The following is a 69,328-nucleotide window of genomic DNA, read 5'->3' as shown; positions in this document are numbered from 1 at the left end:
TCGGACCCCGAAGCGTTTCGCTCTCCATAGTGACTTAATCCAGAAAGACAGTGTTAATTAACTGTTGAGTCCCAGGACTCCAAAGAGCTTCCAGTGCAGCATTTGAATTGGAAACCAGCCTGCCTTCGCTCTATGGGGGGTTGTGCTAAGGAGGATGTGCCTTCCCACTTGTTCCACAAGAGCAAAGCACGTCAAACAGCTGCCTCTTCTAGAAAGGTGGCTTGGCCAAAACAAAATCAGACAAACAAAAAACAACAGAAGAGTCGATCTGGACCGTTCTCCAGCAGTGCCAGCTGCTGTAGTTTCATTACCTGTCCACCAGCATCTGAAACCAAACCAAATGGCAGTTATGAACCTGCCCAGGACATGCTGTTCCCAAGTCTAGAAACAGCCTGCCCCAGCCGGGGCCAGACTTGCAACCTCACCTTCATCTCTCTGCAGAAACACGAAGCCCCAAGGACTCCGATCGCAGTGTGTTCCCCTGGTGTCCCAAGGAGGGTCACCTGGCTGCCCTCCCTCTGGCCTCACTGAGTGTTCTTTAAAGTTGTCAGTGTCATTTGTCAAGCACACCTAGGGCCTGACACCGGGATGCCTCAGGGTCACTCTTCTGGCTGTGTGAGTCAACGCAGCTGTGTCCACAGGAGTCTGTGACCCATTCCCTTTGGTGTTCTTTACTCTCTCTTCTACCTGAAGATGGGGTCATTGGGCCCTTATGGTACCTTGTGAGGACTTCCAGGACGTATGTAGGCTTTAAAGAGTCCCCAGACTCTGTGCTGGAGTATAGGGGAGCAGTTCTTGGTGACACAGGAATGTTAATGTTACCTGATATACTTGGTCTTCCTTTGACACCATATTCAAGACCAGGGCTTGAGTTTTTCCCCATATACAGGGACGTGGGTCTTCATGAAGGCAGTTTCCCTCTCCAAGCCACTGACGATGTACATAAAATCTAACTCACCAGTTTTTGAGGAGTTTGGTTCCAAACATCGATGTGGCAATTTTTTTTTTGTTTGTTTGTTTTTGTTTTTTTTTCTCTCTGTGTCCAGGCTAAGCATACAGAATAGAAATGAGATCCCCTTGGCTTCTTTTGTGTGAGCTTAGGAAGCAAGATAGAATTTTGCAAGTACATTTCTCTATTGCCTCCTGGCCCTTCTCTGGGCATCCCCACAGAATTGATCTGGCTGGCACCTTTTAGCCATGTAGCCCACCCATCCTCGTAGGGATTTTAATCAAGCTTACGCTTTGAGATGCTGCCTGTAGCGATGTGAAAGTTCAGCTAGTGGCTCCCAAGATCGCCTCACCCCGTCCGTTTAAGTGTCCTTCGGGACCATCCCCAGGTGAAGGGCCTGCCTCCCTAAGACACTGCCAGGCCCTTTGCCAGCTCACTGTGGGAGCTTTGTCTCTAGGCTGAACTATTGAGTTACTCCCTCGGTAAATATTTGGGACAAGCATGAGATATGTGGAGGTCTTGGAGAAACAGAAGTACAAAGGCCAGCTGTCTAGGATCCAGTGGTCCTGTCGCTGTGGCGGGGGGGGGGGGTTTGCTACTCTTTCCCAGTACACTTAGATGCCTGAGATGGTGTGGATCTGTTCCTTGGGTGCTTGCAGGCTTCCTTTGCTGCTTGTTTGTTGGGTGTTATCACCGGGAATCCAAGTGTTGGGATTGACCAAGGCTCCTCTGGAACATATGGGTTTGGTCAGTGGTAGGAGTTTAGAGCGTTCATTTCAGAAAAGCCGAGACCAAGGGCAACACCTCCCCAGGCTTGACTTCTGGGATGATTTCTGGCTTGGGGGAACAAGGGGGCCCTTTCTCATCCACCCAGCCTCTCTGGCATTGATGTTATAGAAAAGCCATGACTTTGTGGAGTTAGCACAGACCTTGTTGCCAGAATCACAGCAACCAAGTTCCACACCATCCTGCGTGTGCACAGGCTAGCTTATAATTTGGGTGCCCTGGCCCCATTCTTTGATTTTATGCAGGCTCTCCCATCCCCCAAAATGCCACACCCTTAGTGAGGGACCTGTCATGCTCCTCCAAGTTTCAGATGTTCAGCACAATCTACCAGGACCAGAAGATGCTAATCACTACCTCAGCAGCCACTGCCTGTCTCTCAGTGTCCCTGGAACGCCAGGTGGCAGAGTGGTGGATGAAGAGCTCCCTGTTGCTAGTTGCCCTCCCCAGAGGTGTGGCGATGGGATGGTTACTTTTACAAGCTATCCAGGTTTGGATGCCTACGCTATGAATTAGCTCCTGTGTCCCTCCTACATTCTGAGGTGGTCCTGGGAGAAAGAGAAGCAAACTAAAACTTTCTGCCATTCTAGTCAGTCCTAGCCCTGCGTACCTAAATGGTTTTCAGGCAGCATCATCATCTGGTGCGTCCTAAGGGTGGACTTAAGTCACTTAAATTTAGATGACAGTGTTCTGGCTACTCACACCATGCTTTTGTGGAGTTCTGGGACTGTAAGAGCCCCTGAAGGTGGAGACCTTTTAAGTCCCCTTTGGCATTTTTTTTTCTGCGTGTTTTTTTTTTTTTCCATTTTCCAAAAAGCCTACAAAGTTCTCTTAGATTCCCTGCATCCTTAAAGAAACCTGCTGACTCCCTTGCAGCTAGGGAAGGCCTCCATTGGCGTTTGTCTTTAATGGCTCTCAGCCGGTTGGGTTTGCAGAAGCCTGGGGCCGGGAGGAGGTATAGGGTCTCAGCTTAGCTAACTTTCTCTGCCTGAGGGCCTCTGTCTCCAGGAGACAGATTTCCATTCTTGGTGTCTGGCCTCTGTTCTTCACTGGTGTGGAATGGACTTGAAGCCTGTGAGTTCGAACAGTGAGCTGGTCCTCTGCCTCCCTCGTGCTCCCGAGCTTACACCTTTCCTCAGAACAGGATTTAAAGGAGGATATCAGTGTCAGACTTTTGAAAGCATCTGTAGAATCCTTCTCCAGCCCGTGGCTAGCGTTAGGAGGATGCTGGTACCAACTTCTCGCCATTTATCCCTGACTTTTTATGCTAGCGTTAGCTCCATTGCATCCACTTCCAAAGCTCTGCAGATGAGAAGAAAAGTCACGCCGAGCAGCCTCTACGAATGTCCCGTTCTTATCCTTGTTCTTTCGTGTAAAAGTGCCTTATATTGCCTTGTGGCCTTCACTGGTACTGTATGGCTGGGCCCCACAACTGCCAGGGCTCTAGGGCTGACTGGCATACACAGCCAATGACATCATACCTCAACACAGATCCAGGGGAAAGGGACATGGGTTGACAGTTTTGTCTCATTTGTTCTGACCCTCTTCTCCCTCGCACATAGTGTAAGACCTTGTGTACTCTCTGGTTTATTCTAAGTTCCCCTTGTCTGTTGCCTTCTGGCTTGACCGGGTGGCTATGGAAGCTCTCGATGTGGCCCAGCTGCAGGCACCCATGCTTCCTATCATAAGGGAAGCTTGGGGGTTGGGAAGAAGGGTCACCCCTGTGTACCTCTGGCCCTATGTGGTGAGCCCTGCTTTTTCGGTTTCCTCATTCCCACCCCAGATTAGAAACAGCACCCTCTTCCCCATCTGTTTTACTTCCCTGTAGCCCAAAGTTTGTGTGAGGAATGTATTTACTTGTACTCGCTGGTTTCAAGTCTTAGCTCATTGGTAACCTGTTTGGCAGTGCCTATGGTCTGGTAGCTGCAGAGCTCCTGGATTCCTGTCAGGGTTATCTCGTGTTCCTAGTTCTGCACCAACCCACCTCCCTGACCCTTGCCTTGCCTGCCTGCCCGTTCCTGATATCCCGCTATTCCGGGTTGTGCAATAACCCTCCCAGTGGTCTTTTCCACAGGCCTTTGTCCCTTACCGCATCCTGCAGTATCAGGAGAGAGGGGACCTACGGGAGGTGTCATCATCCCTTACAGAAGCGTCAGTCCCTTCGTTGTTAGCTGTCATTCTCACGGTCTTGGGTGGGTTTCTGTGGCAATCTTATAGAATGTGCCCTATCGTCTAAGAAATCTTTACATTGTTTTCAAAAATTAAAAAAAAAAATGTGTTGAAGAGCAAAAAAAAACCATCCTCAGACTGGGACAGTGTGGATGTCTGGGAATAAGATCAGTCTGGAGTCGCTGACATCACCGTCACCACCAAAGGCATTCCAGGGTTTCTTGTTCCTGTGCAAAGGATGGGCCATGTTTCCAAGAATCAGCCACACTGGTCACAGTGGTGAGCCCTGCTCCCCCACAACGGAGTCTGGCTGTGGTGTTGCCGACATTCTTTGGGGTACAGATTCATGTGTGATTGAACCTCACTTTTCGGTTACTCTGTTTGTCAAGCACCGGAAGGATGAGCGTTGGAGCTGGTGCCCTGGGCGACTCACAATGCAAACGTGGACACATTGACTGTTTCTGCAGTCACCTGTTCATGTGATGGACCAAATTCAGCAAGGAACTCAAGGAAAATGCGTACCTGCCGTATTTATGCTTTCTTATTAAAGGGCTGGGGGGAGGGGAGTCTTTTTACTTTTGGTGAAATTTTTATTGGTCCTTTTCCCACTGTTTCTGTCTGGTTTTAGAAACAAGCTACAGTTTTGTATGGATTTTTTAAAATGTACATTTTGAAACAAATGATCAAATATTTTCTGAATAAAGGGCATAGAAGTATTGGTCATAACGGTCTCTGATAGGATTCACTGGTGTGTTGTATATGGGAAGTTTTTTTTTTTTTCTGTGTCTTAATTCTTCCATTTGTTTTTACTTTGAAAAACCAAATCCGTGTCAACTTTAGTTTTTATCCAAAATGTTTTACTATGTAGTAATTGGGCTTTTTGTTTTATTCTTGTTTTGTTTGTTCGTTTGTTTGTTTTTGTTTTTTGGGTTTTTTTTGTTTTTTGGCTTTGTTGTTGTTCTTTGCTGGTTTATTTGTTTTGAGACAGGATCTCACTGTGCATTTCTGGCTGTCCTGGAACTCGCTGACCAGGCTGGCCTCAGACTCACAGAGATCCACCTGCGTCTGCCTCTGAGCAGGATTAAAGGTGTGTGCCACTATATGTGGCTGGGTTTGTTTGTTTGTTTGTTTGTGGTCTGTGGGTTCACAGCAGTAATGGGAGCTAATGAACCAGAGTAGGGACAGACACTTGGGTTCTCCCATTCTTGTGAGTAGTATGCATTGTTTTTATTTCGTCTAAAACAACAAAGGGGATTTCCTAACAGGTTATGTAAGCTGGATGCACCAGAAGGAAGGCCTCTGTTTTGGCTACTCTCCTGGGAAGGCATTCAGCTTTGGAAGGGACCCAGGTCTTGGTGTCTGTGAGTGTCCCCAGTTTAGTAAGAATGGTGGCAACAGCGGTGACTGGTATCACGTGAACAGTCTGCTCTTGCACGAAGCTCTCCGCTGCAATTTCCAGACCCGCGCTTGGGGTGTGCTCAGGAGATGTGTGTAGTTACAGATGGCTGTTAGCCGAGGGAAGGCCACAGCAGGTAAAAGTCATCCAGAGACTTACTCCAGGTGGAAGAGAGTGGCGCTGGTGGCGTCAAACACTGGTGCAAATGGCTTTCGGTCCAGCTCTGCATAGCACGCCGGGTGATATCCAGTCGTTAGCTCAGCCCAGTTCTCATCTGTCATGTGGGGTTCCCCCCACCTCCGGATGTGGTGATTGGCAACGGTGTTAAGGTCATGGTACAAACAAAACTATATATAATTTGGTTTTGAGACAGGATGCTTTTTATATAGCTCTGGCTGACCTGTTACTGGCTTTTTAGCCTAGGCTTGCCTCGAATGGCAATCTAGCCTCTGCCACCTAAGAGCTTGGGTCAAGGGTATGTGCCAGCCTGCCTGCCTTTAAATTGGTAGTTTAGTATTTGCTTTCGAGACAGGGTCTTGCAATACAATGTCCTGGCTGGCCTCAACTGCATTGCAGACTAGACTGACCTTGGGCTTAGTCTTCCTACCAGGCGCTGGGACTGCAGGCGTGCACAACCATACCTGGCTAAATTAATCTTAATAAACATGCTTGTGCTTGTGTCCCAATAGGATATTAAGAAGCCACATTCCCAGGGGCCCTTGGAAACAATATTTAGAGAAATGGTCTTTACAATGGTTTGTCCTGAATATGTTGAAAGCCTGTTGACACAAAGCGAAACCCCTAAATGACAGACAGTATGCCCAAGGCCCCCTACTGGTGTATCTGGGGTATGTATACCGGACAGAATAGTGGCTGTTGGCCAGAGGCTCACCACCACCAAGCCTACCCACAAGGCAGCTTTCTTTTCTGCCCTGAAGCAATGAACTATCCTTATCGGTCTTGGGCACTTCCTTCAGTTAAATCTGATAGCTGTGGCCAGCTGCCAGTGTGCTGGCCCTGCAGACGGTGACTGGTAGTGAGCATTCCGATTTCATTCTCCAGTGGCTTGTTGGAAAAGGCAGCCACCTCTTAATATTGCTCACTGACTCAGCGGTCATTCATCACCCGAGCCCAGGCTCCGAGATGCGTGTGTGCAAGCCAGTCGTGACAGAGTCATGCAGTACTTGATGGCATCTCACGGCCGTGTGCTCCTCAGGGTCTCAGAGAAGAGTGAGACCCACTCTGGCTTTCTAGTGAACAGTGAGGATGATGTTTCCACAGAAATGCCCTTCAGCCTTGGTCTACGAAATCTCTTACCTTATCAGGATTTATCAGGTCTTCTCGATCCTGGGTCAGTTCGGAAGGTGCAAGATGAGGCACGGAAAGAACGCTTATGGGACAGGGATGTGCCAACCTTACAACCACTTTCTCCTTGACACTACAGTGAGCAAATAGAAAGGCCTATCTGTGTGGTATCTGGTAGGAAAGGAGTGGTCAGGACTAAGATTGGAGGGTGTGATAGTTTGAGAAGGGCCCACATAGGCTCATATATCCAAATGCTCAATCATTAGGGAGTAGCTATACCTGTGAGGGGTTAGGAGGCATGGCCTTGTTGGAGAAAGTGCCATTCAGGCTGGGCTTTGAGGTTTCAGAGGCCCAAGCCCAGCCTAGTGGCTCGCTCTTGCTCTCATCTTGCTGCCTGTGGATCCAGAGGTAGAACTCGCAGCTCCGTCTCCAGCATCGTGTCTGTCTGTGCACTGCTATTCTCCCCATCATGACAGCGCCGGACTAACCCTCTGAAACTGTAAGCAAGCCCCAAAGGAATGCTTTCCTTTGTAAAGTGTTGCCACGGGCATGGTGTTTCTTCAGAGCGATAGAATGCTGACTAAGAAAGACAGAGGGGGTATGAGTGCTGCCGCTTCAAAGGGGAGGAAGAGAAACTAAAAGATCATCTCTATCTCAGCAGAAGCCCAAAGCCATTGGGGAAAGACCGAGAAGCGTTTTCACGTGCTACCGACTATAGGCGTCTGTGAAAGATTGACAGGTGCAGGCCTTAGATTCTGTGAGCTTCTATCTTCTAAGGGAGGCAGTGAGAATATTAGAAAATACAGATTCCTGGGGACTCTTGGGAGGCTCTGGGTACTGTCACTCAACTTGCCAAAGTATAAGAGTCAGTCTTCACCTGACTGCCTTCAGATCAAGATGCTAGAACCCTCAGCTCCTCCTCCAGCATTATGTCCGCCTGGACTCTGCCATGCTTCCTGCCATGATGATAATGGACTGAACTCTGAACTTGTAAGCCAGCCCCAATGAAATGTTGTCCCTTATAAGAGTTGCCTTGGTCACGGTGTCTCTTCACAGCAATTAAATCATAACTAAGACAGTGTGTATGTACATATTTGAGTGTGAGGGGGGAGCGTGCTGTGGTGTACACAGGGAGAGCAGAGGATAACCTTGGCTCAGTCCGTGTCTTCTTTGAGGTAGAGACTCTCAATAGCTATCGCACTGGGAACTCTGAGATCACTGGCCACAGACCCATCTCCCTAGCTCAGTTCTTTAGAATTTAGAAAGCACATCTCAGGGAGGGGCTGATCCTTACTTAAGATCAATCTAAAAGAAAGGGATTGACCTCCTTAATTACCAAGGACCTTCCAGGAGGGAGCACTGTGTAACACTAGATACCATGGAAGGGCAAGTCAGCCTGACATGGTCCCCTCCCAAGAGACCCTTCTGAGGAAGGAAAGGAGGAGTTAAGGCAGTTGGGGCTCAGGACTGTGCACAGGATCTCTGTGGAAAATGACCTAAAAGCACCCTCAAGAAAAGTGCCACGTGTGTAAGGACAAGCTGTAGAGAGCCGCAATAACATGCGCCACCACTAGATGGCGCTGGCTTCCACTGCGCCCCACGTGGAAGGCCAAGTCAGTCAAGATGGCGCCAGCCAGGCGGCCCCCCCTTCAGGAAGTTAACTGCGCATGTGCAAGAGTGCCTTCGTGCCAGGTCTTTGCCCATTCCGGGGCGTGCCTGATGAGGTCATGAGTAAGCAACCAATCAGGTGTGGATGCGCGACATTAGGGGGTATAGAACACACCATGTTGGCGTGACAAAGGGGCTTCTCCATGAGATAGGAATAAAGTATCACCCATAGCAAGAATTTCTATGTCTCGCGTGCTTCTTGCCGGCGGAAAGTCGCGCGTGGGACAACAAGCCAGTCTGACGTGTGCTGTTTAGCCAACCCTGGCTGCAAACGACATTACTAACCACTGGATTAATATATTGCTCTCCGGTTTCCTGGTTCTACTCTAACCCTTCTTTCATACTCCAAAGGAGAAACACCCAACACAGGAGCCAGAGGCTGGGCCACACTTTCTAGCACACACTAGGCCTGGGACAGCACCAGATAGGGCAGGCAGGATAAAGCCTGACTACTTAGACTGAAATAGATTTTTTTTTTTAAAGTACTTATGACTTCGAGCAGTTAGAAATGATGGGAGGAAACAAAACATGGCTTCTTCCTGAGATTGCTGAGAGCTGAAATGGAACCTCTTGGACAAGCGAGGTGGATGTGTCTTAACTCCTTGCAAATGGCAAAAGCAGGGAGGCCCCTTGGCAGCTTCGAGAGGACCTAGGCATTCTGGCTCCTCCATGACTTCATCCTCATCACTTCCTGTTTTTGGTGGCAGGAAAGAATCTAGCATGGCTGTCTTCAGTTGGAGAGCAGCCTGGCTGTCCATCAGAGCTCACTGGAGAGCCAGCAAGTACTAGTCACTGAGAGGAACTCTCATAAAATGTGTACCTTATAGCCCAGTAAATGCACAGGTCTTATGAACATAGGCACCATACTATGGCTAACACATTAGTATTTATTCCATTCTTTAAAACTTTAGTTTTGGTGGTACTGTGAGTTGAATCTAGGGTCTTTTACATACTAAGACAAAACTCTACCGCTGAGCCAGACCCTAGCTCCCAGGTTTTATTCGACTAATGGGCTTAGAATTACACTCTGAAAAGCATGCACTATGCCACCCTGCACTGTTAAGGGAAGTGAATGGGTAGGTAGAGAGGCCCCTGGCTACCTAGCCATAACAAGTGCTGCTGTGACCTTTACTTTTCAATATCTCAAATGTTTCTAGAAATGTCTAACATTCCTTCTGTTCTTAAGCCTTCTACATCTGTACTAAGCTTTTCCAAAGAATCAGAAAAGGAACTGTGTATGCCGTGCTGTGGTATGAGTGAGCGTGTATGCGTGAACAGGCAGTCTGTAAGCTGGAAAGGAGCTGAGGACTCAGCCTCAGGCTGTTGGTTGCAGGCTCAGGACACAGGAAGTTTGCATCTGAAGGCTGGAGGAGGCCATATGGTAGTTTAAAGGCAGCTGGGCGGAGGGCTCTCTTACTCAGGGGTATGTCAGTTTGTTTCTACTCAGGCTTTCAGACTACTGATTGGGGTCTCCTTACTTTAAGGCCTATTTTACTTACCTGTCAATTCAGCTGTTAACCTTATTCGAAGCACCCTCACAGACATATCAGGAGAGTGCCTGATGCATTCAGGAACCCCCTGGCCCCTAAAGTATAAAAGTAACAATCACGGTACCCCTGCCACTCCAAATAAGGCACTGGTCTCCGATTCTTTAAATATAATTTATTTTAGACTTGAGTAATCGTGAAATAGAAGAGTGGGGGGGGGAGAAAGACCCCCTTCCGGGGTGATTTAAAGGCTTGTGTGGTGGATTTCTCAATGTCGGTTCAGTGTCAAAAATGTATTGCGTTCTCTCGTTCGGGTCAGCCCGAGAAAGCTCGGACAAAGTTATAGTAGTTAATCCTGCCTTCTCCATGGGTGCACAGCCTGATCAACTGCAAAGGGATAAAGAGGATAGGTGGGTCAGGTTAACTTCGGCTTAGCAGCAGAGCTCACTTACGCTTATGCAGAAAGAGCTCAGCTTTTGCCAACCCAAACAAAGTTCAGCCTTTATATCCTCAGCTGACTCCAAAGTAATCCAGTGATCCTGGAAGGTAGGTCGGACATTAAGCCCCACGTCATACACAGTGAAACCACAGTGGTGCTCTCCATATTTGTAGGGGCGCCCTTATCATCACAGCACTTTTCCTCTTTTATCTTTTGAGGAGGTCTCTTACTTTGGATCCTTGGTTAGCCTTGAACTCATGATCCTCCTGCCTCTGCATCTCAAGTGTTGAGATTGCAAGCATGTACCAGCAGACCCAGCTTCAAAAGACTTTCATTGCTGCATTCAAATAGCAACTTTTGCTCCCCTACCCCAAAACTAAACACCCTTAAATCCTAGGCTCCTGCTGATGCAGCCAAAGAGAAGAATCTGGTTGAATATCCCTTTAAATGCCCCCTGGACTCGACTGTGCTGGGTAACAGTCATAGGCGTTGGTTGTCTTTGTAAGGCATGCAGAGCTGCCTCACCCCCCCCACCCCCACTCGCCCCACTTCGCAATGGCTGTGCTTCCTCTATCATGTCTGCTCCCCTGTCACACAGTGTGACTGACTTGGAAATAGAAAAGGGGAGGGAAGAAAAAAAGATTAAGCCTTGCTGTCAACTGAATGGCTTAAGAACTAAATGGGTATTTAGCCCACATGAACAAGTACTCCTCTCTATCCTTCCCCACACTTTAGCATTCTGTCTTTAAAAAAGACCAAACAAAACCCTGCATCCTAACCTAGTTACTTAATCAAAACCATTTCCTAAATGGACCTTAATTTCCAAACATTTCCTCTTGCTGGAAGTTCTTCAAGAAGGTCAGTAGAGCCTCCATGTTCTTAACCAATGAGCACGTCTTGGTATTAAGCTAGAGTCTTGGTCAGGGTGGGGGGACATTTTTCTGACCTCCAGGGGGCTCCTGGCTTATGGGATTTGTACAAATAAAATAAATGACACTGTTATTTAGCAATCTCGAGACTTCTAAGAGGAAGACGTCTGTGTCTTCTCTTCATCTCTAGCTAGCCATGCTATTCCTAGAATCATTGCTGCCCTGGGCCGTGGTCCTATCAGCTTCAGCTCCCATGCTAGTCCCTGCTGATGAACTGGCATTGAAAAACCTCAAAGCCTGCAAACATCCTGTACAATTCACTGATCTTGGCAGTGGCTGCCTCAGAATTACCTATACTGCCTCCCATCCCTTACATGCTAGTCTAGCAACTTCTCGGACATCTGTCCCCAGTCCCATCTTAAGAGACACCCAGCAGCAACAATCAGAGAAGGAAGTCGATACTGTGATGTGGGAAATCCCATCCTCAGAATGAAACAGGAGATCTAATTCTTGTAACTCTTGAGGAAGGAATGAGCAGCCCTCAGCCTGTCCAACCAGCCCAAACCACAATTCACACTGACCACGATTCACACTGACCTCCTTAATCAACGAGTCATCGACTGGGACATTAAGAGTTTCGCAGACTTTAAAGAACGTCTCTTTGTCCACATATCCCGATTCCTCCGTGTCGTATACTTGGAACCTTTCCCGGAGGTTGTCTTTGCATGAAATGTCCTTCAGATGCATCTGGATTTTTTCTATCAGTTGTTCCAGGCCCTGTGCCTTGACTTCCTCTGTAGCCAGTGCCTTGGTTTCTTCTGTAGCTTGCTTGCTGTAGAGAAGGAAGGAAATGATTGGATGTATATTCATTCTTGACCAATCTTAACCTCAGTGATCAAAGCGCTTATTTGGTGAACTCTGGGAAGCTTCTAACAACAACAACAACAACAACAACAACAACAAAACCAGTTGTAACACAGAGCTGACAGGTAGTGGCTGACCTCTCCAACTTAAGGACAGTGTTTGAATGGTCTCCCTTCTTGTCATCTGTTACATCACCCCACCACAGCGAGCCAGGTCTCATATACCTCCATTCCCAATTTGCTATTATCGGGACCACATTTCTCTCTTTCTACTGCTGCCTACTAACATTACACATCCCAATCCAAGTGCCTGAGTACTTAGAAGCCTGTAACTATGCCAACAGGAATCTCTCACAGTCTGAACATTCCCTGTTTGGTTTTGGTGAGTCTTGTGAAAGGCCATCTGTGGGAGTTTAGAGACTGCTCTAGGGGACAGGCAGGAGTTTAAGCTTCAAATTACTGAGGGATTAGCTATAGAGCATCAGAAAGAGGGAGGTCTGTCCCTTCACAGCATGACCACGGGAAGTAGAGGCTCAACTTGTATTTCCTCTGAGCACTAAGCTTGTTAGAAAACTAAACAGTGTTGGTACCCATAAAGGTAAACATTACAAAAGGATGCGGGGCACCAGGCACCAGCCACACGACCTCCTGTTACTCTCTGTCCCATCTCCATGGCTACCCCTGAATCATTATTTATTTCCTACCACAGGTGCCAACAAAGACTCCCATCATATTCCTAAATCCTTTCAGAACAAAACACACACACACACACACACACACACACACACACACACACACACACACGGGAACATGTTTTTTAGTGGTGAGAAAACAAACTTGACGATATTGTGACATAGTCCAGATACCATGTCAGAGGCAAAACCAGAACTTGTGTCCCCTCCCGTTTCCCTCCTAGTGAGTCCCCTCCCTCCTGATCGAAAACCCTGACTGCACCATTCTTTCTTCTCCGTGCATGACATTCAGGAGTTTCACCGCTGAAACCTCACTACTCTTTATAACTCAGCTCCGGTCACATTGGTTTTAACGTGTTCTTCGTGTGAGATTATGCTCAAACATCAGGAGGAAGGTGCCGGAGTCCTCAGAGCCAGAGTTAGAGGCTTCCTGCCTGGGAGCAGCTCTTGTCCTCAGGATTGGGCATCAAGCCCTCTGCTGAGCTAGCTCGACACCCCCACTTCCCCTTTAACCCGCAGCTGTCCTTGTGGGACCTGGGAAGATAAAAACAGTGAAATCCTTCTAGCTTTTTCTCTTTTTTTTTTTTTTTTTTAGTTGAGACAGAGTCTTACTATGAAGACCTAGCTGGCCAAGACCATGGAGATGAGAATGGCCTTAATTCATAGAGATTGCCTGGCTCTGCCTCCTGAGGGCTGTGATTAAAAGTGTGTGCCACCATGACCAACTCCTAGCCACAGGAAGAAAGAAAGAAAGAAAGAAAGAAAGAAAGAAAGAAAGAAAGAAAGAAAGAAGGAAAGAAAGAAGGAAAGAAAGAAAACTCAGCCAATACATCCTGAGAACTAGCTATGGCTTCATGGAGCCGTAATCCCCCAGACTGTTCTCAACAGCCTATGTACCCAGAGGCAGCAGCTGAGGTAAGAACTGTACACTCAGTCAGGAAATGCAATAGTGGCGTAGTCACCAACTGCACTGCAAAGGAAAATGTGTTTTGTGAGAGACTGGGAGCACCTGAGTGTCTTCAGAGTGCCAGCTTTTGTGTAAAACTTACAGAAGTATAAAAATATACACATTTGAATTGTCTGTGTAAAGTAACTCTAGGAAACTACAAGTAAACCCAAAAAGACGTGTTGTGGGGGCGGGGAGCCCAGTAGCTAAGAGCACTTGTTCTTGCAGAGGACCTGACTGTTGCTTCTATCGTCCATACAATTTGTAACTCCAGTTCCAGGGGATCCAGTCCTGCCTTCTGGCCCCTGAGGGCACCAGGTACTCATGGGATGCATATACATACACACAGGAAGTCAGACAAACAAGTATCTGAAAACACATAAAAGCCATGGGGCTGGAGAAATGGCTTAGCAGTTAAAATTGAAGGCTCTTCTTGCCACCAACGGAGAATGTCCTACGTTCAGCAGCTCACAGCCACCTGAAGCTACAGCTCAAAGGAATCCAGCGCCCTCTTCTGGCCTCTGTGGGCCCTGCACTCAAATGTGCAAACCCTCACTGTTATACACGAAAATAAAACGTTTTTTTTTTCTTTTTTCTTTTTTTCGGAGCTGGGGACCAAACCCAGGGCCTTGCATTTTCTAGGCAAGCGCTCTACCACTGCGCTAAATCCCTAACCCCATAAAACTTTTTTAAAATTAAGACGTAGTCACCTGTGAAACACATGAGAGAAGCACGTGGGTGGAAAATGTGAGCGTAATGTTTACTCAAAGCCTCAGACTATTGGTGTTTCATATGACACTCTATGATAACTGAAATGCTCGTCATAGTTTGCAGAAGCCAGGAAACAGCATCCAAGGGGAATTTTACATGCCTATTAAACAACAAGTATTAGAAACCGTCTTCTCTGGTTTATGAGACGTTCCCACATGGTTGTGTTTACTTCACCTTGGATAGCCTCTGTTTTATTCTCTCTGCTTTGTTGTCCTTGTCATTCTCATTTCTTTTTAAGACATAGTCTCATGATGTAGCCCAGGCTAGCTCTTATCTCCAAGTCCTCCTGGAAAAGCTTCCAAGTGCTGGTATTATAAGCATGTACCAACATACTAGTTTACTCCCTTAAATTTCAAAGAGATACTATTTTTATAGCAAGGTAAAAATCAGTAAGATGTCATAAAAATCCTCCAGTATAGAAATACTCCCTTAGTCACTTATTACAGAAACAGACCATGACTATATGATTCATATCTTAAAATGTAAGACAATAGGCAGGGGGCTATTTAGTGACAGAAGGTACTCAAACCTCCATCGTTCACATGCTTTCAGGAGACGGGGTCCCCGGCCTGTCACATATCTTAATATATATAATCGAAGTTATGGCGGGTAAGGATAATCCTTCCCTGAAGAGTCTAGATACCCATTTCCCTTCGAGCAGCAGTGGGAGTACCCAGTCCATGTAGAAGAAATGGGATGGATAGGAATGGGTAGCATAGCTTAGCTCAGTGCCAAAGCCCCATATGGCGACCTATGTGGAGGTAGGGCTTCCTCTCTGAATGGCTTGTGTTGCTTTCCTTCATAGATGGTTTATATAACACTTTAAAATGTCCTGCATCATTCCTCTTTCAAAACTAAACACACACACACACACACACACACACACACACACACACACACACACACACACGTTTTTCCAAACATCGGCATATCATTCAGACATTCTGAAATGACTATTTCCCTAAAACTAGTTTATTTTGTAGTTCTGTGAAGTTCCTCTTTCACAACTGAATCTGCCTATCATTTAGTTTCCTTCATACAATGAATTTAAATTGCTTCAAAAGTCATGAGTTTTTGTTGTTGTTTGTTAGGGGCGAGGGGGCTTGGATTTCAGGGGAGATGTGTTTAGGGCCAGAGCTCTTCTCAATATTTGATTTGTTTGGACTCATGTAGCCTAGGCAATGAGATGAGGAAAAGAAAAAAAAAAAAAAGAAAAAAAAACTCGACAGGTAGGAGATTCTGGCAAAGTTTTTTTTTTTTTTTAATTTTAATCAATTATTATAGTTATTGTTTGCTCGTTTGGTTGTTTTGTTTTGTTTTGTTTTGACATAGGACATCATATAGTGCAGGTTGGTTTCGAACTCCCTACATAGCTGAGCCTGACTTTGACCTCCCGTGACCGGCAGGGAACAGCAGTCTGCCTCCAGCTGCGGTGGTACATGGAAAATATAAACCCATCTGGGCTAAGCCAATGTTTCTGCTGTTACCAGTTTGGGTACCAAGTGCATGCAAATGCAACTCTCGTTGACAGCCTGCTTTAGATCAAGAACAGGTGGTGAGAATGAAAAATGGGAAACCAGAACCAAGAGGTCTTGTAGCACCAGACAACAGAACGCCGCAGCTTACTGGTCCGTGGTACAAGATATAAGGGTCCAAAGGCATCTCGAGAAGAGAAAGGGCGGGGCTAGCCCACGCTGTCAGCCCCCTCTTTACCGAACACTGCGCTGCGGATTCGGGTATCATCCCATCGCATTATCTCAACCTTAGAAGACCAGAGACGAAAATAAAGACAAAAAGAGCAGGTGTGCTGGGAGAGGAAGTGAGAAATGGTTTTTCAGTTTTAACCAGCATTTCAAAAGACACTATAAACAGACAAAACATGCAGACGTCAGTTAGGAGCGTGGTTAGGACAGAGAGCGCTCTCACACAGTAATGTCTAGAGAGCTTACAAGAGAACAAACCCAGGATCTTGATAAACGGCAACCCAGACGATGTAAATCGGAAGATGTACCTGACAGGCTCTCGGGGGCAGAACACGAGATTCTGATGCTCCAGATTAGAGCAGAGGTTTCAAGGGAAGGGTAATAACGAGTAATTAATACTGTGTGTACACCAAACACGCTAAACGGGGAGGGGGAGGAGCCTGGAACTAAACTGGCTGAGTCTCGCTGAAGATTGCTTTTCATTCAGCAGGATCTATGGAACACATCCACTTCTTTTACCTTTGTCTGTGGCTGATTTTGTGCTGGAAGGGTGGGGTTGGGTATTCCCAAGAGATGCTGTGACTGAACCACTCAGCATCTAAATCTCTACAAACAAAAAGCTTGCTGGTCTCTGCTCTAGATGGTCTAGATCACAGCCCCCTGTTGTCTTGTGTATTTGCTTGAGCAGGGTTCGAGCTCAATTATCTGCTGAACTAATGAGTGAGACTACTTTCTCTTAAAAATTTAAGCCACGTTTATTTCCTTATCACTGCTTGTTTTGTTGTTGTTTTTGATTGCTTGGTTGGCTATTTGGTTCGTTGGTTTTTTGGTTTTTGAGACAGAATTTCTCTGGGTAGCCCTGTCTGTTCTGGAACTTGCTCTGTAGATGAGGCTGGCCTCAAACTCAGAGATCCACCTACCTCTGCCTCCAGAGTGCTGGGATTAAAGGTGTGCACCACATTGCCTGGCTGAGACTACTGTATTTGAAAACCATCAATGGCCTTCAAGAAAACAATTCATGAAAAATGTTTTGATTCTCAAGCAGTCAGGGAGCCAAAGTAAACCTGGTATTTAGAGAAGGTGACAAGGGACTAAAGATGGGTGAAGTGGGTAAGTGTCCATAGACTGCTTTATCTCACATTTGCCTTCTTCTCTTCTCTTTCTCCTTGTCGTCGTCATCTTCTTCTTCTTCTTCTTCTTCTTCTTCTTCTTCTTCTTCTTCTTCTTCTTCTTCTTCTTCTTCTTCTTCTTCTTCTTCTTCTTCTTCTTCTTCTTCTTCTTCTTCTCCTTCAGCACATGCATGTCTGGTACCCATGGAGGTCAGAAGAGAGCCTCAGCTCTCCTGGACTTGGAAGTAAGGACAATTGTGAGCCACCCTGTGTGTGTTGGGAACTGAACTGAACTCAGACTCTCCCCGAGAACGATCACCGCTCCTAATTGCTGAGCCAGCTCTCCAGTCCTTGATTTCACACTTGAACTGCCAAGTCATCATGGGAGAGTTGGAGCTTGCAGACAATGAGAAGATAAGAGACATCCCTGCAAACACCTCCAAGGGAGAAAGGAAGGACCAGGAGACGCACTGAGTGGGACAGGGCTCCACCTGAAGCAGAAAGGCGCCAGTGTGTACCCAAGGAAGGGGGATGCAGTGTGTATAGAGATGTGTGCTCATGCTGGTCATGCAGATAGGTTTCTGTGTACAAGGTTGGCCTGTGAGCCAAATGCCTGGTTTTGTTGGGGTTTTTTTTGTTGTTGTTGCTGTTGTTTGTTTGTTTTGTTTTGTTTTTTATTACAAAATCACCAAGAAAGGCCTGGAGAGATGCTGCAGTGGTTAAGAGCACTGACTGCTCTTTCAGAGGCTCCGGCCCCAACACAATGGCTCACAACTATCTATGACTCCATTCTTAGGGGACCCCATGCCTAATCTGGGCTCTGTGGGTACCAGGCACCCACATGGTGCACAGACACATATATAGGCAAAACATCCATACACATAAAATTACATTTTTTTTCTTAATTTGCAAAAGAGATCTCAGACCCCCTAAGAACTTGAAGCTGAAGTCAGTATTCGGTCGATTTCCTGTGTGCTATGCTGATTTTCTGGTCCAGAGAAAACAAGGGCTGGCTGCTCCAAACTCATCCTCTGGCAACTGCCTGCCATACAAGTGCACAGGCCTGGAGAGTCTTGGGGAGGAGGGATGCTCTCAAGATTAGTAGTTGAATGAAGGATGTGTGCGCTTCCTGGCGTAGAGTTTGTCACACATGGAAAGGTCGAGAGCCAAAGCTGGACGGGCTTCAAGATACCAGACAGACAGGAGTGCAGCACCTGACAGACAGGAGTGCAGCACCTGACAGACAGGAGTGCAGCACCAGGATTTATGCCATCTACAAGTGTCTCCTCTCACCGGGAACAACTGGGAGAAGCAAGAAGGATCAAACCGAGGATAGCAACAGCCCTCTTAGTCTAAACCCTGCTTGCTCCCTGACTTTAATCGGTAGACGGCTCTCAGAGCCCCAAGAGCATCTTCTCCTCATTGCCAACGTAAAGTAAGATTTTACTGGTAGAGTAGCGGTGCTTAAGCAAACAGCTCCCAGGCTTGCCTGGTATTAGCACAGACACAGGAGAATAGAAGGGGAGCCTTTTGAGAACTAGTTGAATTGAATGTGATGGCCATGAATACCAAGTGGGCCCTTAGCGCTCGCCGTGCACCCTTTGGCTTTCCTAGACAGCCACACTACTTTTCTCGTTCTCACAGACCAGGATGGAAAATGGGGGGAGGGGCAAACACACACACACACACACACACACACACACACACACACACACACACACACACACACACCTGGACTAAAGCTTTCCACTGAATGGCATCGAGTCACCTGTAAAGGAATAAGATCCCATCTTGGTTTTTTTTTTTCCTTAAAGGAAAACCTCACAAGCAAATGCTGAATGAGTTTATAATCAGGACATGTGCTTGGCTCTGTGTGAAGTGCGATATGGTAAGAATCCTTTTGGTCTTTCTTTTTTGGTCCTTTCCTTTGTTTAAACATTTATAATGCACCTGAAACCACTTTATAACCTTATTTAATAAAGAAGAGAGCCACTTATTCACTTATTCGTCTGTCTGTTTTTGCAATCGTGGACATTACGGGCAGACCGCGCACATGCCAGACGAGTTCCCTAACTCTGAGCTACACCTTCGGTCTCATTTGACTTTGTTCTTCAGTGGTGGTTTCACCAAGTTCTTCAGGAATGCCCTGAAGCTGAGTAGATAGGACCACAGGCCTGTGTCCTGAAGTCCAGCAAGAAGACTTCTTTAGAAAATAATTATACCAAAATACCTTTTACTTAATCTTTCAGTCCTCTGAGTAATGTGGTTTTGGGAGCCATCAAAATCATATGTATACACTGTTCTGTATATACTCAAATATGATTCTCCCACAGGGAGCCAGAGCCCACCCTAGGGAATGTCTGACAGTTCCTTGTTCAAACCTCTCCTTCTCTCCCTCCATCTTTTCTCCTCCCTTCTCTTCTGTCTTCTCTCTGCCACCCTCTCCATTCCCCCATCTTCCTTTCATCCTTCTCTCCTCCCTCCCTCTCTTTTCTCCCCCTCAACCTTTTCTTAGCCCTTCCCTGTCTCTCCTCCCTTCCCTCCCTCCTCTGTCCCTCCTCTATGCCTTTGCTTAAATCTGTATCAAAATCTCTCTTTTCATAAAACAGTCTCAACTTTGCTTCATACTAACTCGCCTGGAGATTCTTTCCACCAGTGTGAGGCTCAGGCTGCTCTGAGCAGAGAGAGGTGCCCCAGGAGGAGGTGCTCCTCCTCTTATAGAAAGACAAACCCACCCAACCCCATACACACACACACACACACACACACACACACACACACACACACACACACACCACACACACACACACACCCACACACCACACACACCACACACACACACACACACACACACCACACACACACACACCTCCCACCCCACCCCCACCACCCACACACATTCACACACACATACACACCACACACACACACACACACACTCACAGACACTCACACACACACTCACACTCACTCACACTCACTCGCACACACATTCACCACACACCACACAAAACTACACACACTCCACACACACCACACACACACACCACCCACACACACACACACACACACACACACACCCACACACACACACACACACACACACACACACACACACACACACACACACACACACACACACCACATACACACACCACACACACCCACATGCTCACACACACACACACACACACTCACATGCTCACACACACACACTCATTCACACTCACATGCTCACTCACATACACACACTCACTCACATACACACACTCACACACACTCACATGCTCACTCACATGCTCACTCACATACACACACTCACACACACTCACACACACTCATTCACATTCACACACACACACACACACACTCACTCACACATTTAGCATCTCTGGAATTAAGATGCATTGTTTAACTGGTGGTGAATATGCATTATATTGCTCATTTTTTCTGTTGCAGTAGAAAGTAAAATAATACCATATATATTTAATAAAATAAATCATTTCACAAATTCCAATGCCTACTATACTCTGAACTAACACAAACACTTAGAAGAATTTGCCAACCACATCTGCCTGCCCTTTAGACAGGGAATATGCCTATTCCCACGGGTTCTGACTTCCTGTCACCAAAATCAAAGTTTCAAAGAATAATTCCTGGACCCCGGGGGGGGGGATGCCAGACCCTAGTAAGGTTCTATAAGGTTAAAACGAATAGCACTGCCAATGTTTATCTTCTCATTCCTCTTTCGCTCAAGGTACAAAAATCTTCCTAAATTTTATGCAATAAATGATGTTATTCCAGGCTGAATTTAAAAGCATGAAAATTCAGTTGGCTCCTCTAAAGAAAGCCAGACACTAAAGATATTCTCAGGGCTGGAGAGATGGCTCAGCAGTTAAGAACACTGACTGCTCTTCCAGAGGTCCTGAGTTCGATTCCCACGCCCACATGGTGGCTCACAACCATTTGTAATGGGATCTGATGCCCACTCCTGGTGTGTCTGGAGAGAGTAACAGTGTACTTGCATACATAAATTAAGTAAATAAATCTTTTTAAATTTTTTTTAAAAAAGTAAAATGTAATTCTTCCCAATAATTGATTTTAGGAAACAGAAACATTGCTTTTTCTACAAGCATCACTCTCTTTTTGTGACTCAGTTCTTTGTGTGGTTGAGGAGCATGTGTGAGGCCCTGGATCCGATCCCTAACATCATATAAACCAGGAGTGGTAGTGTACATGCCCGTCATCCCAGCATCTGGGAGGTAGAGGTAGGAGATCATAATGCTGGTCAGCCTCAGCCACGTATCTATTTCAAGGCTAGCCGAGAATACATGCAACCCTGTCTCCAGAAGAAGTTACCTTTGTAAGTGATTTTAAAAAGGGATATTTTTACATTTTCAAATATAATTTCTAGCATGTTAAATATGAACAGGAGAGTATCTTTAGGGTCCCTGGCTTGCATGAAACGTGTCCCTGTGACAATTGTTCTAGGTTGTCAACTTCGTGTCATCTGAAATTAACCAGAGCCCAAGCTGCTGGGTACACCTGTGACGACCACTTTCAGCCTGGACCTTGTGAGGTGGGAAGACGCACCTTTAATCTGGGCCACACCTCCTGCTGTAATCCACTGTAAAGAACATGGAAGAAGGAAGCTCGTTCTCTGGGCCAGCTACTGGACCTCACTCTCCCTGGCAAGTCCATTCTTTAAGGGCATTGCAGCCTTATTCTTTGGGATTCTGGTGTATACAGCAGAGACAGCCAGCTTGTGGACTGAACACCTACTGGATTCTTGGACCTTCTGTTGGTAGACAGTCATTGTTGGACTAGCTGGACCACAGCCCGTAAACCAGTCTAATAAATCTCTCTCTCTCTCTCTCTCTCTCTCTCTCTCTCTCTCTCTCTCTCCTTTCTCTCCCTCTCCCTCCCTCCTTCCTCCTTTCTTCCTCCCTCTATAGCTCTATATCTATCTATACATATATATGTGTGTGTATGTATATACGTTATATATGTATAGATAGAAAAATACAGATATCATATACATATATATTCGTATTTTCTATAGTCTCTGTTTCTCTAGAGAACCCTAATTATAAGCTATAGAGTTCCCTATAAGCTCATGTATTTGATTACTTGGCTCCCCAGCTGGTTGCACTGTTGTTAACCTTTGTGAGGTGGGAGCCTTGCCGGGAGAGGGACATCACTGGGGATGGAGATTGAGCGTTTATAGTTTTGTCCTGCTTCCTGTTCATCCTTTTTTGCTTGGTGCTTACGTTTGAAGACGTTTCTCATGCTCCCACTTCCATGCCTGCTGCCTGCTGCCTGCTGCCTGCTGCCTGCTGCCTGCTGCCTGCTGCTTGCTGCTTGCTGCTTCCTGCTTCCTGCTTCCTGCTTCCTGTAGTATTTCCCTCAGCCCCACAATAGACTCTCAAGCCTAAATGAGCCCTCCTGTAAATGGTTGAGTTATGGCATTTCCCCACAGCAAGAGAGAAATGGCGAATGCAGGCCTGCAGTATTTTTGTAAGTTACGAATGGTCCCAGACTAACGTTTTAGGAGCAGTGAGCTGGATAATCAGTGCTCCTAGCACAGCAGCAGCTTCCTTCCACTTATTGGCTGAATTCATCATCTCTCACACACTCCTGCCCACACATCCATCGGTTTCCTTCCCCACAGAAGCTTAACATACACCAACACCCTTTCTGTTGCCTCAGACGGGGGTCTTGCCTGTGATGGTTTGCTTTAGCTCTGCCTTGCCCTGAGGAGAGACGGGGTCAAAGGCAGGCGGCTTTTGTAGGTTTGGTTTTCCTGCTCACATTTTTTTCCATCTTAAGCCAAACATAAAACAAAGCTTTCAGCTGACTCTACGTCCTCTGCCAGCTACGGCCCCATCTCTCTGCCCTCCTTGAAGCAAAGCCCCTCAAATGAGTGTATAGACTTTACCCGGAGCGCATCCCATCCTCTCTTGCCTTGGTTTCTTTGGAGCTTTCCTGCCTGTCAAACTCTGATGAGGACCTTCATCGAAGCCCTCACTTCCCTGCTTAATGCTAGCTCATCCTTGATTCTATTTTATCCCCTAAATATAAAATATTTCCCAAACCCAAGTGTCTGCCATACTCCCCTAACAAACTCCATTACCCACACTCCCCATGGTCTGCATCTCCATTTGTGGAAGTCCTTTTTGCTGCTCAGGCCGCAATCTTAGGATCCTCTTGAAGCCATCCGATTCTCTTACATCCCCTGTGTAGCTTATCTTTCGTCACAGTGGCTCAGCCAATCAGATCGCTTCCTCACTTCATGCTCAACAGCCATCTCCCACAGCATTTTTATTTAGATTTTAAAGACACACACACACACACACACACACACACACACACACACACACACACACACACAATGAGTGCTCTGTGTGCCAGAAGAGGGCATCAGATCACATTATAAATGGTTGTGAGCCATCATGTGGTTGCTAGGAATTGAACTCAGGACCTCTGGAAGAGCAAGCAGCCAGGGTACTTAACTACTGAGCCATCCCTCCAGCCCCTAATTTACTTCTTATTCTCTCTTATGTCACATCCTGACCACACTCTCTTCTTCCTCCTGTTTCTAGTCTCCCTCCTGATCTCTCTCTCTCTTCCTTCCCTCCCACTTCCACTCAATCTCATACAGCTCAGGCCGGCCTCAGACTCCCCATGGAGCTCAGGCTGGCCAAACTCTCGAACCTCCTGCCTGTACCTCCCAAGCGCTAGAATTTAGGTATGCACCACCACATGTGGCTCTGACTGGCTATCAATGCAGCAGGCAGGGTTGTCCGTTAAAAGCATATGTCAAACCCTGCTATTCTTTTACTCCGAAATTCCAATGGATCTCTGCTTCGTTCAGAAAAAAGAAAAAAATAAAAAAAAGTTGGTACCTTTCCAAAAACCAGGTGGGTCTTACATCATTTAGCTCCCTGTTGATTTTTTTTTTCTCATTAATTTTTTAAATTTCAGCACATATTCCTCTTCCTCTTACTCCCTCACCCCAACCACTCTCTCTGGTCTCACAGTGAATAAGCCTGCTAACACTGTGCTCGCCCTGAAAATGTCCTCTACACATGGACCCTGAAGTCTCTCTTCCCTTCAAGGCTTTGCTTTCAGGGTGTCTCCCCTCCCACAAGTAAAACCATAAGGCCCACCACCCACATTTTCTTGAGTTTTGGAGGGTATTTCCCATGGATTGGACTGTGTGATAAACTTGTGATACTCTCTGACAACTCCTGTTTAGGTCATTCCAGAAAGATAGCGATTTCTTATCTATTTTGTTTACTGATAAGATCAGTGGCCAAGTGATAACTTCTGAAGTAAATGAGACAGGTGTTCATTCAATAACTATTTGCTACAGGAGTAAAAACTGGAAAACTTCTAAGGTCGTAGTTATCATGCTGAGCCAAAAACAAAAACAAAAACAAACAAAAAACCTTCCATGTCTGCCCAACAGCTTCTACCAGGTAAAGGAAATTTGAAATTCTTAAACTATGATTATGCACTTATTTCGACAAGAATTACTTTCTAGGGGGCTGTAGAGATGGGTCAGTGGGTCCGAATGCTTGCCGTCTTAGCATGTGCGTATGAGGAGCCCTGGTCTCAGCACCTACATAAAAAACAAAACAAAAACCCTGGGTGTGACTGCACCATCAACTCTACTGCTGTGGGGAGCAGAAATGGGAAGATCATTGGCTCTTGGGTTCCTTCCAGACTTATGGGACACTGTACCTCAAAGAAAGAAGGCAGACAGTGATGGAACAGGATACTTAACGTTCTCCCCTGACCTCTGCACATGGCTGAACAAGCATGTGCACCTGTGCACACATTGTGCATATATACCACATACATACATACAATCACACGGAGAGGAATTACTTTCTAGATGTCCTGCCTATGCCAAGTGTTGACCTTAGGCAGTCAGACATACCATTCCAGTTCTGGTGCGGGAGGATCCTGCTTCCGGATACGGTTCTGGATTGAGGCGAGGGCTTCTGGTGAGTACTGGGAAGCATTGCTCTCCATGTATTTTAAAACATACTCATCTGTATCAAGGATGACAAACCGATGGCCGAACACTGAGGAGAGAGGAGCATTACCCTTAAATCAGTTCTGTTTCTCTCATGCACTCAGGAGCAAAATAATGTCAACCCTCTAGCAATTAAGTCCACAGATTAGCATTTGTGAGCCAGACAAGTGAATTGTTTTGCTTTGGGTTTTGGAGACCAGGCTGGCCTAGAGCACACTATATAGACCAGGTTGGCCTTGAATGCACAGAAACCCACCTGCCTCCAAAGTTCTTGGATTAAAGGCGTGTGCCACCACGTCTGGCCAGACTGAATTTTGAATTCTGAGCAGTTGTATACATATGCAATGGTTTCCTCAGGTTCTAGCTAATGAGTGGAGCTGATATAAACAACAATATAGTATCAGCAAGTACAGTCGACTTATAGTTTAATTAACAAGCAAGAAGATTAAGAAATGGCAGCATGAATACGGTCATATTAGTATCGTCTTAATGAGAACACGGTCAAACTCCTCTTATAAGACTTCAGAATGCAGTGAGTCACAGCTATGAAGAATCTATTTTCCAGGGCAACAGGAAACTCTGAGCTGTGTTACGGCTTACCCTCAATCACAGCACCAATGAAGAAGTCACTTGGTCCATAGTAGATGGGGTTGTCGACTGGAGAGAATGATTTAACAACTTTAGTCCTGCCCAGGAATTTGCCTCCGATGATCCCAGAATTTCGAACAGGTGGCTCAAAGATACTGATCATATCTGTGGCAAGAAAATAAGAGAAGACAAAGCGACGGTCTTTGTCTTCTGGGATAGGGGATTCCTAGGAAGAAGAGGGAAAGAGAGTATTAAGGTTCATGATGGTTCTAGGAATCGCCAAATGAAACCAAGATGGATCCATGTAAACATGCCATGGCTTGAAGGTCCAGGCTGGGACAGGCAGGGTTTATCTCAGGAAGGCCTCCCAAGGGAAGCCCTCTGAACTGAACTCCAGTTGATTGCTGCTTGTGGGAGTGTAGACCCAGTGTGTTAGTAGGTCGTCTAGTTTTGGAGAAGAGGAAAGCTTGGAGTTTCTATTTAAAAACTCCTGGCTTTAAAATGTTGACTTGAGAATCCAAAGGCAGAAAGGGAGGAAGTGCTTTGGCAATTTACTAAAGGATGAGTCTCCACCCATGGAAGGATGCAGCAGAGAATCACAAGGGCAAAACACTGGAAAGAAAGCAGGCTGAGCAAGCTCCAGCCCTATGGCCCCCCAGCAAGGGGAGAAGGCTCGCCCAAAAGGCTCGCCCAGCAACCTGAGAAACTCACAGCCTTCAAAAGGCTCAAACACCGTATAGAGGAGTCCCCATCTCAGACGGGCAGTGCCTGGGCAAAATGTTGAGAATCCATTATTTTAAAACTCCGCCATGGTGGTGCATGCCTTTAGGTCCAGCACTTGGGAGGCAGACGCAGGTAGATCTCTATGAGTTTGAGGTCAGCCTGGTCTACAGGGCTAGTTCCAGGACAACAAAAAGAAACTCTGTCTTGAAACCCAGCCAAAACAACGAAAAGATGATAACTGATATATCTGGGAGCCTGAAAACAGGAAACAGACACAAGCACAAGGCTTGGGTCAGCTTGCCACAGCCCCATTGGGAGAGATAGCGCCAATGAGCAGTTGTGTAGAGCAGGAGGGGTGGATGTTGACAAACCGAAAGAGTGAAGGTGGTAAGAGGCTTTACTGAGGCAGAAAAGTGCGCAGGGAGAAATAGCTCCACCCCCACAGGTCACATCAACTGCGAAAGTCTTTGTAGCCTTGAGTCTAAGGTCAGGGATGGAGCGACATCCGGGGTCATCTATCTGCCTTGAGGGTCACTGCTGGAAAGTCCCAGAGCTCTGACATCCCTGTGAACTGTGCGGACATCCAAAGCTGAGTCCCTTCCACAGAGTGACTGCATTCGTTTTCTGTTGCTGTGATAAACACGGTAAACAAGGCAGCTTATAGATGGGTTTGGGGTTAGCAGTTCCAGAGCATTCGAGTCCATGATGGTGGAGTAGAAGTCGATGGATGGAGCAGCGGGGCAGCAACTGCTGAGGGCTCACATCTCTCTCTCTACGAGCGGAGGTAGACAACTACCCGGGAATGGCCAGTTGCTTTTGAAAGCCAAAGCCCCATCCCCACCCTGCTGTGACACACTTCCTCCCAGAAAGACCTCCTAAGCCTCCCTCCAACAACTGGGGAGCAAGTATTCAAATGCTCATCACTTTCCACAGTGATGGACGCTTAGGGTTCTAGGAAATATGGGACAGGTCTTCTGCCAGTATAGGACTCAGCGCTGTGCAGTGGGTGCCTTCTCTACTCCTAAGGTGCTCAGAACCCGCCTACAGCTACAGTATTAACTCTCCTGGGTTATTCCCGACTCCTTCTCTCTCATGCTGCTCTGCCTAGAAACTCTTGAACAAGGTTGAGCATGAAGTGTGCACGCAGTCTTGCCTCCCTTGATCCTGATAGTGGACAGTAGCTTCTTAGCATTTAGCTTCTCTGTACGTTATTTACCATGGGGTTTGTAGGTGTGTTTTACAAGATGAAGACAATTCCATTCCTTTACTCTCCGTTTCTTTCGGGTTTTTGTTTTGTTTTGCTGTGTAATGATGTGATTCGTTTATTTAAATTGACTTTCCTTCCAAGTGGCCCAGTGATTTAACAGGTTTTCTTTTACTTTCATCTCAAGCAGTCAACACACTTTGTGTATTTTATTTTCGCCATGTATGCTATTTTGGCATTCTATTAACACCAGAGTCCAATATGTTGACCAGTGAGTAGGACAGATTTAAATTAGACCCTTGGCAGCTATGGTGTTGCTTCCAGACCCTAGGGATTTCGGTGATGGTGGATGCTCCTTTAGGCCCTGTCTCCGATTGCTGCAAGACTTAAGCACCACACACCTCCACTCAAGCCCTCTTTGCTGTCTTCAAAAGATAAAATTAAATGTATTTTTGTCTGTATGTAAATCCTCAAGACTATTCCCCATAATCATCATATACTTTCTTTCTTTTGTTTATATTCTCTGAAGACCAAAACCTGGTCTTACTCTGTGGCCCAGATGCTTTGTTTTAAAATGTGATGGATTGATTACTTAACAAGTGTTTTGGGAACCTTTTTTCAGTTTCATCCTCAAAATATATTTCACAATTGTTTTCTTTGGGGAAAAGGGTTGTTTTTATCCTCTGTTGAAACCCTCAATCTTACTTTTTATCTCCTTAAATATGATGAACACATCTTCTTAAGCTTGAGTTTGACTTTGAACTTATATTTCTTTCTCAGCTTCATGCATTAAAATAGTTTGCTATATATCAAAGGCACCATGGAGAGAGCTAGAATATTGGAGGCTCAGTTGTTAAGAGTACTGGCCGTTCTTCCAGAAGACCTGGGTTTAATTTCTAGAACCCACACAGGGACTCACAACTGTGGTGGTTTCCAAAGGCTTGGCCCTGGCCCGTGGAAAGTGGCAGTATTAGGAGGTGTGGCCTTGTTGGAGGAAGTGTGTCACTGTAGGGGTGGGCTTTGGGACCTTTGCTTAAGCTCTGCCCAGGGAAGAAGGAAGAGTCTACTCCTGACATCCTTGGGATCAAGGTGCAGAACTCTCCGTTCCTTCTCCAGCACTGTGTCTGCCTGGGCACTGCCATGCTTCCTGCCATGATGATAATGGGCTGAACCTCTGAAACTGTAAGCCAGCCCCAGTCAAATGTTTGCCTTTATAAGTTGCCTTGGTCATGGTGTCTTTTCACAGCAATGGAAACTCTAAGACACAACCTTTTCAACCACCTGCTACTCCACTTGCAGGATCTGACACCCATCTTCTAGCCTCCTGGGCACCAGACATACACTTGATCTATTATGATGGTCCCTGCAGGCCTTCTGGACAGCAGCAAAATGGTCCACAAAAATAAAATAAAATGGTCCGCAAAAATAAAACTCTGTTCAGCCTAACTCAGACACCAGTACTGGGCCAAAGCTTCAAGGGGCTGATGCCAGTTCATTTAATTTAGCCATATGGCACAGTGCCATTTTGGAAGAAGGTTTTCTGATCACAATTAACTCAGTCCCTCAAGCACGGCAAAGCTTAAGATATGTTTACATTGAAGTTCTTTACAAAGTACATTTGGCTTTGACCCTAGGTTGGTTCTGTTGACTTGGAAGTGATCCTCAAGATAAGGGGCTAGGGAGAATGACAGGTAAACATACTAGTCTGTGAGGAGTCAGGAATTGGCTTGGCTCTAAAATAACAGAGAAGTCACTTAGGCTGTTGTAAAGTACAAAGACAAGTTTTATGGCCTAGAAGTAGTGCTCTAGGTTTTAGGGGAAAGAGTCTGGAAGAGGCAAAGCCTGCATTCTGAAGGATAGGGTAGAGCCTGGATCAATAGGTTGTAAACTACATTCCCAACATTCCCTGAGGAAGGCGGGTCACGCAACTTTTAGTAAAATGGACATACATGCAGGTTCAAACCTTCATACGCACAAAGTAATTTTTAAAAATTTCAAAAGGCGGTATCTATTAAACTATTATACTATTATAATATCTATATATAGTATATAATATATTACATATAATTATGTATAATTATATATTATAATATATAATATATAATATCTATTATAGTATCTATTATACTTCAACTTTTTATACTGAATATACAATGTATCCAATGTAGTTATGACAGCAAGTTCTAAGAACCGGTAAGGCGGTTTCTGCTATTCAGGAAATAGACTCTGGGAAGGTCTGTCAACACACAAATAACTCGAATATGACACACACTCGCAGTTGCTTAACGGAAGCACTCACCAATGCCGCCAGGTAGCGGAGCACCTTGTTGTCGTTCATCAGCATCTTAACAATATCTTTTCTGGGAGCTTTGGGAATGAGAGCAAAACAATTCTGAGCAGAGTCTTCGATTAGCCCGTAGCCATTATAAGGAGGCAACTCCTGGTGATGAAACAAGAAGAAAGGCTACTGGTACTCGAGTTCCACTAGAGGTCACTGTGAGTGTCACTGTGAGCTCAGAAACACTTACTCTAAAGCACCTTCATGCAAGCTCATGGCCAACCTGGGTTATGTTATTAGAGCTCATCTCAAAAACAAAGGAATGAACATCTTATTCTCAGCGAGTCACAAGATGCATTAAAGAACTAGGAAATTGGCACATTTAAAGGAAAAAAAACAAAAAAAACAGATGTTATCCCTGAAGAAGATCCAAGGGAAGTATGCTTGACAATGGTTTTAAAATGACTGGTCTTAAAAATGACCCAAGAGGGCCTGCCCACGGGATGATTCATCCATCGAGGTGAAACCACTCGCTCCACAAGCCTCTCGACCTGAATTTGAACCCTGAAATCTACAGTGGAAGGAAAGAACCAATTCCCAAAAGTTCTCCCCTGACCTCCACACACGTGCTATCGCACACATTCAAAACATACAAAGAAATAAAGCAGGCCAGTGGAGAAATGTACATGTAGCAAAGCTGTCCCTCAGAAATGAGGGACAAATTAAGGTACTTCTAAACGAACAAAGGCTGGGGGACTTACTTACCTCTGCACCTGACTGGCAAGCAGTCTGCAGGACGTTAGACCATCCTCTAGCCATTCCATAACACTGAGTACACAGAGGTTAACTGAGAGACATCACAAACTAATCTACAAGTAAGTACTATTATAATGTTGGGCTGCAATGCCATTTTTTTCTCTTCTATGTAGTTTAAGAGAGCAAGAGACATAGCGAGGAAGCAGAGGATTTGTCTATCATGTGCCACATCCCAGGTTTGATGGCCAGCATTAAAAAACAAGACAAAACAAAAGCAGCCCTTCAGGATGTAGGAAATGGATTGACTTAAAAGCAGTGGGGAAACCCCTCGAATCTACAGAGTATACTTTGAGTTAATGCCATTGAAATAGATGTTTTAAGGGAGAAGTTAAGACAGCACACTGTGTGGATGTGTGCACGATTTAAAACTTGGGAAAGGCCAGGCAGTGGTGGTAAGCACCTTTAATCCCAGCACTCAGGAGGCAGAGGCAGGCGGACCTCTGTGAGTTCCAGGCCAGTGTGGTCTAGAGATTGACCTGGACAGCCAAGGCTATACGGAGAAACCTTGCTTCTAAAAGATAATGGGGAAAAAATGAAAACATTGTAAAATTAGTATGAGTTTTACTATAAAAGTAAACATTATAGCGGCCTAGTGACTACCAGAAGGAAGTCCTCTGGCCATCCTCCTGCCTGCTACCTTCACATTCCTACAAAGAGAAACAGGGCCCACAAATGACATGGTAGCCCTTGGCAGCTGTTGCTTAGCCTTTGGGAGCAGAGGTTAGTCACAGAAGTCACTTGAAATGTGCTATGGGCATTTTCCACGTTGATATGCATACATCCACTTCATCTTCTACAGGCCATACACGTTTCTGCTAGTATGGCTAGATGAGTTTTGACAACCTCATGCTTCATCCTGCATAAAACATGTACTCCTTTACAGTCCTCAAAGCATATTTTGTAGGCCAAAGATAAACAGTATTCTACGGAATTAAAATGACAACAGACAGCACTTCAGAAAGGTTATTCTAACTGGCTTTCCTAGGAACAGTATAGAAAAATTGCATTCATGAGATAAACACTAGGCACTGGAAATCTTTAAAATAGAGCAGACTATAAAGCCTCATTACTGTCGCTCTGTTTCTTTGGAATATTGCGAGACTGTGGATACTTCTGTACAGTGATGGGCTCTTATTTCTTCGTTTGTGAGCCTCTGTCATACAGAAGTCATCCACTGGAGTTCTTCAGTTTCTACCTCTTATTCTCACCACATTCGGGACTTCTATCCCATTACCTGTTTTACAGGAGGCGCCTCCTTCTTGCTCACGTCAACCCGTGGTAAATCGGATATTCCAAACTTGTCTTTGTAGAACTGTCGGGTGAACGGGTCACAGTCATAAATGAAGAAGGTCCTCCCGAGGATGGTGAGTGGCTTCCCCACGATGAAGTCCTTGGCAGTGTACCACTCTAACACCTCTTGATCGGAGATTTCCAGTACACACTGAGGGAAATTCTCTAGTAGGAGATGGGGTTAGAAGGGTGAGGGAATAAACAGGGGAAGAAAGCTTCACACGAGAGCTGAATACTCTCAAGGGCTGGCTCTGTTTAAGGGCTGGGCACCTCCTGATGGTCGTTCGGCTCTGTTTTTCGATCTTTGACAGAATCCACAAATAATACGCCAGATATTTTTCACAAAATCTCCCTTCTATACTCAGCTAGCTACCACTACCATCACAAACCTTAAGGCCCAAAGAATTAATACCCCAGTCATATGAGGCTTAAGAGAGTCGTTCCAGCTCGTCACCCAGTCTTCTACCCAACAATTATTAGGGATTATCTGCACACAAAGTACACTGCTAACCATCGAGGTTACACAGTTAATTGTGCAAAAACAACCCCTGTCTTTGTGGAGAAAATGCTGTTTGTTGAGATAGACGCTAAATAATAATAGCATAGATAATGAGTCACCATCCACCCAACGATGGCCATTGCTATGAATAGAGCGTGACTTAGTTACACGCATGAGGCAGGGGCATAGACAATGAGTTGATTACAGTCGTCCACTCCTGTAGGAATCACCTCCAATTACTCAGTGAGTCTTGCATTTGGGATCCAAGTCCGGTTTTATCAGTGTTTTTTTGAGAACTAAGGGTTGACTTATTTCCAATCAGCATGGTCTCTGTGGACATTAACCAGAGCCAGTTGGCTCTGTGGGGTACCACATTACATAAGCACAGGGCAGAAATGCAGGGAGCGGAAGCAGGGCGGGACTCTCCTGACTGGTAACTGCTGAGATGGAAAATTAGAAAAAAGACAGAATTTCTGGGAATGATAAGTAAATGCTGACTCAACAACCCTCTCAGTTTTCCAGCAGATCCAATAAAAACATAAAACTGTACACAGCAGCCGGGTGTGATGACACACGCCCTTAATCCCAGCACTGGGAGGAAGATGCAGGTGGATCTCAGTAAGACTGAGGCCAGCCTGGTCTACAAATCCAGTTACAGAACAGCCAGGGCTGTAACACAGAGAAACCCTTTCTTGAACACGCCGCCCTCTCGCAAATCGCACATATTAGTGGGGTGCCATGGGAGGTTTTGATCTGTGTATCTATTGTGTAATGACTAAAATCAGCTTATCAATGTGTTGGTGTTTTATTCCTCTATGGTAAAAGTAGTCAAAATCTTTTGGGTTTCATATTTTGTTTTGTTTTGTTTTGTTTTATCTTGTCCTGTTTGAGGCAGGGCCCTAGTATGTAGCACTGCATTTCCTTGAACTTGTAGTCACAGCCTCCTATGGGCTAGCACAGGCATGGCCCGGCATGGCTGTCCCAGCTTTTAGTAGTATACAGTATATACTTATCTATAGCCACCTATCTCCTCTCCACTTGTCTGTTCCTCTATGTATGTGTGTGTGTGTGTGTGTGTGTGTGTGTGTGTGTGTGTGTGTGTGTGTGATAACTATTCATCCAGGTCTAATTTCTATTCTTAACTGGGTCGCTTGCTGTTTGTCTGTCCTCTTGTTTGGTTTTGCTATTGAGAATTTACCTGTTAGTTCTGCATGTATTTTGGATACTAACCTCCTGCAGAAGTCTAGTTAGCAATTGTGTTTCTATTCTACCTGTTGTCTCTTCGCCCTCTCTTTGTTTTCTTTGTGGGACAGAAACTTTTTAACTTCATAAAGCCCACTTGTACATTTTGGTTTTGGTTTCCCAGGCTTTGGGGATCTTGAAAAATAAAACAAAAGCAAACAACAACAACAACAACAACAACAACAAACCTGACTTTTTCAGTTTCCTAAGTCATTTTCTCCTGTTTGTTTCATGTCTGGCATTTACATCACTCATTTCTCTTGAGTTAATTTTTGTAACTGGAAAAAGAGAGTAACCATTCCCATCTTAGAAAGAGACCTGTAGCTTCTCCTCATCCAGTATAATGCCAGGTTTACCATATGGGATCTATATTTCCTTGAAATACATTCCTTCTAAATATAGTTTGTTTAGTGATTTTATTAAGAACGGATGTTGAATTTATACAGTGCATTTTCTGCAACTCCTGAGATGGTCATGTGGTTTTAATGAGGGACTTGTTTTTGGTCTGTTCATCTTTAAAGATTTTTGAATGATTCCTTCTTGAAAGTTGTGTTGTCTAAAAGTCTGTCCCCCCTCTCTTCTCTTTTATCTAATGTTGTCATATATGTATATTCATAATGATCTGTAGTGAACTTTTAAAAATATTTATTTTCTTTCGGATTATGTGCATATATGTGGAAGTGGTGGGTCCTGGAACTGGGGTTATAGTCAATTGTGAGTCACCCTATGTAGGAACTGAAAACTCAACTCAGGTCCTCTGCTAGATCAGTGCACATTCTCAACTGCTAAGTCTCTCCAGCCTATAGCAAACTTTTTTTTTTCCGATTTTTCCTCTTCATTTTCTTTTTTTTTATTATATGTTTTTATTTTTGAGATTTTTATGCATCTACACAATGAAACAAGATTCTATCCACTCCCCGTTGTCCACCCCCCCCAATTTTCTCTGTTCTCCAACATGTTACTTGCTCAACATCATGTCTTCTCTCTTTCTTTTTGACAATTGACTGAGTCCAATTAGCACTAATGCTAATCATATGTGCATGCATCTGGGGCCATCCCCTAGAGCATGGGAAACCTACCAGTGGAAGAACCTTTTTAAAAAAGAACAATTCTCTCTCATCTAGCAGCTATCAACTCCAACAGCCCACAGTTAGAGGGAGGCATGGAGAGCAGCCCCACAGTCTTTGAAAAACTCAGTCTGACTCAATCCTGTGCAGGTAACCACATCTGCTGTGAGGTTTTGAGTACAATAGCCATGTCATGTCCAGAGAACAGCATTTAACAGCATTCTTTCTTATCCAACAGTTCGTATATTCTTTTTACCTCTTCTTCCACAATGTTTACTGTGTATGAAGGGATATGGAGATGTTCCTCAGAGGACTGAGTACTCAGTTTCTTATTCTTTTTTTTTTTTTCTTGCATCCTATATTTCTTTTTTTTTTTTTTTTTTTTATTAACTTGAGTATTTCTTATATACATTTGTGTTATTCCCTTTCCCGTTTCCGGGCAAACATCCCTTCCCTCTCCCCTTCCTTATGGGTGTTCCCCTCCCACCTCCCCCATTGCCGCCCTCCCCCGATGTCTAGTTCACTGGGGTTCAGTCTTTCAGGACTCAGGGCTTCCCCTTCCACTGGTGCTCTTACTAGGATATTCATTGCTACCTATGAGGTCAGAGTCCAGGGTCAGTCCATTTAGTCTTTTGTTGGCTTAGTCCCTGAAGCTCTGGTTGCTTGGCATATAGCAAACTTTTATATTGCTGTGGTATCTATTGTAATGTCTCCCTTCTTGCTGATGATTCAGAGTTTTCTCTTTTTCCTTAGTCCAGCTACAGGACAGCCAATTTTGTTCATATTTCTTGGAAAAACAAACTATTTTAATGATCCTTTGTATTTTTTCTTTTCATCTGTTTTATTTATTTTTTGCTCTTATTCTCTCTCTTCTCCCTCCCTCCCCCCTAACTTACCGATTGTTTTGCTTCTGGTTTTCTAGTTCTCTGGTATGCATCAATTGCTTATTGAGATCAGCGTGAACCAGAGAGCATGCAAAAACGATTGTCCATCTCCCCAGCTCTCCACTCGGGGTAAAGATAGGTTTAGACACTTCAGACACAGGTCCCAGCTTTCCAATGTTCACCATGGATACTAAGTGGATTTTACTTGAGGCAAATGTTACAGTATCTCATTTGACTTTCTGTTTTTCTGCAGCCTAATGATACTTAAGACCTAACTGTTGACTTTTTGCGTAAAGCCTATTTATTGCTTCTAATTACTATATCAAAACCAAGATATAAAGCTGGGCACGGTGGCACACACCTTCGATCCCAGCACTGGCACAGGAGTGCTGTCTATGCAGTAGGCTCCATTCGAGGCAATGTTACTTAGTAGGATGCTAAGTAACTTACTTGGCTTAGTTAAGAGTCAAAGGTTCCAACGCATACAATGAAATGCAGTTAAGATTGAGTGCTCCGTGGGCCTTGGATGTAGGCCTGATGTGCCAGCCCAGGCAGGAGTAAAAGATCAAGGCCAGGCTGGGATGCAGAGTGAAGGGAAGGTCATCTTGGAAACTTAGGGAGGCCTTGACTAAAAATAAAAAGAGGAGAGAGGGCTGGGATGTAGCTGAGTGTCCAAGTGATTCCCTGGCATGGACTCCCAAGTGTCACCGAGACAAACGTGTGACCCCAACACTAGATGGGTTCAGTCTAAGAGCCTTGCTCTACCCATCTTTAAATGAATTGTCTGCTGCGTGGTTTTGCTTTGATCCGTGTCAAGTCATTTCTACTAGAGAATGAAGGAGGTATGCCTGGTCTAAAAGGCAAATCACAGAAAAACCACTGTTAAAAACGGAAGAACGCACCAACATGTTCATTCATGTTAGTACAAAAGACTAACACCACTGACGACTGGCTCCCTCGAACTCCCCAAACCTCCCTAATAACAGAGGACACGTCTAATCCAACTTACTTCCGTTATCCACCAAAACTTTGGGCATGCGCTGTCGGTTCATGAGGAGTGGGAACGGGTCCCTCCCGTTGTTCCGTTCGTGGACCTCGCGGATCTCCACGGTGTCATCCATGAGGTAGTAATGAATGATGTAGTGGCGACACTCCCCGAACAAGCTGTCCGTGTCGTCCCAGATCGCGTAGAATCGAAGGACCTTTGAGGAGTCCAAAGTGGTGACTTAAGATTCTAAAGCACAGTTTTAACTGCTTTGACAAGTGTCTGTCAGACAATGAAGGGCAGTGGTTAAAACACTTTCTGACAGGAAATTAGAAAAAAAAATCAAGGATACACAAATACCCAAAAAAATCATGTACCACATCTTGCCTTACCAGCCGGAAAGAATAACACAAGGCTTCTAAGTTTCTGCCAAGAAAGGAGAGCTTACTCAGGCCCCGAATATTAGTTTGAGAAAGAGAAGCTGAATTTAGAAAACAAAAACAAAAAAAACAGTGGAGTTTCCTATAAAGGATTTATGCATAGTAGCAAAGATACATGACGAATTATGGATATAGAGCTGGCGTGGAAGGAATTCTCATAATCAGCCTGTCAAAACACACCCACGGGTAATAGGACTGACAGAATCTTCTAATTTAAAGCAACAGCAGAAAGCCAGGTGTGGTGGTGCACGCCTGTAGTCCGAATGCATGGGATGCCGAGGCAGGAAGACTGAGGGTTCAAATCAAGCCTGGGATACATTGCTAACTTGAGGCCAGTCTGGGCTATTTAGTGAAACTTTGTCTCAAAAAAGAAATAAGCAAATTAGTCACTTAATTAATTAATAAAGATTAGGGTGTGGTATATGCCTTTAATCCTAGCATTCCGGTGGCAGAATATCTGTGAATTTGAAGCTGCCACACACCTTCACCCTATATTGAGCTCTGTGCTAGACAGAGCTATGAAGAGAGACCCTTTCTCAACACAGTCAACTAACAAGCCAACTAAACAACAACAAACAAACAAACAAACAAAAAACAAAAACCAGCAGCAAAATCCACAATACTAAGTCCATGCTAACACTGGGTAGAACTTTCTGAAATAAAAAAGTTAAGCTTTCAGGAAGTTACGACAATAACTTCAGAGTAATCACTGTCATTAATTCTCTTCCCTTTATGGGTGAAAGAAGATTCAGATGTGCCTCTCTGCTGAATTGGGGGCTAGAAAGCTGGGCCACAGTCAGAAAGTGCTCAGAGCCTTCTGAATTCTAGCTGACACTAATGAAATATTCAGCAGGGATACATGTGAGGTGGGATTCCCGAAGCATCCACGAGAATATTTTAATTAACTATTTTATTTTAATAACTATGTAGTGTCAGAATAAATATATAACAGCTTTCAACTTTCCCCCAGATTCATGCAAGCCTTCCCAGAAGCTTCTGTGAGATTAACTCACCAGGCAGTACTGTGCAAACTCGTTTTTATGTCAGCTAGAGTCATCAGACAGCTCTGGGAGAGCCTCAGTGGAGAAAATGTCTCCATGAGATCAGGCTGTAGGCAAGCCTGTTAGGTATTTCTTAATTAGTGATTCATTGGGGGAGGGGCCAGCCCATTGTGGGTGGTACCACTCCTGGGCTGGTGGTCCTGGGTTCTATAAGAAAACTGGCTGAGCAAGCCATGAAGAGCAAGCCAGTAAGCAGCACCCCTCCATGGCCTCTGCATCAGTTCCAGCCCCTGGGTTCCAGCCTTGCTTGAGTTCCTGTCCTGACTTCCTCCAGTAATGAACTATGACACGGAAGAGAGGGAAAATAAACCCTGTCTTCCTCAAGTTGCTTTTGGCCCTGATGTTTCACCAGGACAACAGCAACCCTGACTAAGACAGAGAAACGGAAGTGGGGAATTTGAAATGGAAAGAGAAGTAGATGCATGTGGCTCAGGAATTGCTTTACCATGAGAACACGTGGACGGATTTACAAGATGTCAACGGATGCCTTTATATCTGTAATAATAAAGCCGAGGGCCTGCTAGATGGCCCACTAGGTAATGGAGCTTGCTACCAAGCCTGACAACCTGAGTTTAATGCCCAGGACCCACAGGACAGAATGAGAGGACCACTGCCCAGAAGTTGTCCTTTGACTCCAGTAGGAATGGCATACACTTGCACATCCAAAAATTAATAAAATGTAATAAAATGTTTAGTACATTTAAAAAGTAGAGATATAGGCATAGTTTTGGCCCTACATGGAACCACTGTGTGACAATGGTTAAATTATATGCAGGCTATCAAAGCAGTTTTCCCATAAACACATGTCCACATTCAATCAGGAGTGATCCGACTCGATTAGGTGACTTACTTGTTTGTCAAAGGTGAGAAACTGCTTCAGTTGGTCAAAGTCTGATGGGGTGACGTATTTTCGAACAGGTTCTTTTCGGAGTTCAGTGTAAGGGTCCAGAGGCATCTTCTCTGATGGATTTAATTCAATGCCTTGACTTTCCAAAAAATCCTAAAATTTCAGAAATAATGTCAACACCTTTCTGAAGGTTTTAAAAGTCACAAATCATGGTCTGAAAATAAGTGTGATATCATGATATTAACAACTTGTTGACAGATTGGGCATGTATTAGAGATACTATCTCCAGTGACCCAACTGGAGATATACTGTATACACACACACACACACACACACACATTTATACATATATATATATACATACACACATACATATACACACACTTATACATATATATATACATACACACACATACACACATACATATACACACATTTATACATATACATACACACACATACACACATACATATACACACATTTATACACATTTATACATATACATACACACATACATATACACATATACACACATTTATACATATATATACATATATACATACACATATACACATTTATACATATATATACATACACACATATACACACATTTATACATATATACATACATACACACATTCACATTTATACATATATATACATACACACACATTTATACATATATACATACACACACATACATATACACACATTTATACATATATATACATACACACATACACACATTTATACATATATATACATACACACATACACACACATTTATACATATATACATACACACACACATATATATATATTAGGAAGATATCATGCTAAGATAACTAGATATCTTAAATATGAAAAATTCTGGCATTGTTTTAAAACAAGCATCTAAAACCCAAAATTTCACCCAATATATGTTTCCCTTTTGCAAGTTAAGTCAAGTTGAGATGGAATAATGTCCCAAACTTTCTAACTCACTTAAAAATAAATATATAATTATATCTTTAAAAGCTAGAACAAATTTGGCATTGGTTTCCTAATGTTTATACTCTGTATCAAAGAAAGGCACATGTGTGCAGGTTCACACAAACACTGACCTGCTTAGTAACTCACACACAGTCAGAGTGTCCTTCCCCACACACTAGTAAATGGAGTATGCCACCAGCGAGAATACGCTATACCTGAGTGAATCGGTCACAGTCAACAATGCGGAAGGTTTTGCCAAAAATTGTAAGGTTGATTCCACGGTTCAGGTCCTTCCAGTGGTAGTGGTCTCCCACATCATTCTTGGCTAGTCGCTGGCGTTTGACTAGCTTGCCTTGTGGGATCCCAGAGTTCTCCACGACAGGCTCGATGACAGACATGCTGTCATCCTCTAGGTAGTAGTAAATGTTCACCCGGCGGATTCGGTAATGCTCCTCCATTGATATGGGAACATCTTCTTGGAAGTAGGCGCTAAATTTCAGCACCTGTAACACACAACAGACGGTTTGTCATTGTCATCTGGGGGACACCAGTCACTGTCCTTAAAAGAGGAGAATGCAGGAAGAGTGGAGCTAATGTCCCACCATAAACTCATTGGACAGCACCCAAATTATAAAAAAAATGCCCTCACAGTGTTCAGAAGCATTTGTGTTCTACATAGACCAAAGCTTAGGCTTCTGAGGCCCATTCATTCCATGTGAAGTCAGAATAGCTTACTGAGTACAAGTTAAACTGTTATAGAAGCATGTATATTTTGGTGCTTTATTTAGTATTTATGTTCAGAGAGACACAAAGCATTAGAAGGATGTTCTAGGTAGGCAAAAGAGTTTACCCAAACCTCTACTTAAGTAAGGGGTGTGGGACGGAGGGAAATTAAGATCCTTAAATTAAGACACGTGTGTGTGTCTTAATCAGTGAGGACACAAAAGCACAGGTTTTTAAAAGGAGAAAAAAAAATCAAACAAAAATAGCTGTCTACTGCTTAGGAAAACCATAAACGTAAAGGAAGGAAGCCCTTAAAATTCCACAGAGAGCTAAAAATGTAAATAACAGTTTTGAAATAAAAAAGAGATGGAAAACATTTTAAAAATCCAAGAAGACAGACGAAAGGCACTGTTCGGTAGGATATATAAAGGGAAATAAAGGCGGAGAAGGACAAATTTAAAGTAATATATTGCATCCAGTGCAAAGAACCCAAAATGTGAACTCTACCACGGAAGCTCACAGGAAGCAGGGTGTGTTTGAACCGCAGGCTTGTACATATACAAACCATTAAAGCAGAGTTCCTCAGCGAGTCCAACATGGCTACTTTTACAGTGGATTAAAATTAGCATCCGCACTGGTAAAAAAGCTCTTCTGAGGCCATATATGGGCCAAGTTGGGACGGAAACTCTACTGGCCTTTCCTTTCCACATACTTCACTGCTTCTTAGTTGGGGCTGCGGTGGGAGAGGAACCCCTTTGGGAAAAGTGGCCAACGAACACTCGCACCCCCAGACATGTTGGATTTGAGGCACGAGAAAGTTTCAGATATACCTAAACGGGGGCGGCAGGGAGTTGGGGAGGGGGTGGTGGGGCGGACTCTAGACATTGGTGGCAGAAGATGGACGAAGGAACGTGGGAGCAATGGGCAGAGTACAGAGGCAAAGAGAGTGCCAGCCCTTCTCAAGAACTGGTCTGCAAGGGCAAGTGACCACGATGGAACAGTAGAAGGAGCCTGATGGCTGATGGTGAGGTGTGTGTGTGTGTGTGCGCGCGCGCGCGCGCGCATGCGTGCGCGCGCACACGCACAAGAGAAAGAGACAGAGAGACAGGGAGACAGAGAAAGAGAGACAGAGACAGAGACAGAGACAGAGAGCCTGTGTGCAGGTCCCTGTAGAGACCAGAAGAGAGTATCAGATTCCTTGGAATTGGCCTGCCATGGATGCTGGGAACCAGACTCAGATCTAGAACAGCAAGCACTCTTAACAACTGAGCCCTCTCTCCAGCCCCATGTTCAGATTCTGTAAGGACACTGGTATCTTACAAGACATTTATAATACTTCTCTAAGAACCTGACTGTTTGATTCATAAGGCATTACATTCTCACATTCTCTAATTAGTTACAAGTTCACCGACAAGAACCATATTCAGTAAAATCTAAGCATTAAAACACTAAAACACCACAGAAGTAGTTAAGTATGTTTTAGTTTGTCCAATAAATCATTTGGGTTTCTTCAGACATTTGTAAGGCACATAGGAGCTTTTAACTACCAGATAAAGTGCTACAAACCCATAGGCTGTCAGGAGGCAGAGACAGCAAGGTTGCAAGTTCAAGGCTAGCCTGGCTAGCCAGTGAAACCCTGTAATAAAAACACAGCCATATTCTATAAAGTATGCATCTGTCTGACAGTTGATTGGTTTTTGATTCTCTTGGTTTTGTTTTGTTTGTTTGTTTGTTTGTTTTTTATGCCCATGACTGATACCTAGGGAAGCCAGCAGACAATGTCAGAGACCCTGGAAACGGGAGTTAACAGGCACCATGGTTGTGAGCCACCATTTGGGGGTTGAACCTGCATCCTCTAGAAAAGCAGCCAGTGCTCCTAACCACTGAACTCTCTCTCCAGCCTGCCAACTGCTAATTTTCAGTCATTTCCCCTTCTCTTGTTAAAAATAAAGGGTTCTAAGCCTCTATAAGGAAGCAACTGGAATCAATGCTGACACTAAATATATTAATATGGTATCATCTGTCCTGGGTAGGATGAGACCTTGAACACATGTAGAAAGGAAGGAAAAGATTAACACTTTAGATATTCTGTTAAAAGATGTATCTTTTCACTGAATTCTACAGTCAGTTGTACTGGTTCCTGGTGGCTTGCTCTAACCTTCTGAATTTGTAGAGATCACATTGCTTGTCTGAAGATGATGAGAGAAATACTTGGCTTGGCATCTCATTGAATGTAGGGGAGAAAAAGACAAGCATGGAAACTCAGAACCCAAAAGGAGAGAGCAGATCTAGAGGTCCTTGGGGTTGGGTAATGATGGGGGCTCAAAAATGATGAATGAATGAATGAATGAATGAATGAATAATGAATGAATGAGTGAGTAAATAAATAAATAAATGCAGGGGCTACATGTGAAGAACAGCTCCCCCACGTAAGGATCTCCCACTGTCAGAAGCGGCCCATGACTAGGGTCTGGAGTTCAGTGAGGTCAGAGTTGAAAATAAATACTGACAGTTTGTCTGCCCTGAAAAGACAACGGAATCCATAAAAGTCTCCTAAGAAGGGGACTTCATGAATCAGAAAACAACCTTGCAGATGCTTCCTCCAAGGAGGCAGGGAGACCAGAGGAAGAGGAACCAGATAGACAGCAGTGGGAAAGCAGGAGGGACAGCAATCATGTGCAGGATCAAAGTGGGGGAGGGAGGAGTAACTGAATCGAACTGCTGGAACGGGGCAGAGAACAGGCGGGAACACCTGTCTAAACTCAGCAAACAGCATCTCTGTTGTCTCCAGGAAAGGAGTTTGGGGCTCAAGGATGAGATAAAATTCTTTTCCTAAAGGAGGTGTGGGTAAGAGGGGTTTTGTTCTTGTTACTTTGTGACAATGTGAACTTTACTAGAGAAAAATAGCCCTAGGGTGTTTGAAATATAAATAGCACTGATAATAAGAGTAGATGAATGAATGAATGAATGAATGAATGAATGAATGAAAACTTTAAAAACTGACAGAGATGTTCTCATGCTATGTTTCAGTCCATAGAGATTAAGGGCTCAGGGCAGGAGAGATGGCTCAGTGGGTAAGAGCACTGACTGCTCTTCCAGAGGTCCTGAGTTCAATTCCCAGCAACCACATGGTGGCTCACAACCATCTGTAATGGGATCTTATGACCTCTTCTGGTCTTCTGGTGTGTCTGAAGATAGCTACAGTGGACTCATATAAATAAAATAAATAATTATTGAGAGAGAGAGAGATTGATTGATTGATTGATTGATTGATTGATTAAGGGCTCTCTGTTATAGAGTAGGTGGGAAATAAAGCAAAGAACTTGAGACATCCTGAATGTGGGATCTAGAATTCAGGCAACTTTTAACTGTGTTTGGAAAATATTCCAGGGAAAGCCTCCTGCAAGGCTCAGTTCGGATGTCTGTGACTAAAGAACAATTTTCTCTGAACAATTTTCTCGAAGAGTTCTCAGGGAATCCTGGGGTTTACTGGTAACAAGGGGCAAACCTCAGTTCTGAAGTCAAGGGGTGCCCTGGAAATCCCAGATGATACCTTTTTGTCAAAAGCCACATGCGCAGGAACAAACTCTGCTGGTGCGGCCTGCTTGAGTGGGCCATAAGTTAAGATGGGTGCCTTATTGGCCAACTCATCCAGGTCAGCCGCAGACAGTTGGTTGTAGGGAAGCCGGTCTCCACCTATGCCCATGGTTGGACGTCGGACAAATGCATAGCCATTCCTGTAGCCGAGTGTCTGGCTTCTGTGGAATGCTGTTTTCTGAAGGAAAGAAGTATGCCATTAATAACCTTGGGTAAATCTTTAAGTAAAGCAACCAACTTCCTAAACTGCCATAACCTAAACTTGTGCTTTAAAAGTACATTTTTAAAATTATGTGGATGTGTGCCTATGAGTGAAGATGCTCTTGGATCTCCTGGATGAAGAGGTCCAGGTAGCTGTGGGCCACCCATGGTGGGTGCTGGGAATGGAACTTGGGTCCTCTGCAAGAGTCGTTCTTGCTTTTAAACGCTGAGCCATCTCTGAAGCTCCAAATGCTGGCCTTTTGGCACCACGAAACGTACATCAACGTGTTTCACTGCATGAAAAGGCTCTGTATTTTAACCTGAAACGCTCCGGTCAGGAGCAAGGAGGGAAGGAGAAACCATCTAAAGTTAAAACAAAACATCCCTGCTCTGTGATGTCCAACTAGTCTCTACCGTACCACTTCACCTATATTCTAGTTTTTATTTTCGCTAATTTTTTCTTCTTCCCTGGCGGTCACGGACTGTGACCTTAGAAGATCTGCTATCCTGAGGTTCGCCCGTAGCAACAACTCTTCTTATCACATTGACACTGACACGTTCATTCACAGACGTCTTTAAAAAGCAGCTCGCTGGCATATGTGGAAACACCCGGCAACCCTGTTCTTGTGCACTGATTTCTAAAGTACATTCCAGAGTTATGGGAAACAACACTAGGCTTGAAGCTGATCACGATAGTGACAAAGATGTGTGCGTCCAGGATATTAAATGTTGGAAACAATTTAAACAACACAATTACTATGCTGGAATTAAAATGGTTTTAAATGCCATGCAGCAGCCTGGTAAAGTCTCTACAATTTATTAAGACAAAAAAAAAAAAAAAAGAGAGAGAGAGAGAGAGAGAGAGCATCATATAAAATTATACAAATACACTAGAATTATAAGCATACAAACTGGGGTGGGTGAACATCCTGAATTAGGTGTTGCTAGATTATGTTCCTGTTCTGCCATAATACACATCTGTTTGTCATTGGAAATTAATAAAAAATTAGATAAAGAAAACAAAGTTGAAGTTATATTAATTCAGTGGGGGTTTTTATGTTCTTTATGGGGTTGCTTTCTAATTGTATACACGTAATATAGTTTACATATTATGCACGCATGGCTAACAAATAATCAAACTTTATTTTATTAAGAATAGAGGGCCTGGAGAGATGGCTCAGCGGTGAAGAGCACCGACTGCTCTTCCAGAGGTCCTGAGTTCAATTCCCAGCAACCACATGGTGGCTCACAGCCATCTGTAATGGAATCTGATATCTTCTTCTGGTGTGTCTGAAGACAAGCTACAGTGTACTCATATACATTAAATAAATATTTTTAAAAAAAAAGAACAGAAAGATTAATTTGACTAGCTCCCAATTTCCTTGGAAAGCAGACTATGATCCCTCTCATCTACTACCATAAAAGGTTGAGTATTATGGACTATTCTGCTAAAACAGTATGGACCACAGACCTTTCTTTCAGTGTCACAAGTTCTGGGTTACAAGTCAGTTGGCAGAACTGTCCCACGTGCACAAACACAGGACAAGGAATAACATGTACGGAGTTGGGCGATACGATAGCTTCCAGTTCCTCTCTGCTCCCTCTAAAGTCAGGGGCAGTATCATTAGAGGCTGGGAGTACTCCTTGGTGATGGTGCACTTAGAACAGTCAAAGACCTAGGTTCCATTCCCAGCACCGAAACTGGGTAGTGGGGCTGAGGAAGGGGGTGGCTTGGTAGATAAAGGTTACTTAGCACCAAGACTGACCACCTGATTTTGATCCTTGGAACCCACATGGTAGAAGGAAAAAGATCAACTCCCGGAAGTTGTCCTATGAACTCTACACACGGTTCTACGGCAGCCCCTCACCCCCACCCCAAACCATCCCACGCAATATGAAATGAAACCAACATCAGTAAGGTCAGTTCGTTTTCTGAGGTTAAAAGATGTCTCTAGCAGCAGTCAACTGTATCATGGGGCACCCAAGACAAGGCATTCTCGGACCTCCCACTCTTCTTATTCATCGGGGTTCACCTTCTGGACACATTTTCTTCGAAGTTACAACATCCCTATCCTGATGACAACAAGGTTAGCAAGCTCTTCAAATATCAAGGAAGAGTAATTAGCTGACAGTCACTCGGTATACTTCATAGGAAGTGTGTCCAAAGACACTTCATCTTGCCATATAAATAAAGTCTGGCATTTCTATCCTCCACACTTCTACAATCTCACAAATCGACTCCACCCTTTCCTCGTGGGTATCCACCAAGAGCCCTAGTGTTGTTGCCCCGCTCTGATGTGGGGTGCACATGCCTGTGCACACGTGCACACACGACCCACACTCACCCGTAGCAAATGCTTACTCGGATTCTCTACAGCACATGACAATGCCTACAATTTTAAAAATCACGTAACATTTAAAAAGCTCACTGAAACGGAGAGTCTATGGCGCTGGCTAGGCACCGCAGGATAGACTTCTTTGAATCCAGAACTTGAGAAATGGCGGCTGGCGATCGCTGTGAGTCTGAGGACAGGTTAGGTTACACAGCGAACTCCAGGCTGGTCTGGTTCAAAAAGAGAGAGACCCTGCCTCAAGCAAACAAACAACAGGCAGGGATCATGCTTAACGAGTTTGCATCTTTAAAACAAAAATGACCCTGCTACATCTTAATACAAGACTAGAAGAGAGTGGGAACCCAGTCTCTTGCCACACGTGCAACTGAAATTGAAACTGTGTCCCTTAGAAAACAAGGAGATGAGATAATTCCCCTTTAGAAATGTGAAGAAAAATCTAAGAGTCTGAATCATTAAACTCTATGAATGTAAATGATTACTGGCTCGCCTACGGTCATCTCCACCAATCTCAATGCTGACTCTTGAGACTATTTCTAGCACTCTGATAATTTTTTTTAAAAATGCCGAATGCATTTGAGAGTTGGGGTTGGGAGTGTAGCTCGGTTGGAAGCGCGTTTGCCTGGCACCCACAAAGAGCTGTCTTTGGGGGACCCGCCTGTATTTCCACACTCAGGAGCCCAGAGGATCAGTTCCAGATCAGCCCAGACAATACAGTAAGTGGGAAGCCAACCGGGGCTGCTTCAGACCTGGTCTCAAAAGAAATGGATAAATAAATAGTTAACCTATGTTAAGAGGAAACCAAGAACCCAAATTACTGTTGTCACTTGGCTTTGATATGAGGTGTTGTTGTTGTTGTTGTTGTTGTTGGGGTGGTTTGTTCCAAGCATGTGTGTGTGTGTAGGTGTGTGAGTGTATGTGTCTGTCTGCATGTATGTGGGGATACATATGAAAGACCGAAGTTGACATGGGTAGGCTGCATCAGATAAGGGCCAGTCTAGCTAACTGGCCATTCTAGCTATGGTCCTTGCTTGGGTCCATGTGGGTTCTAGCGAACTCTACTCCTCTCATGAGAGGAACAAGTACTTTATCCTCTGAGCCCCTTCCCAGCCTGGCTTATGCTTCCTTTTTCATGTAGCTCTTGTTCTGTCTGTTTTGGATCCGCTAGTCTTTGGAGACAGGGACTAGCTATGTAGCCCAGGCTAGACTCAAAGTAGCCATCTTTATGCCTCGGCTTCCTGAAAGCTGAGATCACGGATGTGCATGACCACTCTGGACTTGTTTTTATTTAATTTCATCTAGACGATGAGTAAAAAAAAAATACAGCCAGGGCAATGAAGTAAAATACAATCTGAATAGGAGCCCTGTGTGTTGGCATGTTTTTAATTCCAAGCATTCTGGAGGCCGAGACAGGTGGTTTTCAAGTTCAAGGCCAGCCTAGGCTGCAGATAAAAGACGCCCCCCCTACACACACACACACACACACACACACACACACAATCTGAAAAGGAATCATGTATGTATATACATACATATATCTTTATATCATATATATCATATATATTAAAACACAGGCTATAGAAAAACACCAAGTGGTCTATGTGGTTAAATGAGGTGGGAGAAATACAAAGAGAGGAGGAAGATGGGAATGTTTTACAGAGAAAAACTACAAGAAAAAAAAAGTTGAGGGGTTGGCACGGTGGGGGTGGGGGGGGGGGGTGGGGGTGGGGGTGGGGGGTGGGGGTGGGTGGGGGTGGTGGGTGGGTGTTTCAATTCTAGAGAAGGCTGAAGCTGGAGAGAAAAGTGACCCTTAACTTAGAGGGTCAGAGACTCGGGAGACCCGTCCGGGAAAGAAGTGCATGGGAAGGGTGCGTACACATCGAGGAAAGGGGGGCTGAAGGGCAGTGATCTTGAGGATTCAGAAGAGGCCAGACAGATCAAGAATGAGGTTGCTGGGGTTGGGGATTCTCAGTGGTAGAAAAGCGCAAGGCCCTAGGTTTCGGGTCCCCAGCTCCGAAAAAAAAAAAAAAAAAAAAAAAAAAAAAAAGAATGAGGTTGCTGGGGAGAGAAGGTAGGAGGATGAAGGCACTAAGTAAGGTTAGAGTGCAGCTGCGGAGAGGCCTGGAGATGGCCGAGGGTAATCGGGCCAGAAGGCAGGTAGATAGGGCAGGAAAATAACAGGGCTGTGAGCCCAGGAGGGTGAGTGGACTACCAAGAGGCCGAGCAAATTCGGCAGAGGCTGGGATGCGTGCGGACGGTGGAGCCTGCAGGATGAAGGAGAACAGACGTGCGCCAAGTGGAGAACCCTTCGGGCTGGCCCTCACCGTGGAGTCCGTAAAGGACGAGCCCAGGGAGTAAGGGCAGGCCGTGCACCAGGTTGGTCACCATCGCTGCCCTGCAGTTGCCGCCACGGTTGCCTTCTGCGCTCAGGTTGCCCTGGCAACAAACAGCACTCGCGGGCCTCTGCTGACTCCAAGGTAACGCCAAACACGCTAGTTGAGGGAGGGGGAAGACGGCGGAGGCGTGGTGGGGGGGGTGGGGGTGGGTGATGGTGGGGAGGGGAGGAGGAGGAGGCCAGGTCTGCGTCTGCGCACAGCACTACTGCCTCTAATAGTCTTAACTGGACGTGGCTAATGGGTGTGACAGAGGCTGCCCCGCCCCTTTCTTTCCCATCCCTTTCCTTTCTCCTCAGCCCCCACTTCCTGGCTCCCAGAGGATCCAATCTAGGAGCTGCAATCTGTAAGGCTGTTCTTAGGCCTTGGCTCGCCCGGTGAGGTCTGGGATTGGACCACGTCCTTTTAGAAGAGTTACAAAGAAGTTCCCTCTCGCTCCAAGTTAGTTCTCCCAAGAGCTCAGGCATCCTTTCTCAACTCTGGGGAAAAAGCTGCTATCCTAGTCCACACACAACGTACCATGGTTGCGCTAAGTACTTCAAACTCATACTTCTTGGGGCTGGAGCTGTGGATTAGATTATAATTGACTACATTTCCGTTGCTCAGACTTGATCAGTGAACTGATTTGGAAGCCCCCATCTCCCCAATCCCCCAATTTCCTGGTCTTCTCTCAGCTGTTTATTCCACCGTAGATTCCTGTAAGTGCGCAGAACTTTACTGGGTAACTGTTGACTGACAAGTGCCTACCTTAGTCCCTACTTCATAGCTATAGCATCAGTGAAACCTAAGAACCACAGAGGAAGAGAGACCGACTCAGAGAAAGAAGCAATTTGGGTGAGTGAAATGTTGTCAGTGTCATGTGTACTAACAAGTATCAAACTTTATGGACAACCTAATTTCCTTTTCCAAAAACAAAACAAAACAAACAAACAAAACAAAAAAAAACAAGAATCCATCAGCATGGAGAAGTTAAAAATAAAACGATGCCCAGAGATTTGGTTCCCTTATGTCTCAAATTTCCCAGGATTCTGGTCTTTATAACGTGTTTTCTGACCTAGGAGTTTAGAGAAATGATAGAGTAGTAAGCCCGAGGGAGAAGACATAGCTTGTTGTCATGGGTCACCAGTTCAAATGGCAGCTGTATTAGTCAGGGCTCCCTGGAAGAAGAGAACTGATAGAATGAATAAACACATATTGATTGATGTTGGTGCTGAAGTAGAGAGAGAAGCTCGCCAAGATGCTAAGTCTTCATTTCCCGAAGGAGCAGAGGGGTTCGGCCTTTTTGGAATAGGCTGACACCCAGCTAACTCACTCCAGTTACTTTATTCAAAAAATATGCAAGGTTGATTGGGGCTGGGAAGGTTCGAGCTACCAAAGGTATCTTGCCCTTGCTGCTCAGGAGAGCAGACAACCCTTTTGACCACGGCTAGCCATAATTGTAAGTAAGGACTCCAGGTCTGCCAGGAGTACCTTAAGACCCAGATTAGTGCAGCTGCAAGTTCTCACGTAGGACCAAGTACAGATTCTCCAGAGCACCCAAACATAGCAAAGGCTTTGCTGAGATATTTTATTTAAAGTCAGACATAAAGGGTTTATTGTACCTATCAACACACACACACACACACACACACACACACACACACACAGGGACACCCTGGATTTTGGCTTACAGGCTGTTGTCCAGCTAGTCCAACAATGGCTGTGTACCATCAGAGGGTCCAAGAATTCAGTAGCTTGCCCAGTCCACAAGGCTGGATGCCTTCAGTATATGCCAGAATCCCAAAGAACTACGCTCTAATGCCAGTGAAGGAAGGGACTTGCTACGGAGAGCAAGCAGGCAGAGAGCCGGCTTCCTTCTTCCAGGTCCTTTACATACGCCGCCAGCAGAAGGTGTGGCCCAGAGTAAAGGTGGATCTTCCCACCTCACAAGGGCGAGTCTTCCCACTGGAAATGATTTAAGTAAGGAAAATCCCTCACAAGTATCCCCAGCCTCTTGGGTTTTAGCGAATTCCACGTAGAGTCAGGTTGACAACCAAAAATAGAACTGTCTGCTTTGCCCTTGTGGCTGCTTATCACAGCAAATCTTCCTGTGGGTTTCACTCGAAGCTTCGGGGTCAGGAAAAGAATACAGTAAGTGACCTCTAAAGTCGTTACTGGAGACTGCTGTACCTACTCACAAAATTGTTTTCTAGTTCTTCTTCCTTTCTACTATTGTTCATTCCTGTCTGCCTCCTCCTCCTCTTCCTCCTCTTTCTCTTCCTCTTCCTCTTCCTCCTCTTCATCTTTCCTTTCCTCTTCCTCCTCCTCTTCCTCCTCCTCTTCCTCCTCCTCCTCCTCCTCCTCTTTCACCTTTTCTTCTTTTGAGACAGCATTTCATTGTGTTCTCCTTGCTGACCTCCTGGAATTCTCTGTGAAGCCCAGCGATTTGTCTGCCTCTGCCTCCTAACCTTGGGATTAAAGGCCTGCATCACCACAGCTAGCCGTGGTGTTTCCTCCTCCTGATAGTCTGCGTTGCATGTCCCTTTTGCCCTAGTGTATACATTAACTTAAGGAACTCACCCTCAGTATTTAATTAAAACCCTCAATGAGTTGATTAGCATCAGGGCAGTGACTGGAAACTTCCAAAGCTCCCGCCGTTGCACCGTACCACAGACTGGGATGGTGACTGAGAGAATTAATCATGGTGAACATCTCAACCCATCAGCCTCCCTCTCCTCAAGGACCTCGATGCTGCCGGTAGCCAGCATCAGTGTTGAGTGACTCACCGTGATAGGCTTAAACTCTGGCAGGTCCACAATCTCTCTACTCATATCTTGTCTCTTAAAGGAAACCCCAGGACACACAAACAAGCTTAGGGGCCTTTCTGGCTGAACAATCTGGCTGCCCTGGATCTGTCTTCCCTGCTGTGTGCAGGGGAGGGAGCTTGTGGGACTGGAAGGGTCAGTCACACCACAGCCTATCACTCAGGAGGAATCTGTTTGTGTTTGAGGAGTGACTTCTGCCTATGTCCTTTTCTTTCAGAGTAAATCCTACCAGTCACATGGTCAACGGAGTGTCTCTTGTTTACTTTTGCACACAGAAGTGCATGAGTAGAGACAACTTCCATGGTCTGTGGCCTTTAAACATTGCTGTCCATTCTGAGAGGGGAAATGCCGGATAGAGTCGCCGCAGTGATTTGAATATGGTCTGTCCGCTGTGGTGCTTATGTTGACATTTAATTACTATGGTAGTAGTGATCATGGTGGTGGTAGAAGGTTTTGTCTTGGAGGTGACCAGATCATGAGGGCAGCTGCCTCCCAAATGGATGGATGCCTTTGTCCGGTGAGTGGGTTGTGACTGGTTATTATAAGAAAGGGTTGTTATGGAGCAAGGTACCTTTTGTTTGCCTCTTCAGCTTTCTAAGGTCTAGTGTGTCCTACATTAACACATAGTAGAGGCAGACACCGCATTCTTAGATTGTCCCAGCCTCCAGAAACTCGGGTCGCAACAGAATTCTCTGTGCCATCTGGTGTGTGCTGGTCCATGCCGAGGACCCCAATACTTTGGAAAGTGCAGCAACTTTGAGGCTGAACTGAGCTATATAGTGAGTCTGTGGAAGAAAAAAAAGGAGGAGGGGGGAGGGGGAAAAGAAAAAGAAGAAGAAGAAGAAGAAGAAGAAGAAGAAGAAGAAGAAGAAGAAGAAGAAGAAGAAGAAGAAGAAGGGGTTGGGGATTTGGCTCAGTGGTAGAGTGCTTGCCTAGGAAGCGCAAGGCCCTGGGAGAAGCTCCGAAAAAAAGAACCAAAAAAAAAAAAAAAAAGAAGAAGAAGAAGAAGGGAAGGGGAAGGGGAAGGGGGGGAGGGGGGAGGGGGAGGGAGGGGGGGAGGAGGTGGGGAGGAGAGGGAGTAAGAGGAGGGGGAGAGAAGGAGGAGGGAGGAGGAGAAGGAGGAGGAGTAAGAGGAGGGGGAGGAGGAAAGAAAAAAGAAGCAAACCAAAAAGGAAACAATCACAAGTAAGATGGAACAACTGTACGAACCAAAGGAAGGGAAGCTGTGGAAGCTGACTTTGGGGCACGACATGACCTCAAATTTGTGAAGGACAGCAGCTTTCATTTAAAAAATATTTTTGCAGGAGACGTACAAAATCAGGCCCGTCAACATTCCATCGTAGACAGAGAAGGAACTCTTAAGGCTAGAAGATGTCTCCCAGGGAACTGGATGGGACGGGGCCTGAAACATCCCCTCTAGGGACTAATTTAATATCCGTCACTTCTTTGACTCTGTGCAGAATTGACTTTATGGTTTCCAGTCCCATGGCCTCCCTACTCTTCAGTTGCTAAATTCCCAGGACAAATCCCAAATGCGCCTGTGTCTCGGCAGTGATTTTGCTATTCTCCTCTTTTCTGCTGGACAAAAATAGCAGGCCTTGACCTCTGGGTGGGGTCGAGAGGGACAGTTGGCCAGTGGCGAGTCCTCAGAGCACCCTCTCCTTATTCCCATTATCCTCATCCTCTGGAGCATCTTTAAAGAGGGCTGGCCTTGCCAAGTGTCAGCTGCCTGTCATCCTAGTACTGGAGGGGAGGCAAGAGGACCACAAAGACCAGGCTACATAGTAAACTCCAGGACACTCAGTGTGCTGGCTGGTCTATGTCACCTTGACACACAACTAGAGTCATCTCAACTGAGAAAAGGCCTCCATAAGATCCAGCTGTACGGTATTTTCTTAGTGATTGATGTGAGGGGGCCCAGCCCATCGCTGGTGATGTCATTCCTAGTCTGGTGGTCCTGGGTTCTATTTAAAAAAAAAAAAGCAGGCTGAGCAAGCCAGAGGGAAGAAGCCAGTAAGAAACACCTCTTCATGGCTTCTGCACCAGCTCCTACCTTTGGGTTTTTGCCCTGTTTGAGTTCCTGTCCTGACTTCCTTCAGTGATAGTCTGTGATGTAGAAGTATAAGCCAAATGAACCCTTTCCTCCCCTACTTGCTTTTGGTCCTGGTGTTTCATCACAGCAACAGTAACTAACTAACTAACTAATTAACTAACTAACTAGGTAACCCTAATTAAGTAACCCTAACTAAGTAACCCTAACTAAGGCACACAGTAAGACTTTGCCTTAAAAATGGGGGGTTGGGAGGTTGCTAGGAGATGGCTCAGTCTGTAAAGTACTTGTCAGGCAACCGTGAGGACCTGCGTTCAAATCTGTGGCACCTATGACCACTAGCAACTAGATAAGAAAATTCCGCCTTCACCTATTGTAAGGTCAAGTGTAAAGTCAAGGGCTCACGGTTAGCTGGGAGTCATTTAATGTTGCCTCCATGGTAACTAGTCAGCTCCTCACTTCTACTCCTGTTGGGATAATGATACCATAGTAACCTATGTAAAGAAAGCTGGGATATCAGAGTCCCAACCTGAGGTCTATAGATAATGACCTCAGACAGGAAGCAAATTGATAGTGTAGCTCAGGCTATCCGCACTGTGGTGGTTTAAATAAGAATGGCCTCCAGAGGCTCAGTGTTTGAATGCTTAATCATTGGCGCTAGTTGAGAAGGATTAGGTGTGACCTTGTCAGAGGAAATGTCTCATTGAGGGTGGGCTATGAGGTTTTAAAAGCCCAAGGCGGGCCCAGTGTCTCTCTCTTCCTCCTGTTGTCTGTGAATCTGAACACAGAACTCTTAGCTGCTTCTCCAGTACCACGTCTGGCTGCTTGCTTTTATAAGAGTTGTCGTGGTCATGGTGTCTCTTCACAGCAGTAGGACACCGGATCAGACATCCGTGTACTCAAAATGTTATTTTTTTTTAACCCGGAGTAATGAGGAACAATATAAGAAACTTTGCCCGATTCAGTTAGGGTTGGAACATGTACTTCTGAATGCAAAAAGAATCAAAAGAAGGGCTGACCTAAAACAGGGTCCCCGCCTCTTGCAGGACCAGAAAAAAAAAAGAGTTGTACTTTAGTTTTGTTTGGCTTAGAAGCATTTTATAATGCTTAAAGATAGGGCTGGTAATGCAGTACGGCTGGGATAAGAACTGATCCCATGAATAAGGATGCCGATACTGTCGTGGCCGGCGGTTTATAGCTATAGTAAGAAAGTTAATTGCACCTAGAATTGATGGCACACCACGTAGATGAAGAGAGAAAATGGCTCAATAGATGCTCTGTTCCGAGCTAGGCTTCCCACTCACGGTTAATATACAGTTCGGCTTGCACCTGCTCCGGTGTTCCCTTCAGGGAGAAGTCAGAAACGCATGTTATTAATTTGAAGGAATGCCGAGCCAGGAGTGCCAATCACTCAAGGTGCCAATCAGTTACTGAAGCCACTGATGACTGTAGATATTACTATGGAACGATTAAAACAAACTCATGAGCTATAATGACAACATTACACATTTCATTAAGTCATCACCTGATAGGCTCCTGATTGATCTAATTCTGCTCATATTAGGTAGTTCCTCCTTTCCCTGCGTGTGCCTCAAAAAGAAGCTATAAAGTCCCTTTATCTTGAGAACAGTTATTCTCATATACCTATGTTCACATAGGTACTGCAGCTGAATAAGCATTAAACTATACGTCTAAGGACAGAGGTTTAGGAGCTCAAGGAACCGTTGGCCAGTACTGTTTCCTAGCTGAATATTTTTTACCTTAATCTACTCACAGCTATGAAAATGAAGACTTTCCTCCACTTAGCACTGGGGAGATATTGAAGCTTTTGCTTCATCAATGACTCTGGAGTAATAAAGCTTTCAACTGTGCACACACGATGATAATAATGTCATCGAATATAGTTTGGGCTTCCAAATATGGGCTGGGAAATGTTGGCTTTAAAACAGCAGGGAATCCCACGTACTGTAAGTCTTGAAATTGGGAGGCTGAGGGAGGAGGATGACAAGTTTACTATACTGAGCTGTATAGTGAGTTCAAGGCTAGCCTGGGGAACTATAGGGAATGGAGATGCCCTTCCATAAACTCAGGGCTGGGATGTAGCTCAGTGACAGAGAGCTTGCCTCGCATGTACAGACCTCTGCGTTCATTCCCAGGACTACAGGATCCCTGCTCAGTGTCCTGCCACAAGTGCACAGGGAGTGGCTTTGATGGCATCAGGACGGCTGTAGCCATAGTCTTACCCTAACTGGGTGATAAAGATCATGAAGTGTTTGTATAAACTGAAGCCAAGTGCCTTCTCGGGTCTTCTGTTCCCCGCATCTAGAATACGATGGAAGGTAATTCTCACTAATTGGTCTTGAGTTACAGAACTGTCTTGGTTTCTTTTTCTGTTACTGTGATCTAAAAAACAAAGCAAACACTCTGAAAAGAAGCAACTTAAGGGAAAAGGTTTAGGTCCAAGGTAGAGCCCATCACAGGCAGGGAAGAAAGCAAGAGTGTCAAGGTGTTGGTCACCTCACACCCACAATCAGGAAGCAGAGAGGGCGTGATCATGATGGTGCTCAACCCCGTGTCCATCTACATAGTCCAGTGTCCAAGGCAAGCAAGGAGCCAACCACAGCGGGCAGGTTTTCCCACCCCAAATACGATAGACTAATGCCTATGGCATGCCCTAGGGGCCATCTCCCAGGTGAGTCTAGATGTTGTCAAGTTAGTAATTAACACTAGACATCACGGGGAGAGTGTAGGAAATTGCAGTCACTCAAACCAGTGACTTATTTATGGTTTGTATATATGTGAGTGTGGAGGTACTATTTCTGTGTCATTCAGAAGACAACGCAAGGTAATTGGTCTTCCACCATGTGGAATGGACTCCACATTGGACACTAGAAGTTGGACTCAGGTCCTTGGGTTTGGTAGCAAGCCACTCTCGCCAGCCCCCAAACCAATGGCTGTGTCTGTATCTGTATCTGTATCTGTATCTGTATCTGTATCTGCATATATCACACTGTATTTTATATATCACATATACGAATATATTATAGTTTCACATTATGTCAGATTCCTATAATCCTACTAGTTTCTACAAGCCAAGGATAGCTTAGACCACATAGGAAATTCTAGGCCAATCCAGGTCCCAGATGGCCAGTCATCCGGTCTCTGAATCAGTACAAAAGTAAACAAACAGACGTAGATTAAAAAACAAACAAACAGGGGTTGGGGATTTAGCTCAGTGGTAGAGCGCTTGCCTAGGAAGCGCAAGGCCCTGGGTTCGGTCCCCAGCTCCGGAAAAAAAGAACCAAAAACAAACAAACAAACAAACAAACAAACAAACAAACAAGAAATCTCCATCCTTTAAAAATAAACAAGGAAGCATCTTGGGGGGGCCGGAAGTGCCTGATTGGTTTCAAAATCCTATGCAAACAGGCAAGGATGGGATGGGGCATAAATGAAATCAGGTTGTCTACAAGTGGATAACTGTCCACTTGATTACTTAAGGATTCGTTATACAGTTCTGTCTGGTTTTGTCTTTGTTGGAGGTTTCTCCATAACGGAGGAGCTGGAAGAGGAGAGGAGTAGGGGAGAAGGAAGAAGGGGGGATGGGGAAGGGGAAGAGAAGGAAGGCGTATGGTCAACCGCCGAACAAGCCTGGAGAAGTAAAGATCTGATTCTGAGCCAGGCAATGGCAGCGCTCGCCTTTAAGGCCAGCACTTGGAAGGCAGGGGCAGGTGGAGCACTGCGACTTTGAGCAGAGGGAGCTCCAGGACAACCAAAGGTACACATCGAGACCAAACCAAACCAACACTATATTCTGCCACTCGCTTGCCAGTTCTGTGACCCATTGGAAACTTGTTAACCTCGCCCTAGTTGCAAAATGGGATAATAATGGCCAATGATAATAGCTGTACTAATAAAAATCCTAAAGTCGCTGAGAGCATGGAATGAGTTAGCACACGTCAGCCCTCCCGGAAGTTACTGGCATCCTGTAAGTGCGATGACTGTGGTAGTAACCTTTGTCTGGTTGAGAATTCCGAATGGATAGTTTGAAGGGTGGCTGGGGACTGGGAAATCTATGGGTGATAAAATTAAGGCACCACTAAAAAGAACGGGGATGGGGCCTCATAAAAAAAAGTATTTATTTTTCTGTGTATGGGTTTTTGCTTCCGGGGATGTCTGCGCGCTTGAGTGAACAGTTCCTGAGAACGCCAGAAGAGGGCGCCAGATCCCTCGGAACTGGAGTTACAGGTGATTAGGAGCCAGCCACGTGGGTGCATTGAGTGCTATCTGTACTGTCATTTGTGGTTAGTTCCCTATCTGGGGCAAGCAGACATTTATTCACAACTTCTCATGAATAGTGTCACATGATAGTGTGGGCGTGTGCTCCTTCACACACACACACACACACACACACACACACACACACACACACACACACACACACACACACAGCTGGCATGCTCAGGCATGTGAAAACCAGAGGGCAACCTCAGAGATCCCTCAAGAGCTGTCTACTTCATTTTGAAACAGGATCCCTCTGTGGTTTGGAGATTGCTAACTAAGCTGACTAGCCAGGGAGCCCAGGGGTCCTCCTGTCTCTACCACCTCCCTCTCCTCCCTCCCCCACCTCCATGCCCTGCACTAGGATTACAAGTGTGCAACATGATGCCCGTTTATTTAAAAAAAAAAAAAAAAGCATGGGTTCTGGGGATTGAATTCAGGTCTTTGGGCTTGCACAGTAAAGTATGCCTTTAGCATACTTTTTGTGGGACGTGTAAAAGGCACGGTGAGGATAACAAAGGGTGGGTAAGCAGGCCTGCCAGTGGTTTCGGAACCCTGCCCCAATGCCTAGGAGAGTCTGTGATCTCGGGGACTAGGGAAGAAATTTAGAAGAAAACAAAAGAAGTTACTCAAGATACAGCAGAACTCCCTCTCTACCTCTGTGTCTCTGAGGGGCGAAGCGCATGTCATTCCACACTGGTGGAGAGAAAGCCTTTCCAAATGCAGGGGTGTCCTGCTCTGGAAAGAGATGATTGGGAGTCCAGAGAGAGGACGCTGGCCTTTATACAGAACCCACAGCATCCTGCTCACTGTGAAACGGTGGGAGCGACTGCTAACGGCCAAGCTGTGTTATTATCCGTATATCAGAACCGGATTCCAAGAGACAGTCCATGGAACGTATGACAGATTTCCTTCACTGTCTTTGAGAAAAAGAAGTTGGCTCAGCCTGGAATAGTGCTCAAATTTACACGAACGGGGTGCCCTCTACAGCATCGTGCCTCCTGAAGACGGATGGAGAGATCATTTGAAGCCAGTCATTGGTTCTTAAAGCAGGTTTCTGGTCTAGAGAGCCTTTCTGGGGATTATAGCTGAATCCTGGCGCTGAACGTGTATGGGATTTCGTCTCTGGTATCAGCCAGCCCAGCAGTGGAAAAGTGCGTGCAGAAATGCAGAGAAGTGCACGCAGAGGTTTGTTTTTACTTACCGAGGGATGTGGGGGCAATCTGCATCATACCCTTCTCTCGATTCAAAAGCTTTTCTAGTTCACATGATGATGTGGGGGAACATTTTTTTCTATGCTCTCTTGATTCTGAAGGGGAGGAGTGGGAACTTTGGATCCAAAGACCTGAGTTTCTGTGAGATTCCGTTACCAAACCAGGTAGTCCTGTGTTAACGTGAGTGATTTATGCCTCAGTGCCTTATTGTACGGTAGGGGCAATAAAAATGGAAACTACTAACAGGCTTGTTATTGGGGGACGTGGGAAGGGATTGAGAGAAAAAAAACCCAGGGTCAGTCAAGTATCATATAAGCTTTTAGTTATTTATAGACCCTGCTGACGATGTGTCATTCCACGTCTGCCCAGAAAATTACCCGGAGTACAGTGCAAATGTTAACAGAATGAGGAAATGTTTGAAGTCTTTCTAGGAAGTGGAACCTAGCAACCTGGGTGGTTTAAAAATAGTCTGGGAACAATCTGCCATCCCCAGAAGTGTGCCCACAGGAAGGCAAGAGCTTGCTGGACCAGGCCCACGAGTCAAAGGACTTAACGGTGCCCCGGTTTTGTGTAGATGGAAGGGAGTAGAATCATGATAAGTAAGTGGTAATTTCAAAGTTGAGTGACCCTATCAGCCGCCCCCACATTCCCTGAAGTTACAATAAAGTCCCCATAAGGCCTTATGTGCTCCGTCCTAACCCCTAACTCTGTTCTCACCAATCTCCTCCTGAGCTGCCGCGCTGTGGAGAAAACACAGCCAGTGCCCTCGCCTCCCTTTCACAACTGATGGGTCTGGGGATGCAACTCAATTGATAAAGCATGTGCCCAGCGATTAGAAAGCCCCGGCTTTGACCAGAATCACTGCATAAAGCCTTGCTTGGAAGCCCGAGTCTCTGATCACAGCACTCTGGAGTCGTACGCAGCCGGGCCGGAAGTTCCAGGTGATTCTCAGCTACCCAGCAAGCATGAGGCCAATCTGTACTGCGTGAGACTCTGGTTCGAAACCAAACAGGGACTGGGGTGACGGCTCAGCTCTTAAGAGCTGACGGTGGCTCTTGCAGAGGACCCCGGTGGTCAATTGTCAGCACCCACGTGGTGTCTCACAACCACCGGTAACTCGAGTTTCAGAAGATCCAGCGCCCTTTTCTAGCTTCCGTGGGCCCCTATACAAATTGGAAGCACACACACACTTAAAGGCAAAACACCACGCTCATAGAACAAACCGAACCAAACCAACACACTCGCCCCAGCCCTTCAGCCCACCCCTCTTCTCCTGGCACCGACTACTTCTAACACCAAATACTTCATTTACCCAGTTTTCTGTTTCTCTACAACTAAGGGGGTAGTGCGTTTTCTTTGCTGCTGGGTCCCAGGCTAGAGCAAAGCCTGGTCCACGGCAGTCCTTGCGGTTTGAGGGATGACTCTCGGTGGATTCACATACGCAGTTCACGGGCTGACTGGGGCTGCCAGGGCTGGCTGGGATCCAGCAAAAGGCTCTCCAGCACAGCCCTGGCTGGGCATTTGAGTCCGAGGAGGCAGTTCATACAATTCTCTCAACAGGAGAGCCAGTGTACCGCCGACTTTGTTCGCTAAGCTGGCGTCATCAGGTTACCCTACATAGTGTAATGTCAGAAGGGAGTGTAGTGGAGCTCTTGGTATTCCTGTAAACTGAACACTGTTGACTTTGACCTTATGGAATGAAAGCAATTGGTTGCTTAAAAATCGTTAGTTCCTTCCCCCGTCCCCAGGAAGTTTTGCACGGCATTATTTTACGATGAAAAATGTTTTGATAGCTTTTCCTCTTCCCCCCAGAAACACTGGTTACTAAATGAGTCTATAGATTCTTTTCTTCTCACTTTTCTATATCATCTTCAATAATCAGATATTGCTTTTTAAAAAACAAAAAAACAAAACAAAAAAAAACCACCCTTCTACCGCTTTACGAAGTTTGCGCAGCTCCTTGGAAGGCGGAGGGACCGTTGTAAATCTCCATCCTCCTACTCTTAGCTCTTATCTGGGGGTGGGTTGGGGTGGGGTGGGAGACCCGACAGCTTGGGCAAGGGACAATCCCAGTGACACGTGAGGAGAATTTGGGATCAGGCAAGATTGTCAGACAACTTTCTCGCGGAAGGACCCAACACTAATTTTAAGAAACTCGGTGGGTCTGACTTTGTGATCCACTCAGGCTGACTGAGGAGTGCACACCGCCCTCTCTAAGAACCGGTGTGGAATCCGCTCAGTTTAACGGCGAAAGAAACGGTGCCGCCCACTGCCGCTTAGGTGGTGTTCGGGACCAGAAGTTCCAGTGAGATTATGAAAAGCGGCAGGCTGCGCGGGACTGCGAAGGACTGCAGATGTTTGGAGCTGGTCTGTGATTAGCTTGGGCCCCGAAGTTTTTCTGAAGGGGAAAAAAAATCTTTGAACGTTACAATGAGTTCTTGAAACGTTCCTGCCTTTCTCATTCCCTCTAGATCAGCAGTTCTCAACCAGTGGGTCGCGGGCCCCTTTTTGGGGTCAAACGACCCTTTCACAGGGGTCACCGTCGGAAAACACAGATGCCACAATTCATAACAGCAAAATCACAGTTATGAAGTAGCAACGAAAATAATTTTATGGCTTGGAGTCACCACAGCATAAGGGCCTGTAGAAAAGGGTCACGGCATGGAAAAGCTGAGAGAGAAAAGAGGTTGACTTTTTCCCTAAACTTAACAAATCAGACACGTGAACTCTGGTGGAACACCCACATCCCTTTCCTGAAGGACGTGGGCATTGTGTTCCTGAAAGTTCTAGATTGCCTTTTGTAATTCATAGTTTATCTCAAAATAATGTAGGTCATCAGTTCAAAAGGCCAAGGTCTTTAATAAGATTGTAACGTAGTTAGGGAAATTTATGCGATTATATTGAAATCCGCAGAGAAATCAACTCTACGATTCTTCGAAGCGTAGTTTGCTCTCCCTACAAGTAGAGAAATTAGCAGTACTTATTTTTGAAAGTTTTTTTAATCTCTTCCTAGTTTTAGTGTTCAATCTCTTTCAGCTGCCAGTGTCAGACCAAATAAAACCCAGCTTTAGAATGAGTTTTGGGTCCAGGCAGCCCTGATCAGGGGGTCCAAGAGGGTAGCTTTCTTGACATTATCAACGCGACAAAAATATTCACGTACAAAATCTGTTTAATGATTACTCACGTAAGTAGGTTTATAGAGACAGAAAAGAATCCCACACTTTAACCAAGCAAAACATAGTTCTAGCGGCGAAGCCCTGGCAACAGGCGCTGAGAGAGCACTGAGTAAGACAACATCGCCCTCTGGAGGATCCAGGTGGAACTACAGAGCAGTGACCAAACAATAATGGAGGGCGACAGAGGGCCACACTGCCCTCCTATCAGGGCTCTGAGCTCTGTTTCAAGCTTCCAGTCCATGGCTTGCACTATGTTACGGAGAGACTTAAGGGCTGAAATTGTAACCCTGACATCTTTAAGAACTTGGAAATTAGTTTTATTAGAATTGGATGTGGTGTTGGTGCAGCCTGTAATCAATCCCAACCGACTCCTTGGCGGACTGTGGCGAGAGACTCAATCCGGAGTTCCAGGCCAGCCTGGGATACACAGGTCCATCTCAAACAAAACAAACACCTCAAACCAGAAACAACGAAAACAACTTTCCCTGGCAAACAAAAGTCAGGATTCTGAAATGAGAAACAAGGCACCCCCAAATGCATCCTGTGGGCCCCTCATCCTGTAGGGCCTTCTATCAACCCATAGGAATTTTATTCATGAGAAAGTATAAGTGACGGGTAGCTTAGTTTTATCAGAGACATTTACATATTATTGGGTTGAAGGTCTTAAGAGAGGCAACAGCCAAAATTTATAGTTTTGGAGAGCAAGATAACTATATCTTTTAAAAATTATGCTGATTTTGCAGGGTGGCAGATCCCACTGTAAAATCAAGAGGCATGCATAGTCCTTTTTAAAATTCTTAGTTGTTATTTTCAAACTAGCCTAGTCTTTACCATACTGATAGGCTCATTTTGATGTCACTGAAGAGTTCAAAATCGCCCATTCTGTGTATGCACTTGTAAGTGCATTTACAGTATTCCCATTAGATACTGGTATTTTCAGGGAAGATTATAGCCCCCCTCCTCAATGCCCCCCAAATATCTATTATGCATACACGGTTCCTTGGGCTGGGGTATATATAGGTCAATGGGGAACTCTTGGTTAACATGTCGTATGTAGGTCTTGGGTTTCAAGTCCCAACTCCATAGAAACCACTTTTTTCTTTCTTTTCAATTCCCAAATTTATAGTTAGCAATATTTGTATAATTAAACTGAGAATTGGATGCCAGTATCTCATGTTTTACTCGGATGGTGTCACAGACCTGTGACAGTTCAGGTTGACGCTGAGCTGCAGGACCATTGAAAAACACAAATCTCTGTCCCCAGGGCTGAGAGCGGTTGGTGCACACCTTCAACCCTACCGCTTGGGAGGCAGAGACAGGTTGACCTTTAAAGTTCAAGGGCAGCCTGGTCTACATAAGGATTTCCAGGCCAGCCTGGGTGATAGTGAGATAGTAAAAGAAAAGAAAACCAAAAGAAGAATAAAATCTTTGTTCGCAGATAACCACAAGAACACCTTCCCCCTTCCTTCCCTCTCTCACATTTCCCACCAACGTTTAAAAGAACACAGTCTTTGAATCCATAACAACGGAATTTCTAACACTTTCTGGTTCCCATTTTAAATAGACCCTCTATTTGCAGCATTTACACATTCCCCAACCAGCCTTCGCTCAGTTCAGACCCGTTCAGTTTTGCTAACATTCCTTGGCATGAACTTGACCTAGACAACAGGAACCTTGGGTCATCTGGTTAGCATCGAAACCCATCTAATAAAACAAGGCAGGAGACACATGCTTTCTTGGTTTAAAGGCGGTAAGGATACTTCTGTTGACCCCTCCCCCAAATACAGATTAGTAGATTGACAAGTCTAGCCTTCTGGGGTTCCCAAGAATGCAAAACAGGATATTCCATGTGTGCACATGTTTCAATAAAGAGTTTAGACACCCCCATGTATAAGGCACAAAATTCACAAATCGCTCACAAAAACAAAAAACAAAACAAAAGGTAGAGAACAAAGGTTTTAAGACCAGCAAGTGACCTAGTAGTGGAGGAGGAACATTAAACTGGGATTGAAGACTAAAGCGTCCCTTTTTAGTACACTGGGACCTTATACTGGTGGGAAATGCAGCCTATGAGTAGAGGACATCTCAGCCCTTCCTCGACCACAGCCTCCTTCACTGGATTCATGCAGAAGACAGTCCTCGTCCTCGGGGAGAGCTGCGTGGCCAGAACATAGCAGCTGCGAGCGCCACTCCCCTCCCGGCGGCTGCTGGCAGCAATGTCATAAACAGCGCATTTGGCAATCAGGTACCTCGTTCTTACTCAACGGACCTTCAGGGAGGGGCCCACGACAGTGAGCACACATTTACCCGTCCTAGGACCCGTTTTAAGGTTTCTTCTCAAATCTGAGGTGGGACTGCCTGTTTTGAGGAGCCTGAATTGGGGTAGCTGTGTTGGTCCTTCACAGGGCCGACATCTAACAAAAATTTGAATCTTGGATCTTAGGACCCGCTTAAAATAATCAGCTCCCTCGAAGAACTTTAGAGCCATGGTTTTAAAAGAGTTCAAACCTTCAGATAACCCCAAAGAAGCTGGCAGTTAATACTGCAGTCCACAGATAGAAACTAGAAGGGCCCCAGGGGCAGCAAACAGACAAGTATATCCACGTTTGCTGACTGGGTGTCTCCTGGTAGCTCCTGGCATTGTTAAATTTGTTGATGTCTCTGTGTTACACGAGAATCGGCTTCCTGAATGTTCGTATGGCCGGCTCCGAGCCTTTCCTGGAAGGGTGATAGCTTCAGAACCAGAACTCTTTATATCACCATGCAGCCTCGGGGTGAGAACAGTAGTACTTCAGGCAAATCGGCCAGCTACCTGGTTATCCTGAGAGTCAAAGCAGTGGTTGAGACCAGAAATCGTAGAAATCGAAAGTTCATTCTGTCTAAGAGTTCCCGTGAATCTTCTTGAAGATTCTGATTTCCTCCACCCTAGACAAGCTGAAATTCTGACAAGAAGACAGAGTCCTTGGCTCAATTGACACAGATATCAAGGCCAGCAGCGGAGGGTGACTGCCCCGTTAGGGTGAGGAGCAGCCACAGTGTACTTGGCTGTCCGATTTGACTATCTGTCCAGTTTCAGGACTGGGCCTTTGAAGCCACAACCAGAATTCTGCTCATCGCCCATGGGTGAGGACGGTTCTCTTTAGTTTGGGATCTCATAAATCTTAGCTAAGATCTCTTCCCAAACAAGGCTACAACCCAGACAGAAGAATGAATATTCATTTTGAAAACTCTCAAATGCCCTGCATTTGAAATTCCATAGCCACACCATGCCTTTGAAATACATAGCAATCTCTATTCTTGAGATAAGATATCACGTATCAGAGGCTAGCCTTGGACTCACTGCGTGTTGGAGGACGACCTAGAATTTCTGATCCTCCTGCCTCTGCCTCCTTGAGTGCTACTATTCTGGCTTTTGCTGCACTGGGGATCAAACTCTGGGCTTCCTACATGCTATATGGCACTCTCTACCAATTGAGTTTCATCCTCAGCCTGTAATACATATTAATTTAAAAAAAAATCAAGCCTTAAGAATAAAAAGTCAACTTCTATTATTGGGCCAAGTTTTCTCCCAGTCGCAGTAGCCCACCTCCACACCGTTCCTCATCCGCGGACCTCAGGAATCTTTCTTAATCAGTCTGTCCTTGACCTTGTGCCTCAGGAGGGAGGCGGTGGCCGCACTGCATGCGGCTAAAAAGAAAAAGGAGAGACAGGCCGTGTAGACAGACAGGGGGCCGTGGCGCTGGAAGAAGATCTCGTGGCGTCCCTGATAGTCCAGAAGAATGGCCTCCAGCTGGGAGAGCGTGCAGATGGAAAGGAAGGCGTGGAAGATTTGATGTCCGTGGCCCACAATGTCACAGGAACCGGGGAAGTACTTCTCGGGGACAGGGCATGAGAAGAAGTACGCGCTGACAAGGAAGAAGAGGATCTGGAGGGTGTGGTACCAGGCCGCCTGCTCCTGGCAACCGGCCAGGTGGCAGAGAGCCACGCGGTGCGCCACGGGGCTGATGTCTAGGATGAAGGCCAGCCCCGCCGGTACCACTTGACAGATCTTCCGCATAACTGGATAAGGCCGTCGGTAGCGATACTTGGCATAGCAACAGCCAGCACAGGACAGCCAGCCACAGAAAGCAGCCGCCGGCAGGAAGAAAAGCCAGAACCGCTCGTACCAGGCCTGGTCAGAGCTATAGAAAAAGTGAGCCAAGGCGCTGCCATACTGGTAGACACTGACCCCGACGTAGTCCACAAAGTAAAAGGTGTAGTGGGACAGCTCTGACTTGGACTGCAGCAGGTGGGCCAAGAGGCTGCAGGTGAGGTAAGTGATTGACGACAGGATAAAGAGGAGCAGGGGTAGGGTGTGGGGAGAAGCCCACTGCAATGCCCCTGCCTCCACAAAGGCCCAGAATCGCAAAAGGACCGCCAGGGCCGCGAGCAAGTGGGTCCAGACGTTGACCACCTCGTTGTGCTTCTGAAAGAGGCTGAAGAAGTAGTAACGCCACTCGTGCCCCGTGGGGCGGTAGCCTGCGTGGATGTACGGCTCCCGGAAGAGCTGGGGCACGTCGGTTTCTGGGACGGTGCATGGCATCTTGGGAAGCCCTTCTTCCAGAATCTTCGGCAGACGGCGCAGCTGCTGCCCGCTCACAGACAGGGTGCTCAGGCGCTCCAGGATGGCAGTCGTCATGGTAGCGGTGGTCCCTGGGCTCCGCGGGGTTCAGTAGGACAACCTGAAGGAAAGAGAGGAAAACTGAGAGACGCATGCAGCTAAGGTGGCCAAGGAACTGTATCTTTTCATAATGGAGCACGGCTCTCTCAGATAACCCGGGAAGTACAGAGGTCCAGGTGGGTTCTCTGGGCACCGTTTTCTTTATCTGGACTGTGGAGTTGCAGCATCCTCCGTCACTGTGGCAACATTCGGACTCCTTGGTTACGGTTCTCTACAGTCTGAGGAAGAGGCATCTCTTGTATAATGGCTGTGGTGGTCTCGTGTGACTTAGTAATAAGATCTAAGGATACCTAGACAGTAAAGACCACTATATTCCCTAGTTACTACTTAAATATAACCAATCAGTTGTCCTTGGATTATTAAGTAGGTTAAAATAAAACTTTCAGTAATCCCAGTACTTGAAAGGCTCTCATTGGATGCCAGCCTGAATTCCATAGCCCAAGACCACCTGTGCTATAAAGCAGTGACTTATCAATAGATAAATAAATAAATAAATAAACAGACAGACAGACAGACAGATAAATAGTGAATTTGAGGCCAGCCTTATCTACAAAAAGAGTTCCAGGACAGCCAGTTTTATTACAGTAACCCTGTCTCAAAAAGCCAAAAGTAAGTAAACACACAAACGAATCAACAAATAAACAAGGCATCTATTTCTTTAGGACCCACCTAATCTGAATCTAATCACTAATCTTCCCAGAAACTTTAAATTCTAAGGCAAGTAACTGGCTGACCCTGAAGTTAAAGGCAGATAACTCAGTGAGATCTGGGGAGAGCAGTGCATACCGTGCAGTATCTGAGCAGTGTAAAGTCGTCATCACTTGAAAAACAAACATGCCTGGTGTTGGGTATGTTGGTACCCATCTGCAGAGCCTTGTCACGTTCCGGGCCCTGTTACTGCAGTGAGGCCTCTAAGTAGGTCAGTCACAGAAGTCCAGGCACACAGGGCCCTCTGCTGGCTGACTGTGGAAGCACAGCCTAGCTTTTTCTTAATGCTTTTAGATGAATGTATTCTGCTAAGCTTTCTCTTTATTTAAAATGAAAGCATTTATTTGGCTGTGTGTGTGTGTGTGTGTGTGTGTGTGTGTGTGTGTGTGTGTGTGTGTGTGTGTGTGTGTACATACTTAAGTGTCATGACACACATGTAGAGGTCAGAGGACACTGGAGGAGTTAAGTTCTCTCACTCTTTCTGCCTTGTAGGTTCCAGGGGTCAAATCCACATTGTCGGGTTTATAGTGAGGGGTCTTTACCAGCTAAACCCTCTCAACACCCCTTTTCAGTTTTCTTAGTTCTATACTCTCTAATTGACCAAGTCTGTAATCCTTAATATTCTTTCCTTTAACGCCCGTGTCAAGCCTTCATTCAACAGAGGAATTAAAAACATGGCCTAAATACTTCTAAAGTCTGATGGCAGAGGCTGCTCTATTTTTTGTTAGTTGGTGCTCAGGGAAGCAAGTAGCTTGGGACTTGCCTCTCCCAGATAACTACATCTGTATGCGATGAGTTTCAAGCCTCTAGAATGCCTGCTTTATACTTAGGGTTTCTAGGGGATGATCAGTCAGACGCACACAGGAGTTATGTCATAAAGTTGGTGGGTTTTCATGTGTACTCACTGAGTAAAATACACTTTAATGAAAGGCACTTTGTGTCTTTTATTTTCTAAGCTTTATTTCCCCTCCCCCGTGAAGAAACTTAAATTCTTGCTTTATCTAAGTGGCCCCCTTCTTC

The 69,328-nt window shown here is 45.4% G+C and overlaps 2 protein-coding genes across 2 annotated transcripts; both read right to left on the bottom strand.

Moving 5' to 3' along the window:
* Positions 1-9,912: 9,912 nt before the first annotated feature.
* Efhc1 (EF-hand domain containing 1) lies at positions 9,913-49,433 on the bottom strand. Its single transcript, XM_032899490.1, is given in 12 exon segments — positions 9,913-10,144; positions 11,663-11,897; positions 25,095-25,242; positions 25,794-26,007; positions 30,008-30,148; positions 32,037-32,257; positions 36,794-36,986; positions 39,121-39,270; positions 40,306-40,593; positions 44,367-44,588; positions 49,287-49,310; positions 49,312-49,433. Coding segments are annotated over 12 exon segments (1,947 nt in total). The 5' UTR covers positions 49,351-49,433; the 3' UTR covers positions 9,913-10,072.
* A 15,390-nt stretch (positions 49,434-64,823) lies between these two features.
* Paqr8 (progestin and adipoQ receptor family member 8) lies at positions 64,824-67,945 on the bottom strand. Its single transcript, XM_032900848.1, has one exon. It carries the CDS (start codon positions 67,556-67,558, stop codon positions 66,494-66,496), a length of 1,065 nt encoding a protein of 354 aa, XP_032756739.1. The 5' UTR covers positions 67,559-67,945; the 3' UTR covers positions 64,824-66,493.
* Positions 67,946-69,328: the final 1,383 nt, after the last annotated feature.

The sequence above is a fragment of the Rattus rattus genome, chromosome 4 (genome assembly GCF_011064425.1).
Source record: "Rattus rattus isolate New Zealand chromosome 4, Rrattus_CSIRO_v1, whole genome shotgun sequence".
In the NCBI taxonomy this organism is placed as follows: Eukaryota; Metazoa; Chordata; class Mammalia; order Rodentia; family Muridae; genus Rattus; species Rattus rattus.
This window is presented reverse-complemented; position numbering and strand designations above follow the sequence as displayed.

Excerpts from the sequence above, each read along its gene's own strand:
- Paqr8 (XM_032900848.1), bottom strand. The coding sequence starts at position 67,558 with ATGACGACTGCCATCCTGGAGCGCCTGAGCACCCTGTCTGTGAGCGGG.